The sequence below is a fragment of the Helianthus annuus genome, chromosome 11 (assembly GCF_002127325.2).
Source record: "Helianthus annuus cultivar XRQ/B chromosome 11, HanXRQr2.0-SUNRISE, whole genome shotgun sequence".
Classification (NCBI taxonomy): Eukaryota; Viridiplantae; Streptophyta; class Magnoliopsida; order Asterales; family Asteraceae; genus Helianthus; species Helianthus annuus.
Window position 1 is genome coordinate 6,603,979 of NC_035443.2, and position 62,303 is coordinate 6,666,281.

At 38.5% G+C, this 62,303-nt stretch overlaps 3 protein-coding genes, 1 long non-coding RNA gene and 1 other non-coding gene across 7 annotated transcripts; 2 read left to right on the forward strand and 3 right to left on the reverse strand.

Annotated features, from left to right (window-relative positions):
• Positions 1 to 1,336: 1,336 nt before the first annotated feature.
• Positions 1,337 to 2,310, reverse strand: LOC110889353. Its single transcript, XR_002563547.2, has 2 exons — positions 1,922 to 2,310; positions 1,337 to 1,667 (listed from the first exon to the last, which is right to left on the reverse strand). It is a non-coding gene; the product is annotated as an uncharacterized LOC110889353 (long non-coding RNA).
• A 207-nt stretch (positions 2,311 to 2,517) lies between these two features.
• Positions 2,518 to 5,561, forward strand: LOC110889352 (protein C2-DOMAIN ABA-RELATED 4). The gene is made up of 3 exons (XM_022136867.2): positions 2,518 to 2,820; positions 3,005 to 3,097; positions 5,071 to 5,561. The coding sequence occupies exons 1-3, from the start codon at positions 2,710 to 2,712 to the stop codon at positions 5,359 to 5,361; spliced, it is 495 nt and encodes a 164-aa protein (XP_021992559.1). The 5' UTR covers positions 2,518 to 2,709; the 3' UTR covers positions 5,362 to 5,561.
• Positions 5,562 to 15,005: 9,444 nt separating this feature from the next.
• Positions 15,006 to 28,799, reverse strand: LOC118483860. 3 transcript variants are annotated; one of them, XM_035979519.1, is made up of 7 exons: positions 28,664 to 28,792; positions 27,151 to 27,258; positions 26,964 to 26,999; positions 26,635 to 26,766; positions 25,868 to 25,954; positions 15,317 to 15,504; positions 15,006 to 15,225 (listed from the first exon to the last, which is right to left on the reverse strand). In XM_035979519.1, the coding sequence occupies exons 1-6, from the start codon at positions 28,716 to 28,718 to the stop codon at positions 15,371 to 15,373; spliced, it is 552 nt and encodes a 183-aa protein (XP_035835412.1). In that variant the 5' UTR covers positions 28,719 to 28,792; the 3' UTR covers positions 15,006 to 15,225; positions 15,317 to 15,370. The 3 variants fall into 3 exon arrangements, with proteins under 3 accessions (XP_035835412.1, XP_035835411.1, XP_035835413.1); XM_035979518.1 differs by having other exon boundaries at positions 15,006 to 15,221; positions 28,664 to 28,791; XM_035979520.1 differs by lacking the exon at positions 25,868 to 25,954 and having other exon boundaries at positions 15,006 to 15,221; positions 28,664 to 28,799.
• A 5,807-nt stretch (positions 28,800 to 34,606) lies between these two features.
• LOC110889351 (probable calcium-binding protein CML23) lies at positions 34,607 to 35,598 on the reverse strand. The gene has a single exon (XM_022136866.2). The coding sequence runs from the start codon at positions 35,429 to 35,431 to the stop codon at positions 34,976 to 34,978; it is 456 nt and encodes a 151-aa protein (XP_021992558.1). The 5' UTR covers positions 35,432 to 35,598; the 3' UTR covers positions 34,607 to 34,975.
• A 15,099-nt stretch (positions 35,599 to 50,697) lies between these two features.
• Positions 50,698 to 50,779, forward strand: TRNAS-AGA. Its single transcript has one exon. It is a non-coding gene; the product is annotated as a tRNA-Ser (tRNA).
• The last annotated feature ends 11,524 nt before the right edge of the window (positions 50,780 to 62,303 follow it).

Consider the following 62,303-nt stretch of genomic DNA (forward strand, 5'->3'; position numbering starts at 1 on the left):
TGTTCGGTTCACTTCGACCAAAATAATAAAAACGGCTTGTTTCGGGTCAACTCTCAGACTAAAACCGAACCGCCTATGTTATAATATAGTATAGATAATACTTATGATTTTGTAATATATTATTTTAATCAATAAAAACGGGTTGCAATATTGTGATAATCTACAAAAATGTCGATTTAATAATACACAAGCCCTTCTAAATTCTATAGTCAGGTGCTTAAGAACCATTGGGTACTGTGTAATTCGATGTATATAGTCTTGATCAATTTGAAAAAGATCACTACTTTTGCACTCCCTTTCGTTAGGTTGGCTTAAAATGAATCTTTACATTAAGCAATGCTTATACAAACCGGGTTCGTATTTGAGGTTTTTGTTTACCAATACAAGTAGCAAACTATTTAAGTTTTCAAAATGCGTTGTATTCCAATTTCCAAAAGTATTATGAAACTTAGTTTGCAGTTAGCTTGATCACAAATGTAATAAAGCACATCTTTTAACTTATAACTTGATTGAAAGATACATTTAGTAAACAAAAAATAAACAAAGCACACTCTCTAAGCCCATGGACAAACTATTCCCTAGGGCATTAAATGTACGGCGTTCTTTTGAAACATATGCTTTTGGAACATCATCTTCAATATTATTGAAAAATAGTTAGTAGTGTTCAATCATCTAACAAAACGAAAATAGATAACATTGGTCTTTTTATAAAGTCACAGATCTTGTAAAATGAAGGCAAATGGGTCGATTTACATTTTGATACTACCCAACTATTTTCACTCGTAAAGGCATTGTTCACTCCACCTTACTTCTTTGTTCTTGCTCCTTGTAAGGCTTGAACTCAAAATATCACACTAAATTGTTTTCAAAAGTTTTATCTTACCACTGGACCACCAACCCCAATGGTGCATTAGCTCTTTTTTTAATAGAAAGCGAAACTTCCATAACCAAAACCAAATCAACACCTTAGAAGAAGCTAAACAAAGTCAAACAACAGAAACAAAACACCACAAAAGTGAAACAAAACACCACAAAAGTGGGGGGGGGGTAAGTGCACGGTCCTTCCAACCGCCGGAGTGATCTCACTCCGGGTGCCGCTACCCGACCAAGCTAGCTCCGCGGTGACTTCCCCATGCGGCATGCCGAGTTCTTACCCTGGGGACATATGTCACTCCCAAGACTCGAACCCCAGTACCTTTGAGAAAAGGTGGGTGTCGGTGGCCAACTGAGCTACCCGAGTTGGTTAACACCACAAAAGTCCACACAACACTAAAACATTTTCCAACTTTCCCAGGGAACAGTTATCTTATTTCTGTTAATCATCGACAACTAAGAATTTTCTTTTATGTCTTCAACCAACTTCAATAAAGAAGAGGATGTGCCTTTAAAAGCTTTATCATTTCTATTAATCCACAACCTCCAACATTTCAGTAAGTTAACGACACTAACAACTTTTTTCCTCGCCTAACCAGCTTCTAGGCTTCCAGCATATTTCAGCACCTGAGTGACTAAGTTGAAACCCGAGGAGCTTCATCCACGAATAAGAACAATAAACTTGATGTATTCAATAAACTTCGAAGGCATCTTCATTCTTCTTACTTTTGACCAACCTTTTCACTTTTCCATGAAACATGAGCCCCCGATTTTTAGTGCACTGCTAATTTAACCTTCATTTCCAAAAAATTACAAACAACCAGATTTACAGTTGTGTTACATCTGTTAATTTTTTGTATCAAAAACTTCAAAAATTGTGAACCGTATAAAACCTAACTTTATAAATGCCTCATTTACTGAGATTTACAGTCTCCTTACATCTAATAAAAGTGTGCAACCAGAAATTAATCACTAAAACATACAATTTAACAGTTCATAAGCGCAATCCATCAAAAAACTAAAGAATATGAACAAACAATTAGAATACCTAACGTAATTTGGAGCACCATCGATTTGAGGCGACAATCGCTTGTTTTGACATCCAGGCTAATGATCCAGGCTAAGAATCGTCTTCTTTCCGAGCACAGATCCATCTCGCTGCTTCATCACGCATCGGAGGTGGTGGCCAGTTGCGTTGTTGAACGGATGGGAGGTGTGGGAAGAATCGGAAGATTGAAATTGTGGTACCATGCTTCTCGGCTTCTCATCTGACGCAAAAGCATAATTTATGATGAGTGCATTCAATAGAAAGGAATGGCAGAAATATGAGGGGTTGTGTAACTGATGAATTCTATTGATTGTGTTGTAAAGGTTTATTGATATTGTTGTGAGATGGTAGGTTTCAAATGGCCGATTCTTTTATACATGTTGTTTTTTTAAATGCATAAAATTAAATCTATTTACTTTAATGTAGTATAGATAAGTTACAAATCAATATAATGCATATTGAATTTTGGTATAATTGATTGCATATGGATGGTTAATTGAATTTAGGTGTGCATTTAAAACCATCATAAATTTTGGTTTTAAAATAGGAACATGTAAGTAAATTTTTGAATATATATAGATTATTATTATTGCTTCATTGAATACTAGAGTACTAAAGTGGTCCTACTATACTAAACACCAAACTAGTACACACGGACCCAACCGGGCCTATTTGTCTTCTTCTATTCCATAGGTTCCACATAGACCTCTTCATCTGCATAATAATCACAAACCATAACATAACCCTCACATTCCTAAGTCAACTTTTCAACTCACATCCAGTTGCCCATGGAGCACTTGTTAGGTTTACTCAGGGTTCATATCCACAGAGGCGTAAACCTCGCCGTTCGTGACGTCACTACTAGCGATCCTTACGTCGTCATCCGTATGGGCAAACAGGTGATCATCTCTATCCGTTTTTTTATTTTATTTTTTTGATCCGCCTTTTACGGGCGTTGTTTTATAAATAATTAATTAATTAAGTGATTACTTGTTTTTATTTTATTTTTTTGATCCGCCTTTTACGGGCGTTGTTTTATAAATAATTAATTAATTAAGTGATTACTTGTTTTTTTTTTTGAAGAAATTGAAAACCCGAGTGGTTAAGAAAAACGTGAATCCTGTGTGGGATGAAGATCTCACTCTCTCCATCGCTGAGCCTCAACCCGTCACGCTTGTAAGTCGTTCGGGTTTTTTTTATCGTATGATATTGTATCCGATAACTGATCCGTATAACAATCAGGTTTGTTGGGTTTGGGTTGTTTGGTTATCGAGTTAATCGCGTCAGGTTATTTGGGTAGTTCGGGTTTGGACATATTTGTTAATGTTAATTTCCCTCATGTTATTAGTATATATATTATTTATTTATTTGGAAAGTTAATGCGTATTTACGTGTTCTTTTTAACATGATAAAAGTTTAAGTCTATTTACCTTATTTAGTTTGGGTTAATCGGGTTTTGTTTATCCGGTTTGGGTTATTCGGGTTTTTGATGTTTGTACTTTAAAGGTTTAACTGATACCCAACATGATAACAATATATTTAATGGGTTTATTGGTTTTTTGGTAACGGGTTTGTTCAGGTCAGGTTAATTAGATACGGGTGAAATCAACGGGACTAAAACATACAAATGTTATAAAGGTCGGTTTGGTTGGTTTGAAATTCACACCGTTGGAGTTCCTTTTATGTAAGTCGTGTAAAGTAAAGAGTGTGTGTTTACCGGTAAAAAGAAAAACAAATTATTAAAATTCAAAGGTTTTGGAATCTGAGAAATTAAAATTAACCTTTTTAAATTATTTGGTTGGTCGGTTAGAATTAATTAATTAAAGATATTATAATAAAGCTGGATCTGTCTTATTTGAATAACTCATAAAAAATAGGGTTATTGGATTTTATCACCTCTAATTATTGGTTATTGGCCGCTGTCACCCCCAACTATCACTCTGACGTCCGCCACCCCCAACTTAACACTTACATTATGTTCCCGAGTTTCATTTAACAAGGGAAGAGAAATGAATTAAAAGGAAGAGAGTAAAAAATGTGTTCCGGAGATTTTTTTAGAAAGGGAAGTGGTGAGAAAAGAAAGGAAATAAGGGGATGATTGATGCAAATATTCATCCTCCCAATTTGAAGAGATTGTGTGAAAAAATTATTATGAATCTCAGACTTTTTAAAATTTCCTAAATTACCCTCTAATTCATTATAAATAAACTTTCTTCTCTTTTCCTCCCAACTCGGGAACGCATAAAATGTATAATTTCCTTTCATTTCCCTTTCTTTTCATTAAACTCGGGAACACGAATATAATCACATCTTTTCCTTTCCGTTCCCTTATAATTCACATTCCTTTCTCTTCTATCGTTAAATGAAACTCCGGAACACAGTGTTAGTGTGTTCTGTCACCATGTCGTTAACTGATCATTAACTTTTGATCCTGTTACTATACTTTTTGGGGTGTCCAAATATCCCCAAAACCTTTCTAAGATCCTTATGACGCCCCCAAAAGTATAATAACATGATCAAAAGTTAGTTATCAGTTAACGACGTGGTGACAGAACACATTAAGTGTTAAGTTGGGGGTGACGGGCGTCAAAGTGATAGTTGAGGGTGGCAACGGCCAGTAGCCAATAGTTAGAGGTGATAAAATCCAATAACCCTACAAAATATCACTTTTGTACTTTTGAGATGGTCAGATCACAGATGGGTCTTGTTCTCCTGTACTTAAATATATTAGTTTAAATTTTAATGGACTTAAAATAAATATGTTTTCAATGATAATATATTTTAGTTTAATCGTGATCAAAATGTAAATGAGTTAAACGGGTCAAAACAGATTGGTGTGTTGTACTAAATGGGTTAAAATTGTTTGTAAACGGGTTAGCTCACCTTATAAAAATACATTTTTTTTTCTTCAAAATTAGACAATCCGACCTGTTTAATTAAACAGTTTAAAAATGTCAACCCGAACACAATCCATTTAATTAAACGAGTTAAACATGTAAACCCGAGCACACCCTATTTATTAAACGGGTTATAAATAACAACCCAAAACATCATTAATTTCATGTCTTGTTTCACATCGTGTCAGAAATTATCTGTCATAATATTAGTAGTTAAAGTTTTGTTGAAAATACTCTTTGCAAACAAAACAGGAGGTGTATGACAAGGATACATTAAGTTTGGATGACAAGATGGGGAGTGCTGAATTCGACATCAAACCATTCGTCGAAGCTGTTAAGATGCATTTAGGGAATCTACCAAATGGCACGATCATAACCAGCGTGAAACCGACAAGGACCAACTGTTTGGCAGAAGAAAGCCACATAACATGGACCGACGGGAAAGTGGTCCAAGACATGGTTCTTAGGTTGCAAAATGTCGAGTGTGGAGAGGTTGAGATTCGACTTTCGTGGATCGACATTCCAGGCTCCAGAGGCCTCTAGATGTTCTAAGCCTTTTCGCATGTTTGTTTTGTAAATCTTATCAAACCCTGCTAGTTTTTATGTTGTTGTTTGAAGTGTTGGGTGTTATTTATGTAAAAGAACATGTTAGGATTATGTTTAAGGATTATATGTAAGTTTTTGAGCCGTTGATTAGACGGACATATAGTTGATTAAACGATTGGTGTCCGAGACAGAGTTAATACGATGTATCATCGCTCGTTTGTGGCTGCAACGAGGTATATTCGATACAAAATATTCTTGGCTGCGGATGTGGTCATGTGCACACGGTAATTGAGTAATTTGATCAAAGTTTACGGTTTGTAACCAAAGGGCTTGTAGTCTCGGGGTATCAAGCAGTGAGGTGGTGTCTGTCCAAGTGGTGCGGTCTCTAGTCTCGTGGTCGGCATTGGTGTAAAATAAGTGGTTCTAAAAAACATTATTATGACAACAAATTTTCTTAAATACAACCGATTTTATTAAACTAACTTGATTTATTTATTAAATTTAAGATTTTAAATATTTAACCAAAAAAGAAAAGTAATTACATAATTAAAGTTATTTTTCTATTTTCATTTTTAACGGAATATTAACAAATCACAAGAAGATTTTTTTTACAAAGTTTGATATTATAGACTAATCATTTATTAGTCTATAATTTATATAAGCTAGTGAATTCCCCACGCGGGGACGACACATGATATAGAAATCGAAAGAGAAAGCTTAAAAAAATAAAGTCGTGATATGCCTAAAAGGATATTGACCGTGCTTATATCGCTCGAAAACCATAAAACTGATTATCAGTAATGGTTCTCATAGTATATATTCTCCTATTTTAAAGGTCATTTATAGGTGCCTTTCCACTTTTTCTTCTTCACTTCATCTTTTTAAGTACATACCAGACAAGGAAATCACACACAAAAAGCACAAATTCTTTTGGTTGCTTCCTCGAATTTGTGATATTATAGACTAATCATTTATTATTCTATAATTTATATAAGCTACTGAATTCCCCACGCGCAGGGGGACGACACATGATATAGAAATCGAAAGAGAAAGCTTAAAAAAATAAAGTCGTGATATGCCTAAAAGGATATTGACCGTGCTTATATCGCTCGAAAACCATAAAACTGATTATCATGGTTCTCATAGTATATATTCTCCTATTTTAAAGGTCATTTATAGGTGCCTTTCCACTTTTTCTTCTTCACTTCATCTTTTTAAGTACATACCAGACAAGGAAATCACACACAAAAAGCACAAATTCTTTTGGTTGCTTCCTCGAATTTTAATTTTAATTTTAATCGTATGAGTGCTAAAAACAAAGTGGTACCAAAAAGGTATCATACCGGAATACCGTACTGATATCGTACATTCGTACTAATATATTCGGTACGATATTCAGTACCCAATTTTATACAGTATTCAGTACCTAAAAAAATTCTTTTGTACTTAGAACTTGATAAGTATAAATTCTTTTCCATAAAACTAACTAAACATCTTGAAAAAAAGGCTAGTAGCCTACCAAAAGAAACATCGATACATGCTTTTACATGGAGCAATGTGCTCAAATACTCCAAAATTGCATCTAAGAACTTCATTGTATAAGCCCCGCCGTAGTGGGGCGGTATATACCGCCGAAACCCGCCATGACGCCCCATAGTGCCTGTCTACACCATTACGGTCGACGTTATGGGGTAACCTTTTTGCCTCCCCGCGATGTATATAACGACGTGACCCTTCCTTCCCCACTCACACACACACACACACATATACATACATATATATAAAGCCTCTTACATATATAACCCCACTACACACTTAAGTTATATAAAGCCCCACAACTCCCCTTTCTTACACAATTGTCACTTGTCACATAACCCCCCACTATGGGGCTCTACCACTACACATGGCCTAAGGTGATAACCTCGCTTCTATTTTTATTTCTGCACACAGAATTTGACGCTGTGATTAAAGTCCGTTTTAGTTTTGAACAACCTAATCAAAGCTTCTCTAGTACAGATATCTTGTTAATTTTAATTTTAATCACTTCTTTTTCTTTTTTGACACAACAAATATGGATCAGGACCAAGACATAAACCTAGATCAAGATCATTTCCATAACCGACTAACGCCCATGCCATGTGGCATGGGCGACCGACATTAAACACCGATATGGTACCAGTGTTAGAGGGCATGAAATGATGGAACGTTAGGCGGTTCATGCCTATTGTGTTTAAAATGTTTTGTTTTCTGATACTTGGATCTGAAATTATGTTACTAACACATTGGATAGCAATCATGATGTAGGTAAACATGCCTTCATTCTCTACCATTAGGATTTCTAGAGCCTTCAAAGTCTCTGTCTCATCTTGTTTTGTTCACAGTTGTGTTTGGATTATTTTGCTTCATATGCTTTGACTCTGTCTGTAATGTAAATTTGTCTCAGATTCGTCTTGTTTTGCCCTGTTGATGGTTTATGTCGCTAATTTGAGAGCGTTTTCTCATCTTTGTTTTGGTCTATCATGTTGGTGAGAACCATTTAGGTCTTGTTGTTTAGAAATCTGGGTGGTATTAAACATCAAATTGATAATAATTAATTAAAATTTGAACTATTTCTCACATGTGTTTTTCCTTTGTTTTTTTTTTTTTTTGGGCTTCTATATTAGGCCTTCTTTAATCCATGTCTTGAGTTCTTAATTCTAGTCATAGTTGTTCATATCTGATTTTCGTCTTTGTTTTTGTATTTGTGTAGTTCTATAAAGTGGATATGTTTTTTTAGTAAATAACCATTTTGTTCATGTGGTTCTTTTGTTATGAACATGCTTTTCTTCTTTTCAACTGAGTTTTCAAGGACATTTTGTTGTTTTTTCCGAGTTTCATATTCATTTTGGATATAATGTTAAGGGGTGAATTTATCACCAGTTCATTTTCAATTTTTTTTGTTATTTTGAACCGTTGGTTACGTGGATAAGCATGTTATTTATCTATAGTTTTTTAATAAGGTTGTGTATGTTCCTTAACGATGTGCAATTTGTTGGCAATGTGGGTGTATTTTGGTGTTATTTGTTGTGTTCAGGATAGAATGTGTGTTGTCTACTTGGTGTAACTTTACTTCACAGGTCTGCTACCTACTGATTCTTTGATTTCTAATCCATTTTTTTTTGTTTAACACAACAAATATGGATCAGGACCAAGATCATTTCAGTGGATTGAGTGATGCGCTTTTAACATCCACCTTTGTGTGTACTGACTTCTACAAGCTTTCCATGCTTATGATGACATTCAGGCGGTTTACAACTTGGATTCACGGGGGAGGATTTTGTTAACGCCTACAACCCAGTGGATGGGCTTCTATAGAACTTCACACAGATATCGAACGTGGAAAACCCAGGTCTACATTTAGTTCAAGCGATCAAGGAGGATGATAATACTAGAATGACCCTCGAGATGCAGTTTGAGGCAGAAGAAGGTGAAGATTTAGAATGACAAATTGAGCTGATCAATGTTTGGAAGTGCATTATTTTTTCGGTTTACGGGTGTGGGGTTTTTAGCCTTCAATTTCTGGACAAATACGCAAAATTTCATTGACTATGATCTTGCTAATGATATGGAGCCATTACTTACTCGTCTAGGAACTAGGATCCTACTAGATCTTCTTGACCCTGATCACTACGTATTCGCTTTTTTTTCATGTACGAGGTGAAGTCTGCCTTTTTTCTCCCGTCACTTTTCCTTCCCAGCAAATTTTCCTCTATATCCATTGGTGGCTCTCACAGCTGTTGTAAATGATATCACATATGCAGAGATGTGGAATCATCTAGCAATGACAATTCTATTGAAGGACCCAAATAATTTGCCTCCAAGGTTTTTGGTAGCCACCTTGAGGAATTTTCAGCCTGTAGGGCCCGTTGTGCCCTATTGGCTGATGATGATGAGTTTGAACACCGTGGAGACGAAGACGCCATGTTAAGTGTTTATTATTCCAATGATCAATACTTGGCGGTTCCTGAAACCAGAGATGTTGAAATTAGCTTCCAAAATTATGAACAATTGCTTACGGTATGGTTTTCCTATTACCGAAATGAGCGGTGACAAACGTCTGAACAAGCACCACCGGAAGCGATTTATACAGCACCTAGGTGAATTTGAATCCACGTTTAAGATCAACTGACAGATTTTCAATTAATTTGTCATTCCAGTTGTTTCTAGCGCCTCATGCAGTTATGGCCAGGAGTGGAAGAAATCGTGTTCGGTTTTATGATCCGTCACCTCTTGTCACTAATATAATGTTTACATCAAAATCGGCGAGTAGGCTTTAAGAACAACCTCAATTCTTGACCCATTAAATGGGCAACTGTCAGGCAGTTATTTCTCTCGGATTCTTTTAACCAATGCCGAGTGGACTTTTTAATATAACTTGATTCAATAAAAGTGCATCAAAGGCTACCAAGTTCAATTAGTGTTTATTATTACCTGTATATTTGTTCCATTTCCGTTACAAGTCACTACAAACAAAAACAATACAGTTACGAAGAAATCCATATTTGGGAACAAACAAAATTAACAGATAGATAAAGGTTGCTTTCTTAAGATTAGGAAATCCAAATGTTGATTAAAAAAAGATATCAAGTGTTAATCAAATCAATTTTTTCTTAAGCATTTCATCGAATAGTAAACATCGCTACATTAAATAATGACCTGTCATCCAACTAAAAAAATCAAGCAACACAAACAACGTCTGATCCTTTTGAATCTCAATCATGGTAATCAACACTTCAGACTTCAAAGTATATACGAATGTTACACTTTTCAAGTAGAAATGGTCGAAAAGAACACCTCAATTTTGCATCAAAACCAACTAAAACAGGCAAAATGGATACAAGTTATAAAATCTACTTAATCTAATAGGAATAATCAAGTTATAAAACTGAAACTATACCATCACTAAGGTAATTTACTTTGTAATCATTGTATGAACGACACCTAAATGGCAAAGCTCCCTGAATCAGCAAGCACATAGATGAAACTATATATATGAGCCATGCCCATTCTTGTAGGAACATGTTGTAATGATGCATAGTAAGCTTTTACTAGTTTTAAACCAGCCCCTGTAATTTTCCAACAGACCCACATGAGACAATGAAGCCACTCCCTTTTAAGCCCATAAATGAGTTTACCATGTCCAACTGACCAATGGAACTAAACTACCAATTTGACAGTTTCTTTAGGAGTTTAAAGGGCTAGGATTTGATTTTGAATATATCCGACGGTCAAGATTGATTATTGCGACGGACGGTTGGGTTTTACGCCGAAAATATAATATATAATCACTTAGTGTAAATTAACAAAATAACAAATTGCGGCTGTTGTTATTCCCAGCACTAAAGATTATAATACTTTTATTTTATTTTTTTTCAGATATTTTAAGCTAGTCTTTGTCATACTTTCAATCCATGACCTTTATTTAAGATTATATATTTGATTTAAAATGTATATAACTTAGGCTAAAAAATTGATACTACTTTGATGAACAACAACATTGTTTTGAAGAATCGGATTATAGGCAATCCCATATTTTGTTTTGGTTTGACACCTGGTTCTTGAATGAACCTTTACAAAGCAAATTCGCTTCCTTGTCCGACACTGAAAAGAAGAAAACTTGCGTTTGTAAAGAGCGATTCAGTCACACCAAGCAGACAACACATAATCTATCCCGAACACAACAAATAACACCAAAATACGCATGCATTGCCAACAAACTGCACATTGTTAATCAAGATTTAGACAAGCACTGTGTCGAAACCATGTTTATAACAAAAGAACCACATGAACAAAAGGGCTATTTACTAAAAAAACATATCTGCTTTACAGAACTACACAAATACAAAACTAGTTTAATACCCGTCCGGTGGACGGGTTACACTAACAACGTAACAAACAAAGATAATCTATATTGAGGGTGTTTGGGATTGCTTCTCCTTTTTGAAAAAGTCAGAGTAAATTGCCATTTTAGTCCCTGAGTTTTGTCCAAATTTGCCATTTTAGTCCAAATAGTTTTTTTTTTTGCCTCTGTGTCCCTGACTTTTCCCTTTTGTTGCCATTTTGATCACATACACTAACTCCATCCAAAAACTCCATCTTTAACCAGGGGTAATTTGGGGATTTTCATTTTAAATGTTTTCAATTACCATTTTGATCCAATTCCAAAAAATCAAAAAAATTCCAAAAAATAAAAAAAATCATAAAAATTCTAAAAAATCATAAAAATTCTAAAAAATCATAAAAATTCTACCTGAACCGTTTCGACCCGAACCGTTTCGAGCTGAACCGTTTCGACCCGTACCGTTTCGACCCGAACTGTTTCGAGCTGAACCGTTTCGACGCGAACCGTTTCGACCTGTACCGTTTCGAGCTGAACCGTTTAGACGCGAACCATTTTGAGCTGAACCATTTCGAATTGAACCGTTTCGAGCTGAGCCGTTTCGAGCCGAACCGTTTCGAGCTGAACCGTTTCGAGCCGAACCGTTTCGAGCTGAACCGTTTAGACGCGAACCGTTTTGAGCTGAACCGTTTCGAGCCGAACCGTTTCGAGCTGAGCCGTTTCGAGCCGAACCGTTTCGAGCTGAACCGTTTCGAGCCGAACCGTTTCGAGCTGAACCGTTTCGAGCCGAACCGTTTCGAGCCGAACCGTTTCGAGCCGAACCGTTTCGAGCCGAACCGTTTCGAGCTGATCCGTTTCGACCCGAACCGTTTCGAGCCGAACCGTTTCGACCTGAACCGTTTCGACCTGAACCGTTTAGACGCGAACCGTTTCGAGCTGAACCGTTTCGAGCTGAACCGTTTCGAGCCGAACCGTTTCGAGCCGAACCGTTTCGAGCCGTTTCGACCCGTACCGTTTCGACCCGAACCGTTTCGAGCTGAATCGTTTCGACGCGAACCGTGCCTCGAAACGGTACGGGTCGAAACGGTTCAGCTCGAAACGGTTCGGTTCGAAACGGTACGGGTCGAAACGGTTCGCGTCGAAACGGTTCAGCTCGAAACGGTTCGGTTCGAAACGGTTCAGCGTCGAAACGGTTCAGGTCGAAACGGTATGGGTCGAAACGGTTCGGCTCGAAACGGTACGGGTCGAAACGGTACGGGTCGAAACGGTACGGGTCGAAACGGTCCGGGTCGAAACGGTACGGGTCGAAACGGTACGGGTCGAAACGGTACGGGTCGAAACGGTTCAGCTCGAAACGGTTCGGGTTCGAAACGGTTCGCGTCGAAACGATTCAGCTCGAAACGGTTCGGGTTCGAAACGGTTCGCGCCGAAACGGATTTTTTGTATTTTTTTTTTAGAATTTTTAGAATTTTTATGATTTTTTAGAATTTTTATGATTTTTTAGAATTTTTTGGAATTTTTTTGATTTTTTGGAATTTTTTTGATTTTTTGGAATTGGATCAAAATGGCAATTGAAAACATTTAAAATGAAAATCTCCAAAATACCCCTGGTTAAAGATGAAGTTTTTGGATAGAGTTAGTGTATGTGATCAAAATGGCAACAAAATGGAAAAGTCAGGGACCCAGAGGCAAAAAAAAACTAGTTGGACTAAAATGGCAAATTTGGACAAAACTCAGGGACTAAAATGACAATTTACTCAAAAAGTCACAACCATCTAACTTTTTAATGAGTTCCGCTTTGTAGCAAATAGGGATGAGCAAATCAGACCCGATACCGGTACCGAATTGACCGAACCGGGTGCTTTTTCGGTACCGATTCGGTACCACTTTTGACATTTTCGGTACATCATGAATTTAGTAGATACATGGTAAACCCCTTACATAATTTAATAGATACAGTGTTATGTGAATCATATGTTTAATTTTCATACATCATCATGTAAATTTAATATTTTTTCATACAATATTTTGAAAGTAGCTACAATAGCTATATTAGCAAATTAATGAACAGAAAAAAGAGCTAAAACTAACCTTCATATTAACCATTCTTCAAACTGACCTGCACAACAAATTCAAATAAGAACATTATTTAATTCAAAGTGATATTTGTAACTTAAAGACTGAACTAAATTAAAATATAGCATTGGGTCGTTTACCGTTGAATATTTTATAATGTGACTATTACCAATCCAAACAACAGATGCCACTGGTGCAGCCCCTTTGAAAAAAAAAACTTGAATGGTGAAAGGAAGCTTATTTTTCTAACATATAATGTGTGGGTTGTATTAAGGCCATGCGTAGTGGTAACCTCTCATAACCCCATGCGATGTGGGGTTATACGACCCGTGGCAAATGTTGTTGAAGTCTTCATCTTGGACCCTCTTAGAGACTTAGACAAGATTCACTTCTTTACCTTCTCCTACATCCATCCTGACGTTTCAAAAAAAATTTAAAATTCGGTACATAATTCATAAATATTATTCTTTGCTAAACGCTTAAGCTTTGTAACATGTTCTTACCAGTAAAAAAAGCTTCTTTGCTTGGAGAGTGCAACCATTTAAGGTAATAAAAGTGAAGATTATGCCCATAATGATGCCTTGGATTGATCTGCATAAATGCAAGATATATATATATACACACACACATGTGTGTGAGAAACCTTAGGTGCTGTTTGTTTTTTAAGAGGTAAAAGGTCTGCAGTCTGCGGACCACATCTGCAGGCATCTGCAGAAGAAGAGGTGGACCAAAGGTCTACAGGCTGCAAGGAGAAGAGTGTTTGTTTTTTTTACTTATACAAAAACCTCTTCTCACAACACACACACAACACACAACACTCCTCTCTCTCTCTGCCTTCATCCCTGCTGCCATTGTTGCACGAGCCGGAGCTCCGGCGGCCCGCTGCTGACGTTGAGCCGCTGCCGTGAACCTTGAACCAGCTGCTGCTCTTTCTCTCTCTCTCCTCGGTCCCCTTCTCTTCCATCGTCTCTCTCTCTCTCGTCTCTATGTCCCATCGCCGCCGCCACCAGACAGTGGTGGTGGTCGGCCGTTTTGTTGAACAAGGGAGGAGGTGGGTGTGGTAAGGCTGTCGTTCAGGATATCGGAGAAAGGAGGAGAATAGGGGTTTGTTTGGGTGTGTATAGTGGTAGCCGGAGATGGTTCGCCGGAGGTCGGTTCTTGGTCGCCGGAAACTCGATTGGACAGGAAAGGGAGAGGTTTCGGGTGACCGTGATGTGGTGGATCTGGGTGGTGGATGTTGAAGAGGAGAGGAGAGAAGAGGTTTGAAGACATGGGTATAAGTCTGCTTGGTGAAGAGGTGAGGCAGAGGTAAAAGGTCTGCAGATCTTCAAGAAAACAAACAATCTGCAGGACCCTTATGTCTGCATGCGTCTGCGCGACGCAGACATAAGTGCTCAGAAGAGCTTTTACCCAAAAAACAAACACCACCTTAGTCTAGCGCCTTTTATAATTTTCGCGAGCTCTCTGGATTCCAACGTATGGCGCCCCTCGGGGCGGTGTTGCACAGCGCCATAGGGCGCTATGTGCACAAATGGTGTGATACCCCGTTCGATTACCATGGACTAAGAACAAAGATGCACTTAGCACCTTTTGTTTGACCCATTGTATCGATCAACACCCCGTTTTTTTGTGTAAAGAAAATACATATATTTTTTTTTGTTTAAAAGAGTTTCTCATTTTCGATCACTGCTTCATAAGATGTCCTTTCCATTTACAAAAAATATAAAACTTAAAATCTAAAAAAACTTGGTAAGAACTTTTCTTAGAATGTAATGAAAATGGAAAATCAAGAAAACGGTAAAGAGATCTACGGTGTCGAGATATTTGATGCATTGTTGTTGAAGTCTTCATCTTGGACACTCTTAGACAAGATTCACTTACTTTACCTTCTCCTACATCCATCCTGACTTTTCAAAAAAAAAAAAAATTTTAAATTCGGTACATAATTCATAAATATTATTCTTTGCTAAACGCTTAAGCTTTGTAACACGTTCTTACCAGTAAAAAAGCTTCTTTGCTTGGAAAGTGCAGATAGATCCAAAAGGCTCTGGCCTATTTCTTGGCCTGGGCTTCCATCTCAGTCAGTTTCTGGAGGAACCTCGGTGGCAGGCTGCGTTGATACTCATCGCGACTTTTTGGTTTCTGCTCTATCACCATTGTTGATGCTGTCAATTTAACTTTGCAACCTAAGAACCAACCGAACAACGCAACAAGTTAGTTAATAGTTATAGCATAACAACTGACGACGGGGGTAGCCCAAGGATAAACAAAATGATTAATATGCAAAGAGCTTAAAAGGTTGAAAGGTTCATCGGATGAAAAGCTGTAAAATGAGGGAATCGAGAAACAGTAACTAGTCATGTCTAACAGCTCGTCCCACCAACTCACGCTCACCAACTCACAAAGTCAGAGCAGGTCTGCACAAGCACACTCTATTAACCAGGGGTCCAAAGCCTTCAACCCCAAAAGGGGAAACCCTCCATAAGCAAACAGGTCTCGCTAGTATAGTCCATACCATTTCGGGAGGTGTCTTCCACTATAAGAAGACAGCTCATAAACACTTCAAAGACATTCCGAAAAGCACAGAGATTCCTTAATCTCTAGTCATTCAAAGAGTTCTTTGTCACTTCCAAATAACTCTTCATCAGAATCATCTCATTCATTCTATTTGCTTTCTTTTCTGGATCCGAGCCGGCCTTGGAGAAAGAACTTCAAAGCAAATAATTCAAACATACTAGTGAACCTCCTTCCACGTTTTGCAAACGTGGAGGGACCCCGCGACCTGCGTTAGGCAAAACTGAACCCTTCAGCCCTTTTGCCTGACCAGCCCCGCTACCATCCTTGGTCCCGTGTTTGTTGCATCAACAAGTTGGCGCCCACCGTGGGGCTACGCCGCTGTTTCTCCTCAAAAGAGACCTGGTACGTGTAGCTCCTTCCATTCCAAACCACTATGTCAGAAAGTGGATCTCCGGGAGAGGTAAACCAGATCCCTAACACCTCTACCCCGGGAAGTGGTCAAGCTCACACAACGATAACAACGCCTTTTTCAACTCCGGGGAGTACACCCGAGTTCCTCACCTTTAACACACCAACCCCATCCAGATCTGGAGCTCCGTCTCCCAACGTTGGTGTGTCTGACACTCCGACACGCGTTGAACTTACCCCCGAGGGGGTCGCTCATAACTTCCTTGAGCTGAGATCACTTCTTAACCAACATGTGAACAGAGAAAGGGAAAAAGGGATAAGGATTCGTCTAGATTACGACGAACCTGAGCCAACGTTGTCTCCTGGGCCACCTCTACCGCCCTTTGTTACAAGAGGTGAGGCTGGTCCCAGCAACCCTTCAAACCCTCATCCTTATCTATCCACTATGACAAACCCCACTGTTCATCCTATTCTCTCTTCCCAACCAACTGTTAGTGGTACTCCTCTGGGACACGAGTTAACACTCGACCAACTCCTACAATCCCCGGTGACCAATTGTCCCACTTCTCTAACTACCACATGGGAGCAAGCCCTATCCGTGCTCCCTTTAGCACGAAGTGCTGTGGCCAGCACCCCTCTTGGGGTAAGTTGCTCAGTTGGTCCGGGAAGCCTTCAAGGTTTCAATTTCATACCCAACATGATGTCTCAGATGATGGCCAACTTCCCCTGGCAACACTTCATCAATCAGGTGCTTGCCACCCAGGGAAACCATGGCAATAACAACAACGTAGGTACAAGACATGAAGAAGACCTGGCTAAACCTTACAAGCCAAGTAACCTTTCATGCTTTTCTAGACAGATAGCTGATTATGATTTTCAGTCTAAAATCAAGATGCCAGCTCACATCAGAACGTATGATGGGACTGAAGATCCCGAAGATCATCTTCAGATCTTCACTGGTGCTGCTCGAATAGAAAAATGGACGAACGCTGAATGCTGCCTAATGTTTATGCAGACTCTTGTTGGGTCCGCTAGAATCTGGTTCAACGACCTACCTGCTCAAAGCATTCGAAGCTTCGATGATCTCAGCAGAGGCTTCCTAGCAAACTTCTCCCAACAAAGGAGATACGTTAAAGACGCGACAGTGATCTTCCAGATAAAACAACGAGATGATGAAAGCCTACGAGCATTCATTGAACGGTACAAGAAAGAAGGGCTAACCTACGTGGGGGCTGATGAGAAAATGAGGGTTGCCGGTTTTATGAACGCCATAACCTCTAAGTATCTCACACGAGATTTCAACAAGTCTCTACCCAAAACCTTGGAAGAAGCCCTTGAAAGAGCCGAGGCTCACATCCGAGGAGAGGAAGCTGTCGATATCAAAGAACAAAGAAAAAGGGGTTCTGGTTGGCGAAGCAGCAGCCCAGCCAGAAAGAGAGGAAACTTTAACTCTTACGACAGACGCTCAAAGGGTTCAGACCCTCGAAGGGTTGAAGGGCGAAACCCTCCAAGCAGAGATAAGAGTATGAGTTTCACTCCTCTCACCAAAACCCCTCAAGAAATCCTGGCAACGGAAGAGGTCAAGCAAAACTTCAGACCTCCCAGGCCTCTTCCCAAAAGTCGGAAAAACGAGAACTCCACTGAGTTCTGTGAATTCCATGAAGAAAAGGGACATCACACCAACGATTGCTTCCAGCTGAAAAAGAGAATTGAAGAGGCTGTCAAGTCAGGAGAACTTGCCCACTTGGTCAAGGGAGTTCGAGACAAGATGGCTGAAAGCAAAGGGAAGGAAGTAAACATGGTATATTCTGACGAAAAGGTCCCTTACAAGAAGCGACGGTTGGAGGATTGGGAGCTTCAGTGTGTCTGCTTCCCCCCAACAAGGAAGGACCCGCTCCCTGGTCCCCTTGTGGTTGAAGCCATCGTGGGTACCTTACAAACATGCAAAGCATACATAGACACGGGAGCAGCCACTGAAATCATGTTCGAGAAGTTTTTCAATCAACTAAGCAACGAGGAGCGTTCAAGGCTTCAACCCTCCGGGACCTCCATAAAGGGTATCGCTGACATAACCCTGAAGCCTTTGGGGCAAATAACCCTTGATGTCTGTCTTAAGGAGGGATCAAAGGAAAGAACCCGATCACTAACCTTCGTGGTTATCAACATCCCTTCCAACTACGACGTAATCATAGGGAGGCCCGGACAATGTGCATTTTACATGGCTGTATCTGTTGGCCATGGCACTGTCAAGTTTCCCACTGAGAGAGGAATTGCAACCCTTCAACCCTCTCAGGAAGCTTACCTGATCGAAGGAGAGAGTTCTAATGACGAGAAAGACAAGCAGGGGTTAGTTATCAACCCTAAGTACCCCGAACGGCGGATAAGGGTCAACCCCAACCTCTCTCAAGATACTCTTTCATACCTTGAAAAGCTGCTAAAACATCACAGCGATGTGTTCGCCTGGTCTCCCGAAGACATGACCGGGATCCCTCGAAACATTGCTGAACATGAGCTAAGAATACCACCGAATGTCAAGCCAGTGGTTCAAAAGAAAAGAAGTTTGGCACCCGAAAGAAGCCTGGCAGCTTGCCAAGAGGTTGAAAAGCTTGTATCAGCTGGCATTCTCCGAGAGGTTAAGTATCAATCATGGATTGCTAATCCTGTCATGGTCCGGAAACCCGACAACTCTTGGAGAATGTGTATAGATTTCAAGGATCTTAACAAGGCTTGTCCTAAAGATTGCTACCCGCTCCCAGAAATTGATCTTAAGGTTGATTCCCTCACGGGATACCCGTTCAAATGCTTTCTTGATGCATACAAAGGCTATCACCAGATTCTCATGAAAGAAGAGGATGAAGAAAAGACGGCTTTCCACACAGACAAGGGCATTTTCTGTTACCAAAAGATGCCTTTTGGCCTCAAGAACGCGGGAGCCACTTACCAACGACTCGTCGATAAAGCCTTCGAAAACCAAATTGGTAGAAACATGGAAGCATATGTCGATGACCTGGTGATCAAAAGCAAAACGGAATACCAGATGCTTGATGACATCCAAGAAACCTTCAAGAATCTTAGAAAAATCAACATGAAGCTTAACCCGGAAAAATGTTCGTTTGGATTTGATGAAGGAAAATTCCTGGGTCATATTGTTGGAAAGCAAAGCATCAAGGCCAACCCCAACAAAGTAAAAGCTGTTCTCGAAGCTAAACCACCAAGAACCAAGAAGGAGGTTGAAAGCTTGAATGGGAAGCTTGCAGCCTTGAAGCGTTTTACCTCAAAACTGGCCGAAAGGTCTCTACCATTCTACAAAACGCTCAAGAATTGTTCAGATAAGAAAGATTTCAGATGGACCGATGAGGCTGAGGAAGCTTTCAATTAAATGAAGCAGCACCTTGCTTCACTACCAGATATTGCAGCACCAGAAACTGGGGAACTCATATCGGTGTACCTCTCAGTCGCCGACGAAGCCATCAGTGTAGTCCTCACCATTGAAAGGGACAAGGCTCAGGTACCCGTCTATTTTTTCAGCAAAACTTTAAAACTAGCTGAAATCAAATATCCCCCCTTGAAAAACTCGCCCTAGCCCTGGTCCAAACAGCCAGAAGGCTTCGAAGATACTTCCAAGCACATCCTATACAAGTGGTCACTGACCAACCTGTCAAGAACGTGCTTGAAAAGCCTGAAAACTCAGGTAGATTGGCAAAATGGGCAGTGGAACTAGGTGAACATAACATCACCTACGTCCCACGAAAAGCAATCAAAGCTCAGGTTTTGGCTGACTTCCTAGTAGAAGTCCCAAGCCAAAAGACTGAAGAAGTAAACACCACAACCACTGAACCCTCCAACCCTGAAGCCTGGAAACTATTCACCGACGGGGCTTCAAGCGTTGAAGGGTCAGGAGCTGGTGTGATCCTAATCAACCCTGAGGGGCTAGAATTCACATATGCTCTTCGTTTCAACTTTCAGACCACCAATAACGAGGCTGAATACGAAGCACTGATCGCTGGTCTCCGGCTAGCCAAAGAAATGAAAGTCAAAAAGCTTGAAGTGTTCACTGATTCACTACTAGTATCAAGTCAAGTCAATGACAGCTATGTCGCCAAGGAGCCCAACATGAGAAGGTACAAGGAAAAATCCAAGGAATTAATGAACACCTTCCAAGCATGCAACATCAAACAAATTCCAAGATCACAAAACAAAAAGGCTGATGCCTTAAGCAAATTAGCGTCCCTCACGTTCGCCCACCTCACAAAAAAGGTGTTGGTTGAAGTGTTGAAGGCTCGTTCAATTGACGAATTGGAAGTACAAGATGTGGTCACTGAGGAAGATCCAAATTGGATGACTCCCATAAAGAAATTCCTTCAAAACAACGAACTACCCAACGATCAAATAAAATCTGAAAGGGTAAAGATCAAAGCAAGACAGTATGTGTTGCAAGGAGAAATCCTCTATAAAAAAGGATACCTTGCACCATTGCTAAGGTGTGTGGGCCCTGAACAAAGCAAGTATTTGGTTAAAGAAGTGCATGAAGGAATATGTGGAGCTCATTTTGGAGCTAGGTCGGTGGTTGCAAAACTCATGAACTTGGGATATTTCTGGCCTTCAATGCATCGGGACACCGTCGAGCAATTGAAGAAATGTGATGCCTGTCAAATCCACTCCCCAATACCAAAAAGTCCCAAACATGACTTGGTCCCCATAACCTCAGCATGGCCATTCCATAAATGGGGAATGGACATTGTTGGACCATTCCCTCAAGCAAAGGGGGAGTAAAATTCCTGTTGGTAGCAATTGATTACTTCAGCAAATGGCCAGAGGTCAAACCCCTTGCCAAGATCACAGGAAAGCAAATCATAGACTTTGTATGGGATAATATCATATGCCGCTATGGGCTGCCAGGGGTAATCGTCACCGATAATGGGAAACAATTCGCTGAGAAACCCTTCAGCCTTTGGTGCAAGGAATACAGGATCAACCAAATCTTCAGCTCAGTGGCTTACCCGCAGTCAAACGGTCAGGTTGAAAGGACCAACAGAAGCATAGTGGAAGGCATCAAAACAAGATTGGGGAGATATGAAAGTAATTGGCTGGAAGAATTGCCTAGCGTTTTATGGGCAATCAGAACAACAGAAAAAGCAAGTCACAGAAAGACACCTTATAGCTTGGTATTCGGATCCGAAGCCGTAATCCCCGCTGAAATAGGAGTTGTAACCCAACGAGTTGTCAACATGGATCCCGAGGTAAACACACAAGAGACCATGTTGAACTTACAACTCCTAGAGGAGGCCCGGGATCAAGCAGCAATACAAGAAGCCAAATACAAGCAAAGGATGGAAAGCTACTACAACAAAAAGGTCAAGAACGAACGATTCAGGCCAGGGGATCTAGTCCTCAGAAACAACGAAGCAAGCAAAAAAGAAAATCAAGGGAAACTAGGCCCGAAATGGGAAGGTCCATACACCATCCTCGAAGCACACAAAGGAGGGTCCTACAAGCTGGGAGATCTAGAAGGCAAAAGGCTCCCAAGGCACTGGAACGGAAAAACTTTAAGAAAATTCTATGTTTAGAAAGTTTGGTTTGTAGCAAAACAAAAACCTTTTGTAAAAGCAAATGTTGCTTGAATGAATGAAGTTACTTTATCAAACTTGTCTTTCTATCCTAATATCAGGTTGAGAACCTAGCAAAAAACTCCATGGCAAGGGCCATGTAAGGGGATGAGCTCCCAGGCCATATCGCTCAATAGGTTCAAGGGTTGAATGGACCTATATAAGGGGTGAGTTCCTAGATCAATACAACTCCATGAGACTTATCAAAAGAAAAACAACAGTGTCTCATAGACAGGTTTGAACAGCCTACACCAATCGTTCCTTAAGTCTAAAAAACGTAATCAATAAATAGACTTACGAAATCAAACAAATTACAACGAAATAAAAGAAAATGATAGATACTACGTCTTGATGATAAGCACTAAGGCAAAGTGACTGCAGCACTGAACCCTTTAAAGTGTAAAAAACATAAAGACAAAGTAAACACAGACAAGGCAAGAATAAATAAACAAGCCTATCAACCAAACATACAAACCAAATCAGAAGCTACCCAAAGTTCAACAAACAGGTACTGAGCTTGAAAGGTTAAAGGCTTCAACCCATCAACAACTATACAAAAAGCTTGAAGGGTTGAAACCCCACAAAACAAACCAAGCAAATGGAACAAACAAAAACACCAACGATAACCATCATGTCATAGTTAGAAAGGCCATAAAAGACCTTCATAAGATAGTCAAAGCAAGCCCTAGTGACTTGCAAACTACTGTTCAACGGCCATATAGGCCTAACCAACCATAGGAACCTTAAGGGTTCCCAAAACCTAAACATTGTTTAAAACATTACAAAACATTAAAGTGTTTGCTAAGAAAGCTACGAATGAATGTCAGTTATCAGAAGGCCTAGAACCTTCACCCTTCGACTTTTTGGCTTTCTTAGTCTTCTTCATCTTGGCACCTTCTTCACCACCAACAGCAGAGGTTTCCAAACCAGCATCCTTCGAAGTTTCAGGCAGACTCGAAAGGGTATCATCACTGTCCCCAGAGTAAGACCTCTTCCTCGACAAAGAACCCAAAACCTCAGCACAAACCTTCTCATTCAACCCCTCAGGCTTCAATCCCTGTAAAACAGACAAAGGCTTACCAAAGCAAGAGGATACCTCATGAATGTAAGGGTAGGTTAGCCTCTCCATCTGCTCAACAGAAGCCTTAAAGATATCAGAAGCCTCGGGGCGAAACATGGGGGACTTCTCCAAAGGTTGTCCAGATTCATGAAGTTTATAGCCAGCAGTAAGGCCTTGATGCTTTCCCAGGTTCAGCAGCTTTGTGTAAACATCACCAAGGGCAGAGTTAAATTCCTTGGAATGCAAAAGGTAAGTAACCACCTGCTGGAAACCATGCTCGATCAACCATTGATTGTCCGCAGTCACCTGACCAACTGAAGCTTTCAACCCTTCCTTTTCTTCACGAAAAGCCTGCTGCTGGACAGACAAGGCCTCTCGATCAGCCTTCAACTTCAACAAATTTGCTTCAAAGCTCTTCCTCAGGTCACCCATCTCAATGGCATGCATCTTCTTCAGATCATCAACCTCTTTCTTCCACGCCGCCTCCTTCTCTGCAAACCCAGCCACTTCCTTCTTCATCGATGCTAGGGAGGATTTCATTTTGTCCTTCTTCTTAGAGAAATCCTCATACTCCCGCATCCTTTGGCGAAAGCGTGTAATCCCTTGAGGAAGCATGGCAGCAAGGTTGCAAGTAGTTAAAACCATGCGAGATAACATAAAGTCATCGTCCATCTCAGCAATGGTTTCACGAACAGAGGGAGGAGCAAGATGACTAAGAGCATCCTCACAAACGGCAGCATCCTTGAAGGTATCATCATTCTTCACTTGCCAAGCAGGCACATAAACACCTTGAGGATCCAACCCTCCAGCGTCCCTGCTTGATGATTCTTGAACAGGAGTAACCTTCTTACCTCGAACCTTCTTGCCATGAACAACCAACTCTTTATCTTGTTCAACACCCGCTTCAACCTGATCCTCTGAAACCTCAATATCATCAGTCAAATCCACTGGCTCAGTGGAAGTGGATTGAGGCCCAGCTTTCAGCAAACGACGAGAAGATCGGCGACTTGAAGACTTAGGGGCAGTAGACTTGGTAAAACCCTTAACATTGGCAACATTAGCATAACCCGTCCCCTCAAACCTTTGCTCAGAGGATCTCACCACAACATTCTCACCCGGAACAGTTGGAGCATCTTCAAAAACAACATCGGACGTGTCGTCACTCTTGATGAAGTCCAAAGCAGACATAACTGCCAAAAAACAAATAAAGAAAAATAAGTCACAAACAAAGTAAAGTAAAAAGGCATAAAAGGGGAAAATGCATACCAAGGCCATTTCTCATTAACACCGGATCCCGATCGGCTTTTGCCCAAATATTACTAACCCCTAAAAGCACTAACAAATGTTCGGGAAAGGGACGAACCCTCGAAGGGCACCCCCGAATGGCTGAAAGAAAGGCATCGTTCAAATCAGACTCAGAAGGTTCCGGATCATTGAGAACAACATCCGGACGCCTCCATACCATTTTAAAAGGAATGATAGAATCAGAAACCCAGAAAAACTGATCCTTCCAGGATCCAAGGGTTGTAACCATTGATGAAACGAGACAAGTATCAACCTTTGTCGCTTCAAAAGTAAACCAATCGCCATTTTTGGCTAAACGAAAAAACCTCCGGAAAAGCAACAGAGAGGGATCATAGCCAAGAGCACGACAGAGCACTTCAAAGTGCAAAACCCTAGCCATTCCTTTTGGATGAACTTGCCCAAAAGACACTCGGTAATACTCAAGCAAGTCTAGAACAAAAAGCGAAAAAGGGTAACGAAGATTGGACCATTGAAAATGGCGACAATACAAAGCAATCGAACCCGGAATCGGTTTGTCAATAGAAACATCACAAGAAGGGGCGGTTGGATTAAACTTTTTATCAATACCATATTCAAGGCAAAATAGGTCTACCTCCTCTTGTGTCATCCGAGAGAATGACCTCGCTAAATCCTTAAGGGCACCCATGATAGAACAAAGTAAAAGTGAAAATGGAGAAGAGAAACTAACCTGAGGAAGGAAAAACTGTGAATGATTGTAAGGAAAATGAAGAAAGTTTGCAACTGTTAAAATAAATATGAAAGTAAAGTAGGGGTATTAAAGGTAAATAAATAATCCCTGCCAATCCGCCGCCTGACACATGTCAATCAAATCAACTGTCAAATCGTTTCAAATTCAAATTTCAAAAAAGTAACTGCCTCAAACCTTTCAAGCCTCCAAGCAACGAACCCTTCAAGCCTTTAAAAGACATGCATAAAAGTCAGAAGTCTTTGAGTGTACTACCCCAAAAAACCTCTGACTTGGGGGGCTGACGACGGGGGTAGCCCAAGGATAAACAAAATGATTAATATGCAAAGAGCTTAAAAGGTTGAAAGGTTCATCGGATGAAAAGCTGTAAAATGAGGGAATCGAGAAACAGTAACCAGTCATGTCTAACAGCTCGTCCCACCAACTCACGCTCACCAACTCACAAAGTCAGAGCAGGTCTGCACAAGCACACTCTATTAACCAGGGGTCCAAAGCCTTCAACCCCAAAAGGGGAAACCCTCCATAAGCAAACAGGTCTCGCTAGTATAGTCCATACCATTTCGGGAGGTGTCTTCCACTATAAGAAGACAGCTCATAAACACTTCAAAGACATTCCGAAAAGCACAGAGATTCCTTAATCTCTAGTCATTCAAAGAGTTCTTTGTCACTTCCAAATAACTCTTCATCAGAATCATCTCATTCATTCTATTTGCTTTCTTTTCTGGATCCGAGCCGGCCTTGGAGAAAGAACTTCAAAGCAAATAATTCAAACATACTAGTGAACCTCCTTCCACGTTTTGCAAACGTGGAGGGACCCCGCGACCTGCGTTAGGCAAAACTGAACCCTTCAGCCCTTTTGCCTGACCAGCCCCGCTACCATCCTTGGTCCCGTGTTTGTTGCATCAACAACAACCAACCATCAAGATAACAGGAGGAGGAGTTGTTACCATTAGCAAGTGCTCGTGCAGCATGGTCTTTAAAATATGGATCCTCATTTAAGGCATAACGATAGTCGTCGTTGTCGTCGCCGCCGTCTGAAATTCAGATTAGAACCATTTACTAATTAATAATTAGAGTTAACTTCCATTGCTCCCTGTGATTTGGTCATTTTAACGGATTTACCCCAATAGTTTAAAAATAGCCATTTTCCTCCCTGATTTTTCTAACTTATCGTCATTTTGCTCCCTCCATCCAAAAAATCCATTAGCTAGAAGGGTATTTTGGTAATTTTATAGATAAAAGTAAGGGCATGTAAGTCTTTTCACTTAAATAAACTTATAGCTTATTTATTTATATGTATATAAGTAATTCTTTTCTGATCCCTCATCTTTCCAACCACTCTTTCTACTGGCCACCATCATCCACAACATCCACCACCACCTGCAACTACCACCTGCCGACCACGACTACCGCGATTTTTGACTAAACGATTTAATTGAGTTAGAGCCAAGGAGTAAACTACCGAAATACCCCTACTTTTAATTGAATGTTTTAACTGAGTTAGAGCCAGGGAGCAAACTCGCGACAAACTCGAAAGATCAGGGAGGAAAATGGCTATTTTTAAACTATTGGAGCAAAATCGTTAAAATGAACAAACCATAGGGAGCAAAACAAAAGTTAACTCTAATAATTATAATTACTTTTAACCAATTAGGTACCCCGGTCAGTGCTTAAGCAAAGATGTTAGTTTCGGAACTCAAACGACAGTTGTTACCTTCACCAGCCGCACTTGCACTTGCTCTTGCTCTTGCTCTTTCTCTTGCTCTTAAAGCATCTCGGTTATCTTCAACATAATGGTGTATCGTCCGTTTACCACGTCTAGTAGTAACAGTAAAACTTCTAGCGTCTGAGATTCAGATTAGAACCATTTATTAACCAATAGAACAGCCCAAGGACAGGGGACAATTTTTTTTTTTTTTTTTTTTTTTTTTTTTTAAGTTTTGCTAAGAGCAAATGTAAGTGTGTTCTTAAACCAATGACCCCGGTCCGTGAAACTCAAGCATAAGTAAAGATCTGATTCAGAACTCAAACGGCTGTTGTTACCTTCACCGGTAGCATGTGCTGGATGTCTCACTTGAGCTGTGGTACCAATTCAAAACCCGATTAATAGCAGGACATAAATATGGATCAAATGACCAAAACAATTCAAATATCCTGCCAAACGAGTGACTGACGAGCTTTTCTACCTCGTTAATTAATAATGCTCAAACAAAAGGAGTGTTTTAATTACCAAAAGCAGCATCAGCCTCCTCACACTTAGGCATCTTGTGAAACACACAGTGTTTATCAGAAGAAGAAGCAGCGGCAGCAGCAGTCTTGATTATGACAGGCTTTTTACCTGTTGTTAATTGTAAATAAATAAACAAGTTGTTAAGTACAGAAACGTATATGATGAAATTTTATTCATAAAAATGAGAAGAGAGATTTTGGACCTCAAGTTCCACTGTATCTTAATAATAATAACAACAACAATATGTTTTACAACCACCAGTCGGACTGCAAACGAACCGAACGAACATGAACAAGACCCTGTTCGTGTTCGTTTGTTAAGAAATATACGTGTTCACGAACTGTTCATGAACACTTACCGAACGAGATTTTATGCTCGTGTTTGTTTATTAATTTTTGACAACAAACAAAAACGAACGTTGATGAACACAAATGAGCATAAACTAATGTTCATGAACACAAATGGAAACAAACGAACACAGACGAGCATTCATGAACAAAATATATAATACACTGTTCTTAAATATTTTATTTGTCGGAATTTTGAAGTATTTAAATAAAATATGAAAACTAAAAAAACAAATGAACTACCGAACACAAACAAACAAACACGTTACCTTCACAAACATAAATGATTCGTGTTCGTTTGTTTGATACTTTGATAAACGAACAACGAACACAAACAAACAAACTTCCCGCTGAACGGTTCACAAACCGTTCGCCTAACGTTTGGTTCGTTTGCACCCGAGCCGAGCCCAAGCTCGAGCTCGATTAACTTATGAGAGCTCGGGCTCGAGCTCGGCTCGATTCAAGCTTTGTATTCAAAGCACGAGCTCGGCTCATTGGTGTTTTCTCAAGCTCGTGCTCGGCTTGTTTATTATCTATAAATTAATATATTAAATAAAAATCAATAATAGACTTTTTAGGTTCGCGAACTTGATAAGTGAAGCTCGGGCTAGGGCTCGGGCTCGTTTACCACATAAGCTTATTTTTAGGTTCGAGGTCGGCTTGTAACAAGCTTACATAAGCTCGGCTCGTTTACACTAAGGCTCGACGAGCCTAACGAGCTTCACATGTGATGCTCGAGCTCGGGCTCGATAAACAAACGAGCTTTATTTTAGGCTCAAGCTCGGTTCAGGCTCAATAAGGCTCGGCTCGTTTAGAGCTTTTTCTCGAGCCGATCTCGAGTAGCTCGCGAGCTCGGCTCGTTTGCACCCATATTTGCAGCCCTAACCACCAGAATTCGGATAACAAGACAATATGAAATTAACTCAAATAACTTGAGTACAGTACACTATAATCGTTCGTAGATAACAGATACTTCACCTTTTGCACATATCATTAAAAAAATAGGTACGGTTGAAAGTTATTAATAAGCATGAACATGCAATTAGATTAGATTCATGAAGAAAAACAAAAAACGCAATTCAATTGGCAGGCAACAACTAAAACAAAACACTTGTATATGATGATCATGATCGTATCTATCGTATCAAGGATCGTAAGCTACGTACCTTTGTTGATGTCCATATCTCTCTCTGAGTTCATTGGGGATTGGATTTCACACATAAATAATGCCCGTGTTGTTATGTTGTTGGGTGGTTTTCAAAACTTTCACTTTGGCCCTCTATCAATCATTCACTTGTCACTTACGCGAGATCATATAATAATTTAGGGTGGAGGGTATCTTTCAATCACTTTAGGGTGTCTGAGTTATTCTTTAGCGAATAGTGTCATGCCAAGTCAAGTCCGCATTCCACTCCCCATTTTGCACTCATTCACTGGCAATAGTTTAAACACATGGAGAGTGGTAAAGAATTTTTTAAAAAAAATATGATTGGTTGAAAGGGGTTGGGACCCACCATTAAACCCCCCTCTCTCCTCTTCCCGCATCGGTGAGTATACACTGAAGAAACCATTCACCGCTCCCCAAAAAGAGGTGTTATGGACTAATACTATTGCAAGGTATGGGACTTGTCCCACATCGGTTGTATGGGTAACTGATGTGGGGTTTATATACCAAATGGGCTTTCTCACCCACCAGACTAGTCTTTTGGGATGTGTTCTCCTGTTTGGTATGTAACATTGGTATTAGAGCCAGAACTCGGAGTGGTGGCCTGGAGAGAGCCAGCCGTGACCAACGAGGCTCGGAGTGGTGGCCCATGGAGTGGTGGCCTGGAAAGAGCCAGCCGTGACCCACGAGGACGTTGGCCCTTAAGGAGGGTCAATTGTTATGGACTAATACCATTGCAAGGTATGGGACTTGTCCCACATCGGTTGTATGGGTAACTAATGTGGGGTTTATATACCAAATGGGCTCTCTCACCCACCAGACTAGTCTTTTGAGTTGTGTTCTCCTGTTTGGTATGTAACAAGAGGCCGGCAACCGATCACCAATCAGTGATGACCATTCCCCGAATGGTTCACCGCATCGATACCGTCCAGCCTTATGATATGGCTATTTTGGCTTGATTGGCATTTCCTTCTTTCTATTATGTGTGGTGTAATGTTGTTTTGATACTGTGACATTTACTATTTTGATGTTCTAATATTGCTACACTGATGATCTAATGTCGTGGCATGTGATTAACTATTAGTCGCTTGATGAGTTGACGATATGAATCATTTTCAAAATAAGTATATTTATTTTATAGCACTAGAGCAATCATAAATGACCTTGACTCATTTAGAAAATAGGGGTTGAGGAAACTATATGCATCACTTAAGCATAACCGGATTAAATTGGTAAATTCAACTTCACTTATAGATACCTTTTTTTCTCGCTTACACTCCTTATCTCAAGTTTTAGATTGAACTAATCCATTGACACAAATAGTTCATGAAGAATACTGACGTATTTGGACCAAAAGAGGTTGAGGTGACAAAATGGAACAATTCCAATACAAGATATCCATCCTAGTCGCTACGGGTGTCTTTGCTGAATTGACATATCAAAAGTCGTTAAGAAGTCTGTTTTATAAACTTTCTCAGAGAATAGAAGTGCCAAAGATGATTTATTCTCATAGAGATATAAATATATTTAGTGTTAGAAATTCTTATGGCTTGAATTGAAGTATCCATGTCTTATGGCTTGAATTGAAGTATCCATGAAGAATACTCTATGGTCTTGTTTCTTATTAAATCAAGGGGAAATGGACTGTATCACCCTAAACTATGCAAAATTGGTCAATACCACGCCCAACTTTCAAGTTGGCTCCCACCACCCTCTACTCGACAACTTGGTGTCACTGTCACCCCTTCGTTAAAAAAACACTAACTGACTTTGTTTATTTTGCTGATATGGCTTTTTATTTGATGTGGCAAGGTGACGTGGCAAGGGACTTGTGAGGTGGACAGCCTACATGGACTCACCCTTTATCATCTCTATCTTTGTAAACATAACAAAAACCCTAATTCAGCACAAACACATATTCTCCAAATTGCAGAGGACCAGTTACCGGAATCCTCAAAGGCTATCTCGGCTTAAGCTCCGCCATCTTCATCGATATCTGATAAGCACTCTTCAACAACGATCCAGCACCGGCGAAGTTCCTCCGTCCTCCACCGCCGTCGAAGAAAAAACCAAATCTCGATATTTCAACATCTTCAACACTGTCGCCGTCATCATCGTCGTTTACCTCTTATTCTTCGACATCACCGGCGAACACGGCACCACACTTTCTCGAATCCGGTCAGATCTGAAAATCCTAGTGGTGAGAAGGGGGAAGAAGGTGGTGGCTGAGTCGATGGCGGCGGTGGTCAGAAGGGGGAAGGAGGTGGTGGTGGTGTTGACGGTGGCGGCGGTGATCGAAAATGCAGACTGCTAATCTACTTGGATATAATAAAATTTGATTCAGATTTTTGTTGTTAATTAAAGTTTGTTTCAAAGTTGTTCTTGAACTGATCGAAAATGCAAGCTGTGGTCTTTCAGATCTGATTGTATAAAGCTGCGATTGATGAATGTTAGTGAAATACATACAGTCACTTTCTAACAACAACAACAATTATCATATCTTTCTTCACCAGTTCTAAATCATTGCTGAATTTTCTAATTCCAATTTGTGTTGTTGCTGAAATATGCAAAGTAGAAGAAAGATTTGATAATTGTTGTTGTTATTCATCGATTAAATCTGCAGTGGTTGCTGCACTCGTATGCAAAGTCGCTGTGTTTAAGATCTAATGTTGGTGAAAATGATAAACGTCACCGGTGAAGAAAGATTTGATAATTGTTTTTATAATATAAAGTGACTGTATGTATTGTGTTTTATATATATTTATATTAATTATAATTAAAAAATGCCACGTCGCCTTGCCACATCAGATAAAAAGCCACATCAGCAAAATAAACAAACTCAGTTAGTGTTTTTTTAACGAAGGGGTGACAGTGACACCAAGTTGTCGGGTAGAGGGTGGTGGGAGCCAACTTGAAAGTTGGGCGTGGTATTGGCCAATTTTGCATAGTTTAGGGTGATACAGTCCATTTCCCCCTTAAATCAATCAATATTAAAACCATGGTCTTGTTTCTTACTAAATCAATCAATATTAAAACCATTTATCGTGTCGTATGGTTAACTTTTAGAAAATTAGGGTAAGCGTGGCATTGGTTTCATGCGGTAAAACCAGTTTACCGAGTCGGTAAACCACCGCCAACCATTCCTTTACCGATTTTGCATGGCTTGTTCAATGAACCTACACCGATTTGGTGGGAGGGAGGGAAGAGGGGGAGAGATGGGTGTGTGGTGGGGTCCATTCATTCTCAACCAATCACACATTTTTTTTAAAAGTAGTTTACCTAAACCCCATTAGGTAAACCACCGCCAACGTTTTTGAACATTAGGTAACTTATTTAGGTGAATTGACATGACAATGTGTGATTGGGTGAATTAGGAGTTTACCTATTTGAAATAGGTAACCACTCCCTTCGCCGTTACATTAAAACCATATTATTTTTACGATTAAAGTACTAAACTTCAAAAACGATAAAAGAATATTAAAAACAAGTTTGCCTTATGTATATCGAGAGTAAAGTTTAGGAAGACTTTCTCCATCAATTTAAGTTCAAAACTATTTTATTAAACATAGTTTCTCAAGGGTAATTGCTGGTTTTTTTATTTTTCATAAAACAATTGCTTTGGAAACTTACTATAGTTATTCAATAATAGCCAAACACTCAAAATTTACTAAACCCTTAGCTTATAAATCAATAATAGCCGAACACTCAAAATTTACTAAACCTTTAGCTTATAAAATCTTCTATCTACTATAATAAAAGAAACCAAGTTTTGAACACGTGTCATTCATTGAAGGCATCCTCAAATATATAATTATCTTATATTAAATAAATAAATAAATAATAAATTAATATTAAATCTTATCATACTTTAATAAAATATTATCCTCAAATCTAAATTGTTAATTTAATATATTTTTAAAACAAAAATATCTCTCTTTCCTACTTATCTTATATTAAATATATAAATAATAAATTAATATTAAATGTTATCCTAATTTATTAAAAATATAACTTTTTTTTTATTATTTGGTATACAAAATTATATTTATTCAACTCGTGTAAAACGCGGGGTTTTTAAAAATTTAACTTTTATTATTTACAATACAAAGTTACATTTATATAACCCGCGTAATACACGAAGTTTTAAAAGATATAACTTTTTTTTATCATTTGCTACGTAAAATTAGATTTATTCAACATGTGTAATACACGAGATTTTTAAGGATATAATTTTTTTTATTATTTGGTAGATTTTTCAACCCGACTATACACGGGTTTTTTAAAGGTATGACGTTTTTAGTATTTATTACATTTATGTAATCTGTGTAATACACATGGTTTTTAAAGATATAACTCTTTTTTAAATCTATTCAACACGTGTAATCTACGGGGTTTTTAATGATGTAATTTTTTTTATCATTTGGTAGATTTATTCAACCCGATTATACACGGGTTTTTTAAAAATACGACGATTTTAGTATTTAGTATACAAAATTACATTTATTTAATATGTCTAATACACATGGTTTTTAAAGATATAACTTTTTTTACTATTTGATATATAAAATTACATTTCTTTAACCCGTAAAATATGCGAGTTTCATAAAAGATATAATTTTTTATTATTTAATATATAAATTACATTTATTCAACCCGTATAATACACGGGGTTCTAACCTAGTGACTATTATAAATAAAAGTCGTCATGTTCTAATATCATAGGAAATGTATCATTTGGAAAATAAAAGAACTATAAGTGCATCATAAATAATAAAAAAAAATAAAAAAAAACACTTAAGATTGGGTCTAGTACTCTAGTTAGTTAATACATCAGAAAAACACATATTCTTTATAAACATCTAAAACCAATCTAATAAAAAAAAACCAAAAAGATTGTCACACCAACCCGACTCGAAAAAGCCCGAAGAAAAAACCCGATAAACACCCCTAATCACAAGACGATAAAATCAAATCACGTAGATGGTTAATTGTTTGATCTAGAATTTCACATAATTTGATGATGTATCCATCTTGCATTGGTTTACAAATCAACATATAAACAATTTAAAACATAAATTAAGACGAAAACAGAGAGAAAATTTAAAAGTGATGACAAAATGGCTAAAACATTTAAACCGGTCATTGTTCAACATGGAGAAAGTTTGTTCGGAAGCCAACTAACTTCGCGTGATCGTCATATATCCTCCGAATAAAACCAAAAATCTAAATAAAACCAAAAAATCTATTATTTTTTTAAACCACTAAATATATTAAAGAAAAATTGGATTTAAATAATTCGAACGGCCTGTTTTTGACCAATAATAACTCTTTCATTTTGTTTGTATAATGGTCTGTCGTTAGAAAAACTTAACAGGTTAAGTTTTATTCTAAATTACAAACCGATGTTTTCAGACTTTTGATCTAATATACGAGTCAATTGGTGTTAAACTTACCTCGCAACAGTGCTTCTAACTACGAAAACCGCGCTTCAATTCAGGTGTTTAAACTTACAATTAACAAAAATAAAGTCATTTAGAGCACCGTTTTGAGGTATGTTTTACATTGATCGATTCATATCCTCGTTCTGATAAAAAGAACGAGAATATTGGTTTATAATTCGGAAAAAAAACTAAACCTGTTAAGTTATGTTTACCGACAGATCGTTACACAAACAAAATGAAAAGGTTGAGACACAGTCAAGAATAAAAACTCGTTCAGGTTATTTAAATCCGATTCTCTCATAAAAATTTCAAGGGATCAAAGAAAATTGAAATTACACTATACCGCCACTCATTATATTTTTACAAGTTATAAGTTATATCGTATTCAAGTTATTCAAACAGTTTCATAAAATAAAAAATAAAAATAGAAAAACCGCCATGAAAAGTTGAAATTCAACGGAAAAACAACTGAAACTTAAAATTATCAACATTTAACAGAGGAATTCATCAATTCAGAAACACGATAAAAAGTTGTTCATAGAACGATTTACACGATGAAAAGTTGAAATTCAGCAACAAATTCACCGGAAAAACAACTTGAAACTTAAATCACTCAATGATGTTGCCAAATTATCTATTAACAATTCATCAATTATTCAATCCAGTAAGAAGATGCACATAGAATGTTAGATCTATCATGATTTCAACACGTTCGTGGAACAATTTACACCGTAAAAGCTTCGATTCACAAATTAGACTATAAGCAGCATCAATTCCTGCAGTTATACGTCTAAATCTGACGAAAAACTAGAAGAATCTACCTGATTAACAACGAGAACGATGAGAACGATAACAGTTTATGCACAGAACACTTATTTGCTCATCATCTTCTTAAATTCTTCAAAATTAACGCAACCGTCACCGTCAACATCAACCGATTTAATCATCTTCCTACAATCCTTCAACGAACACTTCTCACCTAAACTCTTCAACACGGAGAACAACTCATTAGCCGAGATCTTACCGTTCTTATCCTGATCGTACAGATCAAACGCTTCACGTAACTCCTTATTATCACAATCGGAACCGTTACATCCGCGGTTCTGAAACGCAATAAACTCCTGAAGATCGATAAAACCGTCGTTATCCGTATCGATCTCCGCCATTACGACTTTGAGCTCGTTCTCCGGCGTGACTGAGCCGCCGCCGAGTGCGGCGAGGATGGAGCCGAGTTCGGTTATGGAGATTTTGCCGTCGCCGTTAGCGTCGAACTTGTTGAAGACTTTCTCGTAGTCGGTTGTGTGATCAGTTGGTGAGTTATTGGCCATTTTTGGGGGTTAAAATGGTGGTTGTTTGTTGTGGTGGTTTTGAATTAGGGTTTGGGCGGTTGTGTGTGTGTGTGTGTGTGGGTATATATGAGGGAGAAGAAGACGCGTTGAGAATCACGCGGTTGAGTGACAGTTAGGTTATGCTAATTACACCTATACACGCGTTTTTTCTGTTTGTCATTCATAACTGCTTTCTCTTTTTTAGTTAACTTTTTGAGTAAATTACACAGATTGTCCTTTAATTATACCCTAAATTGCAGTCTCTGCCCTTTCCCTTTAATTTGTGCAGGCCATGTCCTTTAAATAACAAATTTGCACACTCCTTGTCCTTTGCTCCAAACCCCATCCAACAACCCAGTTAAATGCACCCATGTGCCTCTCACATGATGGGTAAAATTGTAATTTATCCTCCGCTTAAACATCACCCGAATCTGAACTAACGAATCTGGAGCCCTATACCCGAACCCGAGCTGTAAACAACCACCACCACTGCCACCAGCGTCCACCACCGCAGATGGCCGTGACGCAGCCGCCGTCATCACCACCATCAGCCTCCATCATCATCATCAACAGCATCTATTATTACCACATACTCGCTTATCAGCAAAATAGAGAAAAAAAGGAACGAGAGGTGAGGGGATTTACCGGAAAATCTGTCGGTGAAAAGCTCCACCGCCGTCGTAGCGGCGTTTCTGGTCACCGGAGCGACGACTCCGTCCTCTGCACATCGCCGCACCACCATAAAGGGGTGACCGGCACTACTTCTCCATCCCAATCGCTCTCTCTCTCGCTGTTTCTCTCTCTACAAGCCTCTCTCTCTCTTCGATCTCTCTATCTCCATCATATCCAGTCCGGTGTGGGTGTGAGGGGGGTGTAAGAGGTGAGGGTTGGGTGTGTGTGAAGCCGATCGGGCTACCGGCGCCAGCGGCTGGCCTGTGTATTGCCGGTCATACGAAGAGAAGAGAAATAGGAAGGATAGATCGAGTGGAGGTGGGTGATGGCCGATTTTGTGCTTCAAATGGAAAAGATGAAGTTCTGATTATCTATTTATGTGTGTATGTTAGGTTGCAGGGAGGAAGAAAGACTCCAGAGGTTTTAAAAGGTAGGTGGAGGGTAAATTACAATTTTACCCATCATGTGAGAGGCACATGGGTGCATTTAACTGGGTTGTTGGATGGGGTTTGGAGCAAAGGACAAGGAGTGTGCAAATTTGTTATTTAAAGGACATGGCCTGCACAAATTAAAGGGAAAGGGCAAGGACTGCAATTTAGGGTATAATTAAAGGACAATCTGTGTAATTTACTCTAACTTTTTTTTTTTTAAAGTTAAGTGTCATTTTCATCCATTTTGTTTCTTATTTTTACGATTTCAGACCAATTTTAAAAAATACAACAGTTTCCCCCCTAACATACTGGAAAATTGTCATTTCAGTCCAAAATTAAAATTCAGTTTAGTTAGACAACTTAAATGAAGAGTATTATTGTCAATTCATATATATTTTATTTTCACCTTATTTTATGAAATGATAATAATACCCTTCATTTAACCTATCTGACTTAACTGAGTTTTAATTTTTGGACTAAAGTGACACGTTTCCAATATGTTAGGGAGGAAACTGGTGTATTTTTTAAAATTGACCTGAAATGGCAAAAATGAACAAACCACAGGGAAGAAAATGACAGTTAACTCTTTTTTTCTCACTCTCTCCATGTATTTTTTTCCGGAATATTAGATTTTTATTATTCAAACTATTTGTTATTTGCCGCCAATAGTTGCAACTTCAAAAATAAACAGTGTCAATCGGAACTATCAACATATCGGCCTCCATTTTTGAAATTGAGACTGTTGGCGGCCAATGACAAATAATTGGGATTATTAAAATCTAACAATCATTTTCTTTTTAACAACAAAAGCTTGGACAACCAGATTAGAGATGCATATACTGGTTTTTTTCTATCCGGTTCGACTAATAATTGGTTTTTTTTTTTCGGTTATTCATTTTAACTAGTTTGGTTAATAAGCGGGTTTTTTTTGTTAATAAGCGGGTTTTTAGGTAACAACCAGGTTTTGGGGTAATAACCAGGTTTTTCGGTTAATCAACCGGTTTTCTCTATTTCTTATTTTTGTTATTTCGTTAACCATAAGGCTATAGGGTGTGAGGGTCATGGATTGAAACATTATTTCCACATAGGACCATTAATTAAATGGTACACCACCTCCCTCCTTGATTGATGGTGGTTCCCATGGATTAAACCACGATTACCACGACCCTCCTATTTGATAATTTTAAAACAGAAAAAATTAAAAAATAAAAGGGGATAGTGGTTTGGGTCATGACCACACCCTTAGGGTAGTGGTTTTCAATTGTGGATTAAAGATGGATGACATGGTGCCTATGTGGAGGATCATGGTGGTCATGAGGGTCATGACCACACCCTATAGCCTAACTGGCTAATGACCTATGGTTAAACAACTGAAACCGGTTTTTTTGATAGTAGTTACGGTCCTGATTAAAAACGTGTTCAGTTTTCTAACTAGTTTTTTTTTGTGCATCTCAACTCGGGATCACTCTCGGAAATGAATCATCTTCTTCCCAAATAACAAAAAAGTGACAAAAAGAGGAAACTAATGACAAAGAAAGCCGCTGACTCAACCCGATTTGGAAAACCGCTCCCAGGCGAGACTTCTACGCATTAGCATCCGGTTTTTTTTTTTTTTTTTTTTTTTAAAAAAGAAAAAGCCTGGAAAATCATAACTACTTTCTAAGGTTAATTATTTGGTGTGTTCGCGTCCACCCCAGAAGCTGGTCTCTGATCTGGAAGTTGGTTACATCATGGCCATTGATTAAACTAACGGATAGTTGTTTAATGTATTAACTTAAATGCTTCACTAATTATTTTTGAATTAATTGAGGTGTTATTATGTCTTTTTATAATTGATTTATTTATGTAAGTTTAAGATTAGGGTAGTTATTGATTATTTTATCATTCTTTTGGTTAACTTATTGTTTTGGTAATAAATTAAATTGATTAAAAAAGTACTTATAAAGTATAGGATGAGTGTGTGACTTTTCAAAATTATAGGAATATTTTTTAATGAAATTATATGACTATTGACTTTTTGCATATTATACACTTATTCTTTTTGGAGCTAACATAGATGAAAGTTGGAGCAGTTGATAAGCCATATAAGAGTAAATTAAGTTGGGATTATATCTGTTGCCAAAAAGATGTCTATGTGTTAATTAGGAAATATGATTCTTGTTCAACATTTTTTATTTAAATTAATTATAAAATTTTAGTGTTATATGATGTTTAATATAAATTTTATGTGGAATCTCTTCTCAAAGATTTATGGACTGTTATTATTATAACTAAACTAATAAATCATGTTAAGTAAATAAGGTAAAAATTAAATAGTTGTGAAGAAATATAAAAACACAAATGGTTCAAACGGTAAGATTACATTACGGCCAAAAGTATTACCGGCCAAAAGTATTACCCGTAAGTGAACAATGAGAATGACGATTATAATTTCCAAAAGTTATGAGCATTCACATCCTAACCATCAAATTATGTGAGGAGAGGTTTTTATATTATAAAGGGTATAAAAAGTGGTTGTGAGTAGAGGAGAGAGAAAATGTTACTGTTCATCTGTATATTTGGAGGGACACTGTTCACCCGTTATAATTTTTTAATATGTTTTAAAAGTGGTTGTGAGTGAAAGTGAGAGAAAAAGGTAATGATAATATTATTTAATTGAAAGGAGAGAGAAAAAGTATTTGTTTTTAGTCGAAATATATTGATATAGGAGTTGTTTTTTAGTGAAATGTATGTATAATTTGATGGATTGGATGTGAATGCTAAAAGACCAAAACCAAAAGCGAGTGATAATGAAGACTATGAGTATATATTTATATACTATAAATAAGTAACTTTTGTATGCATATAGATATAGTATTGTACTATATGCTTTGGGTAACTTAAAAAAAAAGTTTAGAAATTTTAGTTTTAACCTAAATCTTTGAATCTTTTACAAGTTTAACTTTACAAAATTGTAACCATTTACTTTAAAGTCAAAACCTTTTTTATTTTACGATTTAACTTCACAACCTTTTTACATTCAACTTTGGTCTCTTATACTTTTTATCTTTCGCAAATTTTTGTATTAGGTTTTGTGCTAAATTTTGTGAGTTACCACGGAGCAACGTGTGTGTGGTTCAACGTTTTTACGTTTCGTTCATAATTTTGTGAGTTAACACGGCGCAACGTCCATGTATAGTTCAAGGTTGTACGTCTATTGTTTTTCATTTCATAGGTTTGTCGCAACGCGTGAGTCATTGATCGACTTTGTTATTTTTTTATATGTTCTATATTTCGGTTTCTTGCAATTTTAACCTCACAAAAATGAACCTCATAATGTTTTTACTTTCAACTTTGATCTCCTATACTTTTCATCCATCCCAAATTTGCGTTTACGTTTCGAACTAAATTATGCGAGTTAGCATGGCGCAACATGCGTGTGTGATTCAACCTTTATACGTTTTGTTCATAACTTTGCGAGTTAACACAACGCAACGCCCATGTGTTGTTCAATGTTTTTACGTCTATTTTTTCCCATTTGACAGGTTCGTCGCAACACATGGGTCCTAGATCGACTTAGTTATTTTTTTAAATGTTCTACATTTCGGTCTATTGCTTCGTTTTAACAAGCCACAACTTCAGCGTTGATGGTTGCTGACGGTTATGTGGCATTGGCGCTATTTGACATCCTTGTACGCCCCGCCGCAACACACGGGTGCTTAATTCTAGTTTAGAATATTTGAGAACAAAGTTATAATGTGACCTTACCACAATGTAGAAGGAAAAGGTTCAGATAACAACAGTATTCTAAAAATAGGAAGAGTATCAAACGAATTCTGAATTAACTTATTTAAGCGGCATTAGACCGTCTCGTAGAAATTTCCGATACTAGATTTTAGGTTTTTGTTTTTTGATGTTCAGCTTATGGCTTTTTTTATAGATTATTGTGTCTTTTTACTTGCCATTCTGTTATTTATTTATTTTCTTCATTGTGTCTTTTTGCAATCTATTATATCTTTTTTTATCTGCATTAGTGCATTGTGTCAGCTGTGTTATATTTTGTGATTTATTGTGTCTTTGTACTCTTCCTAGATTTAAGAGACTTTGTAGGATAACTTCAAATAAAATTATTTCTAATTTTGTGTGTGAAAGTAATGGTATTTTGGTTTATAAACCTAGGGTTGTACATGAGATCATGAGTGTGATAAAATGAAATTTGAGTTCATCTTGTTTAACTTAAGATATATTGAGTTTGAGCTTGTTAGTTTTTCTTTTTAAATTTCACTCATTAATTGCAATAGGAGTAGCATCAAATACAAATCATATTTCGTATACAAACTGTAAGAACCATTTAAAAAGTGTCATGTGCCATTCAACCAATTATAGAGAAATGATAAAATAATAAGCTAAATAATATCAGTTATATTTAATTCCCTAATTATGCTAAGAAAAACAATTAATTCTTTATTTGGATCTTCCTTTTGTTTTCAATGTGCTGATATAATTCTCCATAAAGAAAAGTGTTGATTTCATTCACATATGTGCTAAAATCATTTATTTTGATTAATTTTCATGTGCTATATAATTCAAAAGTGCTACTTTTATGTATGTATTGTTTTAGCATATGCTAATTTAATTTTTTTAACTGCTAGGATTTGTTTTCTTACGGTTTTTATGATAAATATGGTTTGTATCGGAACCTACCACTATTGCAATAATACATATAACTATTTCTTTATTTCTCTCTCTATGTATATAATAAAAGTTATTATGTGAATACATATTACATTACATTAATACATATAACTATTTCTTTATTTCTCTCTCTATATATATAAAGTAAAAGTTATTATGTGAATACATATTACATTACATTATATTGTATATAAGTTATTATATAAATAATAAGTTTGCATATACATGTGACTATGAGAACTTGACAATACTTTGTATACAAAGCTTGAGTTGTAAACCTAAATCCACATTATGTTTAATTTCATCTTAATTCCAACTTTTATAAAGACTATCATGTTCATGAATAACTTCACTCTTTTATGCATATAATTGAACTCTACATGTGGAGTACTATTTTTTAGCAACGAACTTTTAGAAAATGAGAAGCAACTAGCGTGGGTTGAATTATTGAGAAGGGTGACCCAAACTAGTTAAAGGCACGTCGTGGAATAACTAACCCCATGTGGGCATATATGTTCTTTAACTTAATTTAATACAAGGACATTGCAAACTTAGAATTAGAAAATAAAACTTTGTAACCAAAAAAAATTTGATATATAACTTTAGGCTTGGAAGTTGGAACAATCTGAGTTTAAATAGTGGTGTAATTGTAATCAAATGGGGTTAAATATGATACGTTCTCATTCAACGATATAAATTCGAGTTACTATATGTTTCGACCCTACCGCAACGTTCCAGGGGTAAAATATCAACCTTGATTATGTTTTTTTTCTAGCTTTCCTATGTATGAGTCGGATCACATATAAATACGTTATGATTGTACATTATAAATTCAATTACTTTATATTTTTATCCAACCGCAGTGCTACTGAGTTAAATCGGATACGTCAAAGTGCACGTTTTCATATCGTTACTGCATCGCATAACATCTGGACAAATTTGTTCGATTTTTGCAATGTGCCGGCACAACAATACGCACGAGTCTATTTACTAGTATTACAAAAAGGGTTACCATTCATCCATTTACTTTTTAATAAACATACTAATATCATATATTGAATTTTTTTATTAAAATAAAATGGCAAGGTCGGCTCAAACTGACTCGACCCACTTTGATCGGAACTAGTTTTGATCTTTTTTCTTTTCAATTTTGTTTAGAACCAAATCTATTTTTGCCACCACACTCTCAATCGCCACTATCATGCTTCAAATCTTAATTCTTATGCTAAAGACATCTAAACTAGATAAGTGATACATTAGTATCATTTGCATTACTTTAAGTAACCATGCAAGAAAAGGTATTGTCTTGTTGTTTTATGTTTTTCCAAATCCATATGGATTTTCTTTTTAGTTACCAAGGATGAGACTATATAGCTTTGATGTTGCCAAGTTAGAAAGACAAAATTACCACAAGGTAAAGGTCCTAATAAGTAATCATGGAAATGATGTTAAGTAGGCATCATGACCAAATCATTTTTTAGGAAGAAGAGATTTCAAACATGTCATCGACAACAAAAAAATGTCACTACCGATGATTCATCAATAGCATTAGAAGTTGGTGCTAATGTAACCGCATCATCAAAAAGAGGTTCTCGCTGACATGGTATAAACAACACCTCCTAACATTGATGTTGCACATAAGGAGCAAGCTAATCAAGAAGATTGGCGACCCTTGACCCTTCAACACCTCAGTCTAACCATGTGTCACCAACTAATATTGCACCACATACATAAATGAAGGATCATCAATAAAGCAACATGATTGTACATTAGGGTTTCTATCATATTGACATATATGTGATTCTAAGCTAAATACTAACTAAGATTCTCTAAATAATCTAAGAGATTACATACGACATATAAACAAGTAAAGATAATTCTCATCGTATCTTGACTTCATCCCCCGTTAATATCGCACGTGATGATTGTGGTCTCTAACGACAAACTTTGTCCTCCATATGAATGTCTTCATCCGTAGTAAGTTACTCAGTATTAGCAACTTAATTGGTCTATCTTCACCACTATTAAGTTACAATTAAGTAGTAACTTGTCTTTATTTATCTTTATCAATATTAAGTGTTTTCAATATGTAGGAGCACCCTTTAGGCTATAGCGTTAGCCACTTAGACTTCTTTATTAATTTATTATATCAATAACAAGGTAAGTTGCTATCAATACAAACCCATATATATATATATATATATATATATATATATATATATATATAGGTAGAGGATTCTGTACAAAGTGGGACTTTTGTAAGAAGTGTGAGAAATAATTTAGGAGTGACAACTGTCCTTTATCCTAATTAATTCAAGGGAAATTGGCCTGTAATAATCCTATCTAGACTTTATTGGCCATTAATAATCCCACCTCAGAATATCCCCCCCACCAGTCCCACCTTTCATCTATTTTTCCTACAATGGTCCCCCGTTAAAAAACCTTAACGGAGTTAAGCTCTTTTCCAAATCGCAAACAAATTTTTTAGGGCTTTTGATTAGAACGACGATACGAGTCCATTGATGTAAAACTTGCCTCGAAACGGTGCTCCAAACGATGAAAATAGCGCTTCAATTCGGGTGTTTAAATTTCCAATTAACCAAAATCAAGTCACTTGGAGCACCATTTTGAAGTAAGTTTTACATCAATAGACTCGTATCAACATTCTGATCAAAAGCCATAAAAAATCTGTTTATAATTTGGAGAAAAGCTTAACTCCGTTAAGTTTTTTTAACGGGGGACCATTGTAGGAAAAATATGCGAAAGGTGGGACTGATGGGGGGAATATTCTGAGATGGGATTATTAATGGCCAATAAGGTCTAGGTGAGATTATTACAGGCCAATTCCCCTTAATTCAAAAGGGTATATTAGTAATTTGACTTTCTTATCATTTAATTGATTTCAAAGATAACTGCAAAAAAAAAAAAAAAAAAAAAAAATTGCGATGAGTTTTTATAGGGATGAATCGAATTTTGAATTAGGAGAAATTTTAGGAAACATTATACATCTGATTCTTTTATCTTCTTCATCATCTTTTAATCGCATCATCTTTTAATCATATATTGTTCATGACGTGGTGTTTTAAACATCTGGATACATTGTTCATGGCGTGGTGTTTTAAACATCTGGAGACATTGACTATGATTCAAGTCATGGTGTTTTATCAGGAGACATTGTTCATGGCGTGGTGTTTTAAACATCTGGAGACATTGTTCATGGCGTGGTGTTTTAAACATCTAGAGACATTGACTATGATTCAAGTCATGGTGTTTTATCTGACTCGAATTCCAGATAAAACACCATGACTTGAATCGTCTGTTTGTTTGATGATTTACAATGTTTTTTGGATTCTAGATAAAACACCATGACTTGAATCATAGTCATGGTGTTTTAAAATCTGGGAATATTTTGTATTGATAAAACACCATGACTTGAATCATAGATGTTCTGGGAATGTTGTGTATTGATAAAACACCATGAATTGAATCATAGATGTTTAAAACACCACGCCATGAACAATGTCTCCAGATAAAACACCATGACTTTGAATCATAGATGTTTAAAACACCACGCCATGAACAATGTCTCCAGATAAAACACCATGACTTGAATCATAGTCATGGTTTTTACGATTTTTATACACTGTCTTCAGATAAAACACCATGACTTGAATCATAGATGTTTAAAACACCACGCCATGAACAATGTCCCCAGATAAAACACCATGACTTGAATCATAGTCAATTTATCCAGTTGTTTTAAAACACCATGCCATGAACCTGATTACAGTTCTCTTTATGATAATGTATGACGAATATGCAACCAAAGACCTCCTACAATTAAGGTGAATCATTAATTCCGATATTTAAGGAAAAAGGAGTGAATGTAAGAGTTTTTTGGTAGTGTATGATATGGTTACCATATTTCAAACATTGAAAAAGACACTATTGCCCTTCAATTTTACATAAGGTCCCTCTAATTAAAACACAATTTACATTTTTATACCCTATTGATCTCAACCATTAGATCAAATATCCAATGGTTTAAAACACTTCTTACACTTCTTACCCTTCTTACATTTTAGACAAATTTTACCATATCCCTACCCTATATATATATATATATATATATATATATATATATATATATATATATATATATATATATATATATATATATATATATATATTGTAGTAGATATGTAAAGAGCTATATATTAATTAATCAATTAATCGATTATTTATAATATTATCATATAATATAATAAGTATATTAATGTAACTATTAATATGTTTGTTCTATAAACTCTATATAGGAAGGAAGAGATGTATCCGACCGAGATGACGTGAGTTTGGAGATTTGGTGAAGTGGAAGGAGGTTTAGAAAAAGTGATTGCTAGTGACACGTACCGACCTTTGCGTGTGCGACATTATGTTCGGTTTCTTCACTTTATTGTCTTTCATCCCAACTAGGCAATTAGCTAGCAACATATAGCAATAATATAAAAGTGGAAGGTCACATGATAACCTACGGTGTGAAGGGTTTTGAAGATGGGCCATTATATGACATGTGGATCATGTGTTAGAACGTGGCGTGGTGTTAAAACAGACGGTGTGAAAGTGGCGTGGTTAGTAGCGTTTTTATAAAAAAAATATATATATAGACATCAACCAATTAAAACACACCCAAAATCCACCCATCAATCAAGAGCCTCCACTTCACAACCCAAATGCCCCCCACGCCGGAGGAAAACCCCAAACCCAAACATAAACGCCATGGATAACGCCGTTCCCGGGGTGGTGTGTGCGGCGTGGTGTGGCATAAACGCCACAAAACCACACCCACACCGTGTTGTCTGAATGTTAATTATTTTTTTACGGCAAATAGATTGACCTTTATATGAAGAAAATATGTTTTCAAACCATTAAATGAAATGCGGAATCGTAAAGTAAACCGTGCGTAAAATAAACACCCAAAATAAATAACCATGTTCACAAGAAGAAACCATGCAAATATTAAAAATAGTTTTTGACATCCATGTATGCAACCTAGTCGTGAGAGATACCTTAGCGACCTGAGAAACACATGCAATAAAAAGTGTCAACAATGGTGAGTGAGTTTACATGTTCACATGCAATAAAAGTGTCATATTCTGTCGACAGTTTACGGTTTATTTTATATAAAATCCTCGTCGACCCGATTGACGAACTTCCAGTTGGAGAATTTTTTTATCTCCTAGGACTATCTACAGTAAAAATTTGGGATATTAACTCCAAATAATGACCACGTTACGACTCCCATAATGGGTTGCAATTTCTGCAGAAAAACATAGCTTCGACCTTTGTTTTTATTTAAATATTTTGACTGACCAAAACTCATTGGAAAAATACGAAACTAGTAGGGGTTGAAAACTATTTCCGTGAACTTGACTCTAGGCTCAAGAACCTCTATGTTTCATTATGTTTTGACCAGGAAGCTTAAAAATCAGTACAGAAGCTGTTTTCAATCAGCTTCTGTTTAAAACGTGTTTATGACACTTCTATCATACTTTTCAGCTAATAAAGCATGTATAACAACACATAGATTAGATTCATCATCAAGTTATCATCAAGATCATGTTATGAATCAAAACCCTAAACATACATGCATACGTATCATATCAATTACAACTTCATAAACAACACAAACTTGTTTTCTAAACAAACCCTACGTCCCATGCATTCAAGAAACTCATGTAATCAAGAAAACGCAACCAAGAACTCATATTCATACAAGACTACAAATCAAAACTACGAAATACACATACAAAGAACTAGGGCTTACCCGAATAGATGATTTGCGAAGAAAAAGATCCAATAGAGAGTGAAAGAGCCAAGAGATGGAGATCGATGATGATGATGATGATGTGTGCGTGTGTGTCGTTCGCAGGAGGGTGGGGGCGAATTAGGGTTGGGTCTGTTATATTTATTTATTTTAAAACAAAGTTACACCTATGGTCCCTCATGTTTCTACTAAACTCTTCTAGTCCCTTAGGTTTACAAAAGCCAAACTTGGGTAGAAAGTTATACATATAACTTTATGTGTTTAGGCCAAACTAGTCCCTCGTGTTTACAAGATCTCAAATCTTGCATGTTTAATGTAATTATACGTATAATATAATTGTGTTTGTGAGTGTTCTATAAATCATAAAGATTTAACTGAGAGTTAACAACGTTAACCTGAAAGTACGGGATGTCACATTATCCCCATGTTAAAGGAATTTTCGTCCCGAAAATTGAGTAAGATTGAGTTATGTCGCTAAGTTTGAGTGGAATTTCCCAGGCTGTCACATCATCCCCCTGTTAAAGAAGTTCCATCCCAAAATTCAGTTTGTATCATCTGTGTTTTGTGTTTCGGTTTCGAAAAGTGAGAATATTTGCTCTTTATTTGATCCTCTCGTTCCCACGTGAACTCCGGTCCACGCTTAGAATTTCAACGAACTTTGACTATAAGTATCTTGCTATGCCTTCGCGTTTTGACCTCTTGGTCCATGATCACTATTGGCTCTTCCACAAACCGTAGTTGCTCATCAACTTAAATCTTGTCCAACGAAACAACTAATGATTCGTCGGACACACACTTTTTCAGATTAGAGATGTGGAAGACGTTATGAACTCCACTTAGTTCTTCAGGCAGATCTAGCGGGTATGCCTCTTACCCGATCTTCTCCGTGATCTTAAAGGGCCTACGTAGCGTGGGTTTAATTTGCCTCTTTTCCCGAATCAGATTACACTCTTCCGGGGTGACACTTTCAATAGGAATCGGTCCCCTACTTTAAATTCTAAAGGTTTGCGGCGTTGATCAGCATAGCTCTTTTGACGATCTCGAGCTGCAGTCATACGACTTCTAATTTGCACGATCTTCTCGGTCGCTTCGAGTAGTAAGTCCGGACCGGTGAGTTGACTATCCCCAACCTCTGCCCAACAGACCGGGAATCGACACTTTCATCCATACAACGCGTCAAATGGTGTTGTCTGGATACTTGTGTGATAGTTGTTGTTGTACGAGAATTTCACTAATGGTAAGTGGGTTTTCCAGCTGTTTCCAAAGTCAATCACACATGCCCTGAGCATGTATTCTAGTGTCTGAATGGTTCGCTCGCTCTGGCAGTCTGTTTGTGGATAATAGACTATACTCATGTCTAGATGTGAGCCTAAAACCTTTTGTAATGATCGCCAGAAGTGTGAGGTGAATATGGGGCCGTTGTATTATAAGAAATAAACGTGAAACTTATTAATTTAACTAAGTTGATAGTATAGTATTGATATAAAATTAATATTCTTTTTACTTGGATAACTCTATAAGTTGTAACATTGAAGCCCTCATAGTAACAACTAGTAATCACCCTATTAAAAAAAAGCCCACGACTTTGTTTTTAATTGTTCGAGATGAGAGTTGGCGTGTGGTTACACGTCCTATATTACTTTTATAAAACACACTTATACCGTGGGTATGGTGGGGCTTGGGTTGAGGCATTTGTTGACACGTTGAATGGGAGCCCCCCCACCGCCTAGTGACGTGTCCGTGGGGTATGGCGGGGCGGGGCGTGGGTTGGGCTTGGGTTCCCCCAAACCGTTTGAATTTAAAACTCAAAATTTGAAAAGGCCGCTATGACATGGCGGGTAACCGAATGGGAGGCAGCCAGCTAGCATGTCCATACCGCCCCACGCCCGGCTTGAAACCCAAGCCCCAAGGGCCACGTCCCAACCCAAGCCCCATACCCCATAGCCTTAAATTTGGAGTTTTATTAGTTTTATAAAACACAGTTAAATTTGGAATTTTAATCTTATTCGCAACTAAGTATATTTTCCATAGATGAAAGGAAAGGATATGAGATTTGATTAATGTAATAATTAAATAAATAATAAAGAATTTTTAGTTAATACGATACTTTAGGTGTCACAAAAATGTTATATTAATGCGAAAATGATTTTTTGAGATTTGATTTATCTAAGGGAAAGTATTTCCTAAACAAAGGGGACCATAAACAATTGAAAAATCCTTCGAGTCATAGGAAGTACACCTACAGACCACAAATTTACTGCACTACAAGTGGATGTCCGATGATAACGAATATACATCACACTTTTTTCTTAATTTCTACTAAAATTTTTAGAAACTTTTGTAAATTATAAAAATTAAAAGAGTAAATTGCCAAAATCGTTTCTGATGATGTTTGGACATTTTTATCCAAAACAACTTTTTGGTACAATACAGTCCTTCACTTTTGGGATTTTTTGTCGTTTCATCCAAACGTCTAATTTGCTTTATTTTTTCTATCAAACATTTGGATGAAAATGACAAAAAAATCTCAAATCTCAGGGACGATTTTGACAAAACAGGGCTGGATCCGCCATTGCTTGTTTTCGATGAATTGTGAGGCTTTAGGTAAAATAGCCATCTTATGATTATGACAAACGTGTTTCATTAGTTTCTTGGCAACTCAATCAGACCGGAACATAACAACATACATATCATAGTCTTTAGTCTTTACTAGATTCAACACGTTAGATAGTTTCCTTCTTTAACTATTCACTAAATTGAAATTGAAATTCTATAGTGATTCATTTAGTCGTATCCAACCTTAACCTTTTTACGTTAATAGTATGTATTATGATTAAGTAGCCTCTATCAATCAAGGCTAAATTCCTATTCCAAATTTTATACTCTTTTCGACTTTATTTCACCAATGCATTTACGAGACATTGGTCAAATCTCACAAACTCTAACTTTAATATTGACACGATTCACCTTCAGTCTCCTCTATAACTTGATTAAAGAGATTTATCACAGGGAAAATCACCAAAACAACCCATGTGACCAAGAAATTTATGAAATTAGCCTTGACTTTTTTGAATTACCAAAATACCCATGACTTTTCGTCTCCTGCGCCATACGGCACAGCACATCACTTTCATGTGCCATCTTTAATATACAATTCTGCTCATGCGCCAACCCTTCATCTCCTGCGCCAGGCCCAACACATCACCTACTGCGCCGTAACTCAAATATAAATCACCTCTTGTGTTGTCTCTCATGCGCCATCACTTCCTGCTCCACCTTTTCTCCTACGCCAAAAAAAAAAAAAAAAAAAAAAAAAAAAAAAAAAAAAAACATGTGTCAATCTCTAGTTAAATGGTAATTCAACACATTCCGTTGCTATTTTAATAATTCATTTAGTCAACATAGCTATTTTAGTGATTTTCCCTTTATCAGTTCCTCATATCAACCTGAGACTCAGCTTGAGTGGGTCATCTTAAAAGGTCGAATGAAGATTATATATAACCAAGTCAATTTTGTAACATCTAGAAAGATCGAGTATAAATCATTTCAGTTTTTTACTTATAAAATTTCCAAACACTACAATTTTAAAAACTGTAATCATTTCTTTATTCACCTTCCACTAAACACAATTTTAATATTCGTGTTGTGGGCAAACTGGTCATCAGGTGGGCGTGCCGGAGTGGTTATCGGGCATGACTAGAAATCATGTGGGCTTTGCCCGCGCAGGTTCGAATTCTGCCGTTCACGTTTTATTTAACCTTTGTTAAAATTTGGGCTTTTTCTACAGCAAAATTAAAAATAAAATTACACACGTTAGTTAACCCTGTTTAGTTTGCCTATTATTACTGGGAAAAGGAATAAAAGTAAATTAAATGCCATGTCTTTATTAAGAAAATGATAGTGAATATAATTAAGTTTTATAAAAAAATATCTCGATTTATTTTTTAATCGCTTTTCGACTACTTAACCTAACCGAAGTGAACTAAATAAAATATTTTGAGCATCTCAAACGCAATCCGAAATTAGCGCCCAGATCTAACGTGGAGTATATGTGGATGAGAGAACGGTGAAATGGAACATAGGGGTGATACGACGTCCAAAAGAGTTTTTTTTTGTGTGTGTGTGGAGGGGGGAGGGGGTGAGGTGGCAATAGGGCTGTTCATGAGCCGAGTCGAGCCAGGTAAAGCTCAGACTCGGCTCGCCTCGGATTGGAAACCGAGCTGAAAATCTAAGCTTGGGCTCGGGCTCGGCTTGGTTTTAAACCCAGCTGGCTCGGATCGATTTTAAAATGAAAAATTAATACATAACCCTTAAAATTCAGTAGTCTAAAATATTATTGGCTCAATTTCAAACCGAGCCAAATCGAGGGAGCTTTTTCCGATCTAAATCCGAGCGAGTTTCGAGTAAGCTCCGAGACACGAGCTTTTTGAATGGGCCGGGCCCAAAGTGGTACCCGGATGTCTTCAAGCCCGTATATCGATTTATTCAACCACATTACTAGTTATTTTTAAAATAAAACAATAATTATTCATCAAATCAAGAAAAGTTGGTCAGAAAAGTATTAACAGGTCAGCCCAACATGTTTTAAACTTATACGCTTTGGCATAAACCCTGTTTGACCATTACCCAATCACCCATGACCTGACCCGACCTGACGACCCACCCATTTTGCCATCTCTAACATTCATCATCATTCTTCAACTAGTGATTCTTTTTACAAGTGATTGGCATTCAGATTTCTTTAAGACAGTTTTGAAACAAATACTTCTCAAATTGGTTTAACACCATACGATTTCAATTTATTTGCCAAACATCTAAACAAATATTACAATTTTGACGTAGGAGGAAGTAGAGCATCTTCGGGTTTAGGGTAGTTAACTTGTATCATTTTGGTGGATATCTAATCCATGCTTAGCAAGAGACAGTGACTGACTAACAATTATCTCCAGTAAGTTAATCGATTGGTAGGCAGGTTCTAGTTAGAATAACTTCACCAAAAAATATGGGAATGGAAAAGCTGGTATTGTTAGAAGAAACCCATTTGAATGTGGCCTCAAACCATTTATTTAATTGGGCCCATAAGATTGGCATACCCTTATATGTCCAGCTAGGGTCACTCACTCCGTGATGTTACTATAAATTTAAAAAATAAAACAAGAGTTATTTTTAATATAGCTTTTACTTAAAGGTGAATTGCGAAATAAATAATCTCACCTAACTCAATTTGGCCGATAATAATCTCAAGTTAGTTATTGGCCGATAATAATCCGAACTGGTCATTTTTTTTAAATACTCCGCTGTTAAAATAGCTTAACGGAGTTAAGTTTTTTTCCGAATTACAAACCGATGTTTTAAGGCTTTTGATCAGAACGAGGATACGATTCGATTGATGTAAAACTTACCTCGAAATTTTACTCAGAATGACTTGATTTTTTAATTGAAAATTTAAACACCCGAATTAAAGCACCGTTTTCGTGGGTTGGGGCAGTATTTCGAGGTAAGTTTTACACCAATCGACTCGTATCCTCGTTCTGATCAAAAGCCCTAAAACATCGGTCTGTAATTCGGAAAAAAAACTTAACGCCGTTAAGCTATTTTAACGGCGGACTATTTTACAAAAAAATGACCAGTTCGGATTATTATCGACCAATAACTGACTTGTGATTATTATCGGCCAAACTGAGTTAAGTGGTGAAGGGGTATGGTCCTAGATCTCGCACCAACATGGTTGCGAGTGACCATTACCCTTACCAAAAACCCCCACCGGCAAGAACTTATCTGTGTCCGTGCGGGCACGCGCGAACACAGCGGTCAAATCTAATCTGTCAAGTGATAAGAAGACTTACCTTGCGTATGAAAATGGGAATGCACATAGCGATGCGGCCTGGCACCGCATCCTATGAACATTTTCGTCACGACAAGGGATCTGAACAACAACAACAGTTGGCGATGCAGCCTAGCACCGCATCCCACAGTCCTGGACAGAGTGAGAACGCGGAACAACAGCACTTATCGCAAGCAGCGATGCGGCGCGGCACCGCAGCCTGCCCACGAGGCAAGTGGGACTGACACCACAGTGCAAGTGGCGCCAATGACAGTCGCCTGTCAACCACACGTAAGCAACAGACTGACACCGCAGTAAGACGTGGCTTCACCTCCACAACTGACAAGCCTGACTCTTCTCAACTAGCTACTCAATTACCCTCCTTCACTCATCGGCTATGCAGTAAGACCTGCATAAGGGCGGCGCGTGTCAGTCTAGCTACTCAATTATCCTCCTTCACTCCTCGGTAGGCCTGGCAATTTCTACCCAGATACCTAAACTTGGGTCAATTTGGACTTTAATTTTAAGCTGCTGGGTCATTTTGGGTCGATTAAAATTATTAGTGGGTCTAGATGGGTAATAAGAAAGTCAGAATTAAAACAGACCAGGTCAGAATGGGCCACTAAAAAAAAGAGAATGGGTCAAGATTGTCACACCCCCAAATTACCACCTAGGGTATGTCCCTATTGGAGGTGCAACGATCCAACAAAGAGCCACCAATCATATCAAACACAAGTTATAATGTATTGAAATACCCAATTGAAAGAAATGTATCGTTTGAAAAGTTAAACCAAAACCAAAGTATTGAGCGGAAGCATAAAAGTATAAACGTTTAAATGTAACGAAACCAAATCATCGTATTTGTTTATCATGACCACAACCACTCCAGCAGCATCAGACGGCAAGTTCCCAAGTTTCTTCAATAATTACCTACAAGCATGTAAACAAGTGTGTCAGACTACGCTGGTGAGTTCAAGGTTTGTGTTTGTTTACCAAGTAGTGTTACCAATCAGGTGAGCAGAACAGTTTACAAGACAATAGGTTGTTTGTTGTTATGATGTTTGATGTTTCGATGTTGTTATTACTCGATTACCGAATGGCCATATGATATGTGATTGCCAACCCCAATGCCTCTATCAAAGCATTGGTCATGTTTTAAGGTAATTAGTTCACGCCCGTTCTCCTCGAACGTCGTGAGGGTGCCAAACCTAATAGCGCTATCAACTAATAACCCCCGTTGCCCTACAAGCAACGACCCGGTAGATGTAGTGGTCTTACAATGATAGAAAACTGAGTATGATAACCAACATCCCGTTACACATGCATTCCCCCTCGGAACGTTACCCGTTATCCCTTCCCTGGGATCCATGCTTGAGAAAAGAGCAATGAACTCACCTTTGGTTGCTCGGTAAGATTTAGTTAATTGCTTAATAGTTGATCACAAACGTCCTAACATGATTAGCGACAACAATTAATCTTAGTTGCACATATTCCACCCGTTACGCATACAGTTAACTCATGTATTACATGTTCACATAATACACCGTAAATGCTCGTATGATACACTCATGCAATTCAAATCATAGCAGTTAATCCAGTATCATCACATAATCACTTAGTACATACCGTCCACTATATTCCAAACCCAATCCAATATATGTTTTAGACAAAGTAGCCCATTATTACTTAAAATAACAACCAAACATACCAAATCAACTGCCCATTCTCTCGTGAACCCTTAACCCCCAAAATAGCCCAACTATATTAGTCCACTACATAACAATATTCATGACAGGCCCAATATTCATCTGATCTTACCCCATCCCCTAATATGCGATCTATTTACCCGAGCCCACTACATAATTTATAGCCCAATTATTGTACCTTCATGTTGCCTACTAGTAATTACTCGGCCCAACCTTATCCAATTTACATTACCAGACCCAATGCATTAAATCTAATCCCAAACCATACCCCTTATAACCGTACACCCTTAATCCTAACACATGATCACATTGCACAATACTTCTACTCACAGACTGCTTTCATGTAAGGGTTCAATTCTTGATGACCGATGCTAGCAAGCTTTTTATATGACATATCAAAGTTAAATGATGAAACCATATATGCAATCCACATGCTTATTCACAATTGTCTATTGCTAGCACATAAGATCATATCACATAATATTACTTTAACACAAGATTCAATAATCCATGATTCCCGAACTTCTCATTGAATAGGATGGCCGACATGTGCAGATCCTTTTCATATTTCTATTTAACCAATTTACATAGTGGTTGCAAGCTTCACTACCATTGGACCAAATAATGCACCACCTAAGCTTCTCATAGGACCAAACAATGCACATCCTAAACTTCTCATTGGACCAAACTATGTAGTCATATGAATCATCAAATCACTAACCAACATCATCATTTGAAATAATCAACAATGGCTGACATGTGTAAATCATCTCAAGAGGTTATTGGACCATTTAGTTTGAGTGGGTTTGACTAAGGTTATGTTGTATAATGTGTCACTATGCAAACAGAATCATCAATATCAGGCACACATGATCGATCACATTATCCCATATACATGACAGTTTCCAAAGCAACACATCATATCCCCTCTTATTGCACATGATATGCTACTGACATTAATCGATTCCCTAGTTCTCATATGATTAGCCTTTTATTCATTAATAAAATCATCAAACCATCCAAACCAATCGGGTAGCATATACACATTACATACAAACCAATCGTAATAATCTTGATTACACACATCAGGAAGTTGCTAGAATGAAGTTGCTAGAATATTTATCATGGTTCTAATATCATGCATATCTCACAACAAGTTTTCAACAGAACTTAAACAAGGAATTTACTAACCAGCGATTTGATCTGAATATCCGATATTCTGGAAGGGGGGGAGGGTTATCTTGTGCCGTGCGTAGGAGGTATGAGGGGGTAGGGGTTTGTTTTAGTTTATAAGCTAATCCAAATCCTAATGATAGAGTAATACGTATTCAAATAGGTAAGGTTTTGGGCCGACTAAGCTGTTGATTGGAGTATTGAACAAGTAATGGGCTCCAGCCCAATCGCCAAATTAGAAAAATAAAAAGAGGCCGGTTACTACAATTGTTTAATCCAAATTGTTTAATAGTGAAATTGGGCCGGTTATGATGAAGGTTCATTCAAGTGCTACAATCTGCATTTAGCCCAATCTATATGTTATGACCCAACTATCCGCACGACTTAGCGATTGACCCGCTACACACACACCACAAGAATACCAAAAAGAAACATCCAAGCACGTTTATCCGAGTCACGGGTCGAATAGATAGATTAAGACAAGGATAGGGAACGCGTAAAGTCGAAGGCACTAACCTTGGAATTTCGAATTGTCACATCATCCCCAACTTGAAAGGAATTTCGTCCCGAAATTTGACGAGTGAATGCTGAGGAGCGAGGTGAGGAGATCAAGATTATTGCGGATTCTGCTCAGTTGTGACATCATCCCCAACTTGAAGAGGAATCTCACCCCGAGATTCACCAGTTTTGCTTGACTCTGCTTTGTCTTTGGGAAAGAGGTGAGGGTACTTTAGCTTCATCTGATCCTCGCGCTCCCACGTGAACTCTGGTCCACGTCTTGAGTTCCAACGAACCCTAACGATGGGAATACGACTGTGTTTGCGCACTTTGACCTCACGGTCCATGATCTCGATGGGTTCTTCAACAAACTGCAACTTGTCGTCGATTTTTAACTCTTGAAAAGGTACCGCTAATGGATCGTCAACATAACATTTCTTTAATTGTGATACATGAAATACGTCGTGAACATTGCCCAGCTCAGTAGGTAACTCCAACCTATAAGCCACCTTACCGATACGCTCAAGAACTTTAAACGGCCCAACATAACGTGGGTTCAGCTTGCCACGCTTTCCAAAGCGTACAACCCCTTTCCACGGCGAGACTTTCAGCATGACACGGTCATCTACTTCAAACACTACCTCTTTGGCACGCTTGTCCGCATAGGCCTTCTGGCGGTCACGAGCAGCTGCCATACGTTCTCTGATTTTTACGATCATATCTGAAGTTTCGAGTACCATCTCAGGACCTGTGATCTGGCTATCACCCACCTCAGCCCAGCAGAGGGGTGAACGACACTTCCTCCCATACAGTGCCTCAAATGGTGCCGCTTTGATACTGGTGTGGTAGCTGTTATTGTAGGAAAACTCTACCAACGGCAAGTGCTTTTCCCATCCTTTCCCGAAATCAATAACGCATGCTCGCAGCATATCCTCTAGTGTCTGAATAGTGCGCTCACTCTGACCATCCGTTTGTGGATGATAAGCCGTGCTCATATCAAGACGTGAGCCGAACAACTTATGCATAGCCTGCCATAACTCCGAAGTAAAACGGGGATCTCGATCAGAGATAATAGAAGTCGGCACCCCGTGCCTAGAAACCACCTCTTTAAGGTACACTGCTGCGAGCTGCGAATACTTATCTGTCTCCCTGATTGCTAGGAAATGTGCTGACTTTGTGAGACGGTCGACAATCACCCATATAGTACCGTTCCCAGCTTGTGTTATAGGTAACCCCGTAACAAAATCCATAGCGATCTGTTCCCATTTCCACATAGGTATCTCTGGCTGCTGAAGTGGACCCGAAGGCTTCTGGTACTCTGCCTTGACCCTAGCACAGGTCAAACACTTACTCACGTAGGTGGCAATAATAGCTTTCATGTTCGGCCACCAATACAAAACCTTGAGGTCCTGGTACATCTTATCAGACCCTGGATGAATAGAATATCGTGACTTGTGTGCTTCGTCCATCACAAGTTCCCGAAGATCACCAAATGAAGGAACCCATATCCGTTCCATGAAGTAGTAGATATTGTCAGACCGTTGCTCGAACCTCTTCTTGTGTAGCCCTCGTAATCCTTCGGCTTCGATATTTTCTTCCTTTAACGCTTCAATCTGAGCTGAACGAATCCGGGCAGGTAAATCAGAGTGAATAGTAAGCTGTAGGGCACGAACACGCTTCTGCTTTGGTTCCTTGCGACTAAGGGCATCAGCTACAACATTAGGCTTTACCCGGATGATACTTGATAGCACACTCATAATCATTAAAAAGCTCGACCCAACGACGTTGCCGCATATTCAATTCCTTCTGGTCGAAGATATGTTGAAGGCTCCTGTGATCGGTATAGATGGTACACTTGGTACCGTACAGGTAATGCCTCCAAATCTTCAACGCAAAGACTACGGCTCCTAACTCCAGGTCGTGTGTCGTATAGTTCTTCTCGTGCACCTTCAACTGTCGAGAAGCATAAGCTATCACCTTGTCTCGCTGCATCAACACACAGCCGAGACCCTGAATAGACGCATCACAATAAACCACAAAATCTTCAATACCCTCTGGTAGCGATAAAATCGGCGCGCTGCACAACTTCTGCTTTAAGAGCTGAAAAGCTGCTTCCTGGTTCGATCCCCAAGAATAAACAACTTTCTTTTGAGTCAGGGCGGTGAGGGGTTGAGCAATCTTAGAAAAATCCCGGATAAACCGACGATAATATCCCGCAAGACCAAGAAATTGACGCACCTCCGAAGGATTCTTTGGTGCCGCCCAATTTCGAATAGCATCGATCTTGGCAGGATCCACATGAATACCCATTTCGTTAACGATGTGCCCGAGAAAGTGTACTTCCCGAATCCAGAAGTCACACTTAGAAAACTTTGCGTACAACTGCTCCTTCCTCAGGAGCTCCAAAATAAGACGAAGATGGCGCTCGTGGTCTTCCTTGCTCTTGGAGTAGATCAATATGTCGTCAATGAAAACGATAACGAAGTCGTCAAGGTAAGGTTTGCACACGCGGTTCATGAGATCCATGAAGACCGCTGGTGCGTTGGTCATCCCAAACGGCATAACCAGAAACTCATAGTGGCCATACCGCGTTCGAAAAGCTGTTCGAGGCACATCCTCCTCTCTAACCCGTACCTGATGATATCCTGACCTCAAGTCAATCTTGGAATAGAAACTTGACCCTTGCAGCTGGTCAAACAAGTCGTCAATGCGCGGCAGAGGATAACGGTTCTTGATCGTCACCTTGTTGAGCTCGCGATAGTCGATGCACATACGAAAAGACCCGTCCTTCTTCTTCACAAATAATACAGGGGCTCCCCAAGGAGAAGAGCTAAGACGAATGAAACCCCTGTCTAGTAACTCTTGTAGTTGATTCGATAATTCTTGCAACTTTCCTGGTGCAAGACGGTATGGAGCACGAGCAATCGGTGCTGCTCCTGGCTGGAGTTCAATCTGAAATTCTACCTGACGATGTGGAGGTAGACCAGGGAGCTCTTCAGGAAAAACATCGGGAAACTCTCGAACAACAGGAAGGTCTTCGAGTTTCCTCTCGTCAGTCTGAGAGTCAGTAACAAGGGCCAAAAGGGAAGGATAGCCCTTGCGTAGACAACTTAGAGCCTTCATGGCTGAGATAATACCTACTGTAGCACCGCTACGATGACCCTGAACCGATAAAGATTCACCACTAGCAAGAGGAATACGAACGACTTTCTCCTTGCAGAGAATTTTCGCCTGATATTTGGATAACCAATCCATTCCAACAACTACATCGAAGCTTCCGAGAGTGACAGGGAGTAGGTCAATGTCAAATACTTGACCTAAGAGATCTAATTTGCAACCCATGAGGACATGAGACGCTTCAATAGTTTTACCATTTGCTATTTCCACTACATGCTTAACAACAAGAGGTGTAGGACTCAATCCTAGACGACTACTGAACCCCATAGACACATAACTCCAATCGGCACCCGAATCAAATAAAATAGAAGCGTAAACACCATTCACAGAGAACGTACCAGTAACTACATTGCCGTCGTTCCGAGCTTCACCAGCTCCAATAGTAAATCCACGCCCACGCGCCACGTTGCCCGCATTGTTCCCACCATTGCTCCCTGCGTTGTTACCACCTGTATTCTGTTTCAATTGTGGGCAATCCCGCTTCATATGCCCCTCAGCCCCACACTGATAACATCCTTTTCTAGACCCCTGACTCTGCTGAGATTGCTGCCCTTGCTGTCTCTGATTCGGCTGAGTCTGCTGCTGCTGCTGTTTTGGCTGAGGAGCCCTACAATCCTTGGCCTCATGGCCTACCTTGTCGCACCTGCGACAAACTCGATCACACTGCCCATAATGATGAAACCCACATTTGCTACACTGAGGCTTCTTTCCCACATAAGGTCTCTGATTTTGATTCACTGAGGATGATTGGCTAAAGCTGCGAGTACTGCAAGTGTCTGTCTTCTTTTGGGGCTGAATCGAGTGGGACGACTTGTCCATATCACCCCACTTGCGCTTACTATCAGTGACAGGAGTAGTGGCTATGGTGGTGGCAGCAGTAGCTTTAGAAACACGCGGTGGTAGTGAGTTGCTTTCCACCTCCTGATCAATAATCTTGTGAGTCAACCGGACAATCTGGGTTAGGTTATTGAGGTTTGCAGCAGTAACCAAACCCTTCACTCGTGGAGGTAACCCCTTGATGAATAACTCGATCCTTCGAGACATAGGTCGAGACAAATTCGGACACAAGTCAGCTAACTCATACGACCGCTTCACGTACGCTTCAACCTCAGATCCCACCAGTTTCAGATCGTAATACTCGTTCTCTAACTTCTGTATCTCATCACGAGGACAGTATTCCTCCCTCATTAATTCCTTGAAGTCGTCCCAAGTAGTAGCGTTTGCTGCATCAATACCCAACAGCTGAACCTGGGCATTCCACCAGGTTAAGGCACCATCCTCAAGCGTGCCTGTCGCATACTTCACGCGGTCCCCCACGGGACAGTTGCACATAGCGAACACTGACTCAGCTTTCTCGAACCACCTCAATAGCCCCACAGCCCCTTCCATCCCGTTGAAGGTCTGTGGCTTACAATCCATAAACATCTTGAACGTACAGGCAAGCTGGTTGTTCGGGTGCGCAGCTTGGTAGGCTGCCAGAGCCTCAGCCACACGTGTGTTTATCAGATTTGTTAACTCAGCCTGAGTCATGTTGATGCTACCACGTCCGTGTCCTCGTCCACTCATGTTTCTATAATAGGAGAAGGGAACGAATTTAGGAGTCGAGAACGAGAAAAGTGTTCAGGTTTATCACGTCAGGGACGATTAACTACTATGTTCATACACAAACAGGGAAGAACCCCTCTTACACTCGTTAAGCCTCATTGGGATTTGCATGCACCACGCGTTATTATTATGTGTGCACCCATGATAATAAGGCGGTTTGCATGCTCCTCTCGATGCTTCTTAACTTATGTTTGAAGTAAAAAAAAAAAAAATCTCCCACCCCAATCAACACAAAATATGCACTACCAACAAGATTAGGATTTACTAGATGTAAGTGTTATGTTATACTATCGATGTGTCATGATATCTACCATGTCGTACCGTGCATGCTATAAATATAGTTACGTTTACTAAGCATATATTGCATAAGCTAACGAGGAACGAACCTTGCAATCTGAAGCTGAGTGTCATGGTCATTGTTTAGATCAATTCGGTTATAGTCTGGTTTTATGAAAACATTTTAAAACCGAGTTCTCTATAACCTGGCTCTGATACCAAACTGTCACACCCCCAAATTACCACCTAGGGTATGTCCCTATTGGAGGTGCAACGATCCAACAAAGAGCCACCAATCATATCAAACACAAGTTATAATGTATTGAAATACCCAATTGAAAGAAATGTATCGTTTGAAAAGTTAAACCAAAACCAAAGTATTGAGCGGAAGCATAAAAGTATAAACGTTTAAATGTAACGAAACCAAATCATCGTATTTGTTTATCATGACCACAACCACTCCAGCAGCATCAGACGGCAAGTTCCCAAGTTTCTTCAATAATTACCTACAAGCATGTAAACAAGTGTGTCAGACTACGCTGGTGAGTTCAAGGTTTGTGTTTGTTTACCAAGTAGTGTTACCAATCAGGTGAGCAGAACAGTTTACAAGACAATAGGTTGTTTGTTGTTATGATGTTTGATGTTTCGATGTTGTTATTACTCGATTACCGAATGGCCATATGATATGTGATTGCCAACCCCAATGCCTCTATCAAAGCATTGGTCATGTTTTAAGGTAATTAGTTCACGCCCGTTCTCCTCGAACGTCGTGAGGGTGCCAAACCTAATAGCGCTATCAACTAATAACCCCCGTTGCCCTACAAGCAACGACCCGGTAGATGTAGTGGTCTTACAATGATAGAAAACTGAGTATGATAACCAACATCCCGTTACACATGCATTCCCCCTCGGAACGTTACCCGTTATCCCTTCCCTGGGATCCATGCTTGAGAAAAGAGCAATGAACTCACCTTTGGTTGCTCGGTAAGATTTAGTTAATTGCTTAATAGTT

Bases quoted from the DNA above. Each gene is read 5' to 3' on its own strand.
- LOC110889352 (XM_022136867.2), top strand. From the start codon at position 2,710: ATGGAGCACTTGTTAGGTTTACTCAGGGTTCATATCCACAGAGGCGTA. The intron at 2,821-3,004 runs GTGATCATCTCT...TTTTTTTTGAAG, and splicing joins TCATCCGTATGGGCAAACAG to AAATTGAAAACCCGAGTGGT. The intron at 3,098-5,070 runs GTAAGTCGTTCG...CAAACAAAACAG, and splicing joins AGCCTCAACCCGTCACGCTT to GAGGTGTATGACAAGGATAC.
- LOC118483860 (XM_035979519.1), bottom strand. From the start codon at position 28,718: ATGTGTGAAATCCAATCCCCAATGAACTCAGAGAGAGATATGGACATC. The intron at 27,259-28,663 runs GTACGTAGCTTA...AATTAACAACAG, and splicing joins AGATATGGACATCAACAAAG to GTAAAAAGCCTGTCATAATC. The intron at 27,000-27,150 runs GTAATTAAAACA...TTGGTACCACAG, and splicing joins GGAGGCTGATGCTGCTTTTG to CTCAAGTGAGACATCCAGCA.
- LOC110889351 (XM_022136866.2), bottom strand. From the start codon at position 35,431: ATGGCCAATAACTCACCAACTGATCACACAACCGACTACGAGAAAGTC.